Source organism: Pinus tabuliformis, chromosome 2_1 (assembly GCF_031772625.1).
Source record: "Pinus tabuliformis cultivar Carrire ecotype Pingquan chromosome 2_1, CPIR1, whole genome shotgun sequence".
Classification (NCBI taxonomy): domain Eukaryota; kingdom Viridiplantae; phylum Streptophyta; class Pinopsida; order Pinales; family Pinaceae; genus Pinus; species Pinus tabuliformis.
Window position 1 is genome coordinate 336,757,924 of NC_142299.1, and position 72,089 is coordinate 336,830,012.

Genomic DNA, 72,089 nt, shown 5'->3' on the forward strand with positions numbered 1-72,089 from the left:
AAGATCGTGAGAGCCGCTGTGCAACACGATTGGAGGAAAAACTGCATATGGAGAAGATGCTTATGTTGTTTGTCTTGGTACAGTGAGTTGTTGATCGGCTGCTCTTGTGAATCTGAGCACGAGGGCCGCTGTGACTGAGTGTTGAAGCGTCTTCAGTCACCTGTTTCGTTGACCTTGTGAGTGATCGTCTGTTATGTCGAGTCATCTGTTGTGGTTATCATCTTGTGTCTGAAGCAAAGATCGACATACAGTTGTATGTGTGAAGTAAGGATCATCACATGTGTGAAGCAAGGATTGATATGTGTCCTGTGAAGCAAATAATCAGCCTGTGTTGAAGCAGAGAGACCACTATGTAAGTTTGGTAGGGTGCAGTGCGTGTGGGAATCTGAAGTGTGTAAAAAAGAGGGTTGTGAGGCTGAAAGTAGAGAAATTCTATTGCGGTGTTGATGGTGTGTTGTGTGTGCCGCTTGTGAACCCCTGAAGTCAGGTTACAGATTGAAGAGAAGGAGTGCGTGTAAAGACCTGGAGTCTTGCTGCGGATTGCAGGATGCTAATATTGTCAAAATTGTTTAGTTCTATTCTTTGATGGGAGAATGAGAGAACATGCGGTAAGCCTGGAGCAGTCCAGCTTGGTGAACTCCTTTTGAAGAAATTGGAAGGGTTGCGGATCTCATTGTTGGAAGAAATTGATTTGCTGCATGTGGAATCACAGTGTATTTTGAAATCCTGCCTTGCATGTTGTATTATGCCTTCTTATATGTTGTTGGATGCCAATATTGTCAGAAGATAAGCATTGCGTGTGGTCCTTGGAGTGTTGTTGGTGTGGTCTATTGTGTGGACCTAGTTGGTGCTGACTGTGGAGTAAAAGCTTGTGGCTTGAGCGTGGCAGTTGAATTTTCTCAAATGGCAATTGTTGGAGAGGTAAATCCCCTCTACGGATAGAGGCGATCCCTACTAGCCCAGCAAGGGTCTAGCAACAATCAAACAATGCTGCTATGCATGTTCCTAATTACAATTAAACAAGAGGTAAAGAGCACCTACTTGGATTCCAGCGATGTTGTTTGACGAAGAGATGCCGCCTTCGCTCCTTCGCTTTGGCTGGTCACAATCCTCCGCGATCTCCGCGAATAGATACCTGCACACATGAAGAGGAAACAAACACAAGCGTGAAATCTAATGAAAGCAACCATACATCAGTCAGAAAAGATGTAATTCACATTTAACCATTGCATAGACAAATGAGAATGGAACAATAATAGCAGTCATCTATTATTAATCAAACAGAGAAGAGTACAACCAAATGTTCTGACGTCGGTAACCTTCTCAGGAGGGGCCAGTCAGCAAGCGCCTCAAGCATTCACCTTTGGAAATGATTCTCCCAAGACAAGAAACTCTCTCTCACACAAGCAACACAAGACAACCTTCCCTAAGCTATCAATCACTCCCACACTTAGCACACCAAATACCTATAGTAGTAGCAATCTGAGCACTATAAGCTCTACACAATCCAAGCTATTCCAAACCTAGCTGCTCATGGTAATGGTGGAAGTTTATATAGGAGAAGGAGCCTCCTAAAAGGGTGGAAGGATGAGCTTATCCTTGAGGGAAATGGTTACAAAGGGTCGAACAGACATGCCATAGAAGGGAGTCGATACTCACAAAGCCAACAACCAAACCTGGAGTTATCTGGAAGGCTGGCTGTTGGAACAAATTCGCCCAAACAGGATCAACGCGGATTATGAGGTAACTGACGCGCTGACGTCGCGCCTCAATAACTGGGAAAGTCATGTCAGCGCGACCCGATACAAAGGAGAGGTGCGCTAGCTCATAAAATGTGACCAGCGTGGAAAAGTGATGTGCTTCCACGCTGGCAGCGCACTGAATACACTACGAGCTGCCAGTCAGCGTGGATATTTTAGAAACAGACGCGCTGGTGAGGAAAACTTTGGAAAAGTGGGTTTTGGGCCAGTTCAGAAGGCATGAACTTGATTATTGTGAATTCTTGACACAGTAGGGTGACTGACAGGGAGACATTGACAAATTACTGTGTAACAGATGCCCCCTAAAGCATGAAGACCGAGGGAGTGGGAGGGGTGAAATGCTTTACGACACTCGCCGAACTGGAACACCACCAGGAAGGATCGAATATCTCTGATAATCAAGTACATGCAGTCTAGGCATGGGCGCAGCCATCCAAAAGACATGCGAAAAGGTCTGTGGAATGGACGTAGCCACCCAGCTAAAGAGACCAGAATAATGATAAGGTATGGTCGCAGCCATCCATGAAGACTCAGGTATGGGCGCAGCCATCCATCAATGAGTCATGTAATGATCATCCACAAAATCACAACCTGGCTCACAACAGACTAGAACCAGGGTCTTGCGCTCCATCCCAATCCGAACAAAGTACAAGTTCAAGCACGTGAATACATGAGTTGAAGTCGAACATGCATGAACATCGTCTGATTACCAGTCAATGATGAAAACTGTTAACAGACGCGAGAGGGGCCACCAATAATGGCAATGGTCCTCAAGGTACTATAGGTACAATCCACGGCATGCGAATCAATGAGCTGGCGTCGAACACCCGCGGAATCATTCGATCGGAGGCCAATGATGAAAACCTCGCGTCGAACACGAAGAAGCTGCCATTGAGGCATGCAGGCTCTAAGGCACCTGAAAGGGGTCTCTAAGTCACCGTCCTGGATAATGAGCTGAAGTCGACAGGAGGTAACCTTGATCGAAGGTGGGCCATAATGATTCCCACATCATCGACACGAGACAGAGGTAAAATGATTTGTGTGAGATAGCAGAGGAGGTTGTATTATTTCAGAGGTCAACTTCTCTTGAACATATCGGCGACACTATAGCGGATTTGGCAGTATTTTTCATCGAACGAGCAAAGGGTATGGTGACGATGGCAATGAGCAGATGAGAGGCCAAAATAGGATAACCCAAACCCACGGAGGCCAGTGAAAAAACAAGATGAGATGGGCCCACCCAGACACGAAGCAGAGGAGTGCCATGTTCAAGAGTGACATATTGCCGACACGACTATGATTACAGTTCCATTTTCCCCACCATTCCTGGCAGGTACCCCGGTTATTTTTGGATGACAAGCTTGACGGGGATAGCATATGCTTGAAGAGTGTCATTTCGACAATGCCCAATGTCATCAAGTGTTTAACGAGCCTGACAAAGGAAAAACTCGACGTCTTTTCTTGTTTAGGGAGTCTGAAAAGACAGCGGAAAAGGAGACTCCAGGGGGTTCCTTTTTCGTACAGTTGTGTCTCTCAAGCCCGAAAAAGTATAAAACAATACTCGAAAGAACCGCCCAACCGAAATGATCGAGAAGTACTTTTCGTAAATAGTGCCTTCGACCTAAAAAAGTAAAAAATCGGTTGGAAACACGTCGTTTTAGAGCCGATAACGAGTGCGAAACGACAAACACCTGGCAATCTTTTTAAGTTACACGGTCGGAAAAAGAGCTTAAAATGATCGCCTCTCGTTCCCTTTAACTTGCTGAAAGGAGGCTCGGCCATCTTTTCTTGTTTCGTGTCGAAAAAGAGCTCAAAGACGACATTGTTTGGGACCAAGTGATTTTAGGATCATTATGATTTTCACCGTTTCTGAGGACCTGCATAATAAAAATACCCGCATAAATCCGTTCGACATGTTAAAAACATATTGAAATACGTATAAGACATCGACAGAAGTGCTAAATCCATGGTAAACGTATGACCAAAAACCCATATGTAAAGATTATAGTTAATTAAGCCATTTTTACTATAAATAGAAAGGTAAATAGTCATTTTCACCATTGTTACCAAATTGAGCCTTTGAGAACGTTGTGAAGCTGTGAAGTTGACGGAGCCAATTCTTCCTCGTGCGGACACCATTCGGCGAACGGCTTGCTCCAGGTAGGTTCCTCTTGCCATGCGCCCTTTTTTGAGTCCTTTTGTAAGCATTTTGGCGGTGGGATTGGCCCAATTGGGCAATTTTTTGAGCCATCGGTGCGCTCTCGGTCAGCGCGGGTTTCCCGCTCGGGACCGCGCTGACCGATGAAAATTACACGTACCAGATTTCGGGTCAGCGCGGAAAACCCGTGTTCTTCCGCGCTGACCTGGAGAAAATACAAAGGGACCGCCATTGTCAGCGCGGCTGTTTTAAAAACAGCCGCGCTGGCGCAGTCAAATTTTAATTTTTATAATTTGAACGTGAAATTCTCATTAGCCAGCATTCTAATTGCTTTTAATGCTCATGCAGGATGCAATGGCCTTCCAGTGGCAAGAGAGGGCTCATGATGTTGAGGACATAGCCGCTTTTGCAAGAGCGGATTGCCGAGATGCCATGCGGGCGTGCGGATTCCTAAAATTCTTCCTGACTCCACGCTTGAGAGCTCATCATGACTTACTCGAGTTCCTGATCCGGTCATGGAACCCTATAGACGGCAAATTTACCATCCGCGGTAAAGACATTGAGTTTGACCACATGGACATATATTTCTTGACTGGATTGGCGCGCTGGGGTGCGAGACCCATTCTGGAGGGGCAGCGGCCCAGCGGCGAGACTCTCGACCAACTCATGGCTCGAGTATGTCCAGGGGCGGAGAAATCGCGGAGTGGGAAGGTGTCAATTCCCACGGTGAGAGATATAGTCCTTCGCACCATCCTTTTTATGGTGACCCAGGCAGCGGAATGTTTGGCCAACCACGAGGCCTCGAAGACCCACCTGCTACTAGCTCTTGATTGTCTACAGCCTACAGTGTTTGATTGGGCCACTGCGGTGACCAACAGCATGAAGAGGCAACTCAACAACTGTCGACGCGGAGAGTCGAAACAGTTTGGCTATGGGTCGCTCTTACTCCCACTCATTCTGGAGCGGGTGCCAGTCATGCGGCTGCAGACTATGGCCATGGATCCTCCTAGAAGTCCCCGGGAGACGAGGGCCACTCGATGGGCTCGCATTATGCCACGTGGGGGTGGCGGCCGGCCAGCTACTTGGGGAGTGATCTTTCGAGAGTGGTTGGAGTAGCAGATCGTTTTCGTTGAGGATTGGCCATACGCAGGTATGGATTTCTGCAACGATCCTGACATGCCACTGCCTGCGGGAGATCACTGGGATGATGGAGGTATGACACTTGATTTTTCTGAATTTTTTAATATTTTTTTATTTTAATGCATATGTCTTGATAAATGTCACTGTGTGCAGATGTGGGACATGTTAGACCCATCGGCTTAGCCCCAGAGTCACGGAGAGAGGGGCAAGGAGACGATGTCCTTGCCTTGGTCCCTCTAGGAGTTGATACTTCAGAGACCATAGCTCGCAACCTTGAGGGGTTGCTGGAGGGCGTGCCAGACTATCAGGGAGTCGAGGAGGTTCCCATAGAGCACCAGATCCATACAGTGGGGGTGGCACCCAGGTTGCATCGCTTGTTGAGGCGGGTGGCACGAGCGGCTGTGTGCTACAAAGAGCACAACCCAGCACAGTAGTCGCCTAGGTTTCTTTTTGATGTTTTGAGAGACATATGTCTCGAATGTATGGAGAACAGTGACTCTTTATTTTTGACACATACACTTATTTTTGAGCGCCTCAGTGCGCCACACGATATATATACATATGCATACCGATTTTTGGATGGATCTTGTTACATATGATGATGTTTTATATGCTATGCGACTGTTCGACACACATGTGATCTGATGTATCTACTTGCATAAAAAACGACCCATCATGAAATATGCACATATTTTATTTTTATGAAAGCTTGAAAACACACATGATAATCATGTATGCAAACTATGCTTTGAACAATGGATTTTATTTTTGATGCAAGCTTAAAGGCACGTATATACATGCAGACTATGCTTGATGGGAAAGGAACGGGCATGCCCCCAGCATCGTGTCTCAATCCGAGGTACATGCCCCCCAAGCTTCAAGCCATTGAAAATGGGTTGAAGGTTGAAAAAATGGTTATTGCGCTCGAATTGCACGAGCTTATGTTTCATTGTTTTAACGAGGTTGACACAGTAGCAAAACTATCCTCGGAACGCCGTGTTTCATTTTTTAGCGAGCTTGACACAAGACAAGGAGCTGTGCTCCATGTAGACTTCATCATAATGAACGGGAAGTGGAGACCTCTAAGAAAGTGGCTCCGGAGGGAAGGCCAACATCTCGGAAATCAGGACCTAATGCCCCCAGGACACTATGGACGATGGTGTTATCACTGGGTACAGGCACGGGGTGGGCGGCCACGTAGTTGATTTGCGGCGAGGCAGATGCAACTTGTGGATGAAAGCCAGGAGGGAAAGACGAATGTGCGGGAGGGGCTTGTGGACGAACGAACGATAATTGATCGAATGTCACGATTCTTCCATCGTGCGGAAAGCAGACCACACGGAAAAGTGAAGAAACAAGGGCTCCCATGGCATACACATAATCACGACCAAGGAGAAGACTGAAGTCTAAAGAACCTTGGGTAACTGAGATGTCTATATAGACAGTCTTGCCTCTCAAAGTAATAGGGAACTTCGGGAGGATCCCTAATGGCTGACTCGTTCCTCCGTCAAACGCGGTGAGATGCGGTGCGACAGGTACAAGCGATGGGGAACCCAAAGCTCACCAAGTAGTAACGAGCATGAGACTAACCGATGCTCCTTCATCTAACACAGTGCCAGGCAGCGCCTTATTGCAAGCATAGGCGGTGACCCAGAAAGGCACATGGGACGGAAGGGGAGGGGCAGTCAAACGACTCCAATCAAAGGAGATGACCGAACTACTTGGTGGGGGAACCATATGGTTGCCCCCCTGCTCGGAAAGAACCGAATCTAAATTCTCCGAAGAGGTTTCAGGAGAACCTTTATCAAGCTCAAGAGAATCTGAGGAGACGAGAAGAACATGAGAATTTTGCTCTTCCGAAACAGAGTGGTTGAGAGGAGGTGAACTCGAATCAACACCCTTTCTGACCAACGGCGGGGCTGGAACAGGCTGGGAACAACCAGGTTCGGGAAGAGGGGCCTGGACAAAAGGGGAATTTGAAGCGATCTCTTTGTGAATAGGGGCGCAATCTACAGCTGTAGAAAGACGTTGATAACCAGCGGGAAATGGATTCAGAGGAGGAGCAAGACTTTCCAACACAACAGAGGCTTTATCCATGAGTGGACAAAGGTGAAGGGGATGTTTGCCTGCACAAAGTCGACAGGGGATTCGAAGCTTCCCTTTCTCCTTACCATTCCCAACTGATGAGGTAGCATCGCCATGATCATCAGTGGATGGTGGAGGGCGGTCTGGATCGTGAGACCAAACTTCTAATACCCTGGGAATGCCAGGGCAATCCCGAAGGAGATGGTCCTCCTTGCATAATCGACAAGGAAACTTGACCTTCCGCGGAGGAGCAGAAGGTGACCCGACTTCAGGTATACTGGAGGGGATAGCTGGACTTGAGGGGGGGACTGTGTGCGTAGGCTCTCCCTTAGGGGACTTCTTCTTCTTGGTCTTCTTCTTCTTCTTCTTAGCCACCTGGTTATGCGAATCGAGACTTCCACCAGGCGAAGTATAAGAGGACGACGTAGAAGTAGGCGTCAAAGGGGAGAGATCCACCTTAGAATCAACATGACGTTTTTCAGGTGGAGGGACTGATGGACTAACAGCCGATACGTTAGGAACCAAAGAGGTTGAAAACAACCACACAGGCAACCCGACAGTTAACCCAGGTAGGGACAACGTCGCCATATACAGAGCACCAACATTCCCAAGAGGAGGGAATTGTCCTAGATTCCCATCAGAGGGGGAACCTGGGTTAGTGAATCCCGGAAAAGTTGCCATCGCGAACGAAAATGAAACCTACTCAAGCTAACGCACACAAAATCGAACCGGGTGATGTTACCGTGGCCGAATTAATTTTAAGACACAAGAACCAAACTTGACCTTTTCATGTTTCAAGAGTCGAGAAAAGGACAAAAAGATGACTCCAGTCTCCTTAGAATATTTAATGAGCACGAAGTGACAAGATGCTCACAGGCACCTTTTCATTTAGGGAGTCTGAAAAGGATCAAAAGTGACTGCTCTGGAGACTCTAGGTATAAGGTTTACCAAGCAACCCGTAAAACTGCTTATACACCTCAGCAATCGTATGAGAGCCAAGGACTTTCCGTACTACAGTCAATCTTCCCGAATGCTGTGTTCGGTGCGTTACGGTTCACAAGGCGGCAGACTCGACTTCCTATGGATAAAGGATAAAAGCCTAGCGAGGTCTCCCTATATACGCAACGGTACGTGGGAGCGCAGTCCGTGTTAGACCACTATCGAGTCACAGAAGGAGGAATCACCCAACCTAATGTGAAACAACAGTGACTATGTTTAAAGACGCTGGAACACGTCTCTAACCTAGACCTCTAGATGTTTGCGTTTAGTTCCAATGCATTTTTAGATTCATTCGGTTCATTTTATAGTTGATCTTGAAATTAAGTTTCGATTTCAGGTCCTATCGTATGATCTCTCACAATTACCTAGATGCAAACTACATGCCAAAGAATTTCATTTTGTTCGATGAATTCTAGCTATGAGAAGGTAGAGAGTTTTTGATCAAACAAAACGAATACAAGCAAACAAGTGACCTAATGCAGCTAAAAGCAAGAAAAGGAAACTTTTTCTTTTGAAAATGCAAATCAATGAAATGTTCTTTTCCTTTTCAAATCTCAAAAGCAAAGCTACTAGTTTGATTTTCTTTCAATGGCACAAAGCATCTAAATGAATTTGGAGGAACCGGAACACCAAGCAAATCACTTAATGAAAGCACACAAAGTTCCCAAAACATTCAACAAAGGCTTCCAAATCAAAAGGAAGAACTAAGTTCCGCATGAGCTATGTGATCTAAGCTCAGTAAGACAAGCAAGGATTCAAAAAAGGAGGAAGCGAAAACCACTTGGAAACACAACCAAAAACACTTCAACAATCACTGAACAAGTGCAACAACAAATCTGAAGTCGGCTGGTCAAGCAAGCAAACAAGATCCCTACGGAAGGCTTGACACACACACGGCCACTAGATGCCCTAGGGCTAGAGTGCGAAATCAATGGAGAAAAGCAAACACCCGGAGGGTAAAAGTCCCAACCAGTCAAATAGAGATTCAACACAATCCAGCAGCTGTAAAAGTGAAGGCGGAAATACAAACCAAGCAGCGAAAGCAAAAAGGAAGGTATTTGCAAAACCAAAAAAAAATGAGCAAAACGAAACCCTGTGGAACAAGACTTCGCAAGCAAACAGCTCAGAGTTCAGATAATGAAAAACAAGTCACAAACCAAGTGGAGAGAAGAGGGGAAAGCTAAAGCAATAGGTTCAGGAGGCTAATCTGGACAAAATCGAGCTTTACAGGATCAGCGCGGGTGTCCTTCAGCAACTCGGCGCTGACAGGAGGGGTCCCGTAGCAACTTTGCGACGTCAGCGCGGAAGAACACGGGAAAAGCACGCTGGCTCAAAAACGAGGTCAGCGCGGGTATTAGGTGTACAGGCGCGATGACAAGGAAAACAAAGAAGAAGGGGTGTGACGTCAGTGCGTCTGTTTTGAATTAAAGCGCGCTGAGGGTGAAAAGCAAGTAAAGCCAAAGCAAAAACTTCCCAAACCAAAGGTAAGAACCTTCTAACAATTAAGACACTTCCCAGATGCACCCAGAAAGTTTATAAGCAGAGAAGCAATCCCAGAATCTCGAAAAGAGAGAGCAATCAAATTCAAACACAAAAGTGGACTCAAGAGACAAAAAGGCTGATCCCCAGTGGAGTTGCCAAATTGTTGGAGAGGTAAATCCCCTCTACGGATAGAGGTGATCTCTACTAGCCCAGCAAGGGTCTAGCAACAATCAAACAATGCTGCTATGCATGTTCCTAATTACAATTAAACAAGAGGTAAAGAGCACCTACTTGGATTCCAGCGCTGTTGTTTGACGAAGAGATGCTGCCTTCGCTCCTTCGCTTTGGCTGGTCACAATCCTTCGCGATCTCCGCGAATAGATACCTACACACACGAAGAGGAAACAAACAAAAGCGTGAAATCTAATAAAAGCAACCATACATCAGTCAGAAAAGATGTAATTCACATTTAACCATTGCATAGACAAATGAGAATGGAACAATAATAGCAGTCATCTATTATTAATCAAACAGAGAAGAGTACAACCAAATGTTCTGACGTCGGTAACCTTCTCAGGAGGGGCCAGTCAGCAAGCGCCTCAAGCATTCACCTTTGGAAATGATTCTCCCAAGACAAGAAAATCTCTCTCACACAATCAACACAAGACAACCTTCCCTAAGCTATCAACCACTCCCACACTTAGCACACCAAATACCTATAGTAGCAGCAATCTGAGCACTATAAGCTCTACACAATCCAAGCTATTCCAAACCTAGCTGCTCATGGTAATGGTGGAATTTTATATAGGAGAAGGAGCCTCCTAAAAGGGTGGAAGGATGAGCTTATCCTTGAGGGAAATTGTTACAAAGGGTCGAACAGACATGCCATAGAAGGGAGTCGATAACTCACAAAGCCAACAACCAAACCTGGAGTTATCTGGAAGGTTGGTTGTTGGAATAAATTCGCCCAAATAGGATCAGCGCGAATTATGAGGTAACTGACGCGCTGACGTCGCGCCTCAATAACTAGGAAAGTCATGTCAGCGCGACCCGATACAAAGGAGAGGTGCGCTGGCTCATAAAATGCGACCAGCGCGGAAAAGTGATGTGCTTTCGCGCTGGCAACGCACTGAATACACTACGAGCCGCCAGTCAGCGCGGATATTTTAGAAACATACGCGCTGGTGAGGAAAACTTTGGAAAAGTGGGTTTTGGGCCAGTTCAGAAGGCATGAACTTGATTATTGTGAATTCTTGACACAGTAGGGTGACTCACAGGGAGACAGTGACAAATTACTGTGTAACAGCAATAGTTGCAGAATAATATGAAATGCTTCAACAAAAAGTAGATCTGAATCAGATAGAAGAATTTGAAGACACTGATGTAATACTAAAACGATTAATGCCAATTCTGCCAATTTTCTCAGGTAAAAATTTTAAGCTTTGGGAAATTAAAATGGAAGGATTGCTTGGTTCAATAGATTTATGGAAATTTGTCGAAGAAACTTCTATGAATTTGGATGATAAGTGTAGAAGTGCAATAGCATTACTTCTCATTATATCAGCTCTAGATGAAAACATTTTGTCTAGTATTTTACATGAATTTGGTGAAATGCATAATGAAAAAATATTTTGGAATGTTCTTGAAATGAAGTACAGTATGGAGGGTAGTGAGAAAGCTGAAGTTGATGAAGGAGTTGTTGCTAAAAGTGATTGTGTTGAAAGCATCATAGCTGGGATTAAGGTTGAAAGTATGTCTTTCGCTGACAATAGAGTAGTATGTGATATTAAGGAAACACCCTGTGATGCAGAGATTTATGAAGTCAAATTTGATGACAATTATGTATCCCATGAAGAGTGGTTCAATATGATGCATGAAGAGTATTTTATTGATGATTTTTAGTTTGGTGAGAAGAATTGCCTACCTCCATACACAAATCAAATGTAGGACAACATGTTTGCAGCAACAAAATTGACGAAAGAGGTTGAGGACATGAAACAACCAACTATGTCAGCAAAGAAAAATGAAGGAAGGAAAGTTCTTTCCAAAGAGCACGATGACAAAAATCAATATGGTTCTGTTTATGAATCTAACATTGTTTTTGAGTGTGTAGATATTGACAATCAGGAAGAAGCAATAAAACTTGAAGAAATTGCAAGAATTAAGGACAAGTATAAGTCCCAAGAACGTGAAGCAATGTTGAATACAAAGAATGTTAGCCTACAATCAAGAAAGGAGAAGCTCAATCACTATCTTATGACAAGAAAGGTGAAGCTGAAAATGCATCAACAAATAAACAAGCATGGGCCCTTTAGCAAGAAGGCAAAAATGAAATGTTTTGTTGTAAGCCTAGCTGAGACTTAGACCAGCAGGCAAGTTAAAGTTTAGGTCGTCGTAATTAAGGGGAGGTGTTAGAACATTAATCACGCCTGACCGTATGACAGCGATAGTCGGTGAGTCATCAATGTTAGTCGGTAGAAAATGTCGGTAGTCGGCCATTGTTGTTGAACCATAAATGTCAGTCGGCAGATTGCTGTAGAATTTACAGTTGTCTCTGTGTATAAATTTCTATGTTTTTTAATGCAATGATCAAGCTATTCCATGAGTCTTCAGTGTTTCTGATAGATGGCAAGTAATAAGAAGGGCGGGAGGAAGAATTGCGAGCAAGAAAAAACCAAAGCTGCAAATGTTCCCTCTTCCACGTGTGAATTAGATGATAAAGTATCAAAGCTTAACGATCTCAATCAAATCCTTATGAAAGAAATCATCGTCTTAAGAGAAGAAAAAATTGTTTTGTCCACAAATCTCATGGCAATGGGATTAGAAATTGAATCCACAAGGAAAATGACTGAAGACTAGAAGGAGGTTGAGAAAGAACTTGCAAAGAAAGACATTGAATGCCAAGCAGTGATTTCTCAGACATACAGGAAATTGCAGGAAGCCGAGGCACGATTGAATGAGGAAAGTTTTGCGAAGGAAGAGGAATATAGAACAATTAATCTTGATAAAAAGAATCTGTAGGCTTCTATTTTGCAATTGAAAGATAAAATTCAAGAGATATCCGTAGAATTAGAGGAAACCACTAAAGATGTGAAATGTGAAAAGGAAGTGCTTTTATCCCAAATTTTAGCAGCCAAAAAAGAGACTTCCCGAATCACTCGCAGTAGCCAAATAGCAAAGGATGCCTGGAATCCGGAGGAGAAATTTTTTAGCAGGTTTGCAGAGCTAGAAACTAACCTTGAGTTGGTGTCCAGCGAGAAAGTCAAAATGAGTGAGATAAATAGAGAGCTAAGGACTGAAGAGGAATATTTGAAGGCCCAATTGGTATTAGAAATTGAATCTGCAAGGAAGATGAATAAGAATTCAAGAAGGGTGAGAAAGAATTGAGATAACTTGGAAAGAAGGACGAAGATTATTGGGTTGCAATTTCTGAAGCATGCAAACAATTGCAGGATGCTAAGGAAAGATTGAATACCGAAATTTCTGCTAAAGAAGAGGAGTGCAGAGCAGTTAACCTTAATAAAACGAATCTGGAGGCTACTGTTTTGTAGTTGAAAAATCAAATTGAAGCTAGATCTTTAGAATTAGAGGCAACCAATAAAGGTTGGAAATTGGAAAAGGATGTGCTTTTATCACAAATCGAAGCAGCCAAAAATGAGACAACTGAGATCACTAGAATTAGCCAAATGGCACAAGAAACTTGGAATGAAGAAAAGGAGAAAATGAAAAACAGGGTTGTAGAGCTAGAGACGAACCTTTAGTTCATGGCTAACGAGAAAGGGTCACTGAGCGAGAAGGGAGCTGAGAAAGAATTGACCAAAGAAATTGTAAAGAAGCATGAGGAATACAAAGTTGTGATTTCTCGAGCAGTCAAAGAATTGTAGGACACTGAGGAAAGATTCAATGCCGGAACTTCTATGAAAGAAGACGAGTGTAGAAGACTTAACCTAGATAAGAAGAATCTGGAGGCAACACTTTTGAAGTTGAAAAATCAAAATTAGACTGTTACAGAAGACCAATGAAGATCGGAAATTGGAAACGGAAGTGTTTTTATCGCTAGAAGTTGCCAAGAAAGAGACTGCGAAGATCAACAGAAGTTACCAAATGGCACAAGAAGAGTGGAATGTTGAGAAGGAGATCCTGTTGAGTAGGCTTGCAGAGCTACAAGAAAAGCTTCAGTCTGTGGCTAGCGAGAAAGGGTCACTGAGCGAGCCAAATAAAGAGAAAGACGTGCAGTATTTGAAGGCCCAGTTGGTATCAGAAATTGAGTCTGCAAGGAAACTGATTGAAGAATAGAGGGACGCTGAGAAAAAATTTAGGAAAGAACTTGCAAAGAAGGATGAGGAATGCCAAGCTGTGATTTCTCAAAGCAGGCAAACAATGGCAGGAAGCTGAGGAAAGATTCAATACCGAAATTTCTGCGAAAGAAGAGGAGAGTCGAACACTTAATCTTGATAAGAAGAATCTGGAGGCAACTATTTTGAAGTTGAAAAATAAAATTCAAGTGATATCATCAGAATTAGAGACAACCATTGAAGATCAGAAATTGGAAAAGGAAGTGTTTTATTCACTGGAAGTTGCCAGAAAGGAAACTTCCAAGATCAGTATAAGTTACCAAATGGCACAGGAAGATTGGAATGCTGAGAAGGAGATATTGCTGAGCAGGCTTTCAGAGCTACAAACGAAGCTTCAGTTGGTGGCTAGCAGGGAATTTGAAGTGAAGGAAGAGAAACACTCTGAATTGTTCAGGGAAAACGAAGAAATGGCAAAGACAATTAACTCTTTGTGAGGAAAGATTAATTGCCTCATGATGTTAGACCATTAATCATAACGACCGTATGACAGGGATAGTCGGTGTAGTCATCAGAGTTAGTCGGCGTAGAGCAGTAAAAATTCAACAGAGGTTTTAATGCTGGTTCTAGAGATTATTGACAAAGGGGCTAGCTTCTCTAGAAAGCCACTGCCTGAATTGTTCTCCAGAAACTTCTCCAGCTTGTATATATACATGTATGATCAATGACTGAAAGTAAGTTGTGTTGTGAGTTGTTTGTATGTGTTTTCTGTTCTGTGTTTGCATCCCTGCTCTCCTTTTCATGGTATCAGAGCTGAGGGTGTGTGATATGGTATCGGAGTGCTTGAGGTGGCTGTGAGTGCTGCCAAGAAGTATTGCACAGCGGAAGCGTGGAGAGCAACTGTGAGTCTGGATTTTGGATATTGGCTGTATTGCCGTTTAGAGGTGTTTTTTGTCTCAGAATGGCCCAGGGAGGAGGCAGTGCGAGAGCAGTTAACAAGAATTTGTTGGCAAGGGTGTGAGCCATGAGCGAGGGCGACTAAGCCAAGTGCTTAGGAGTGTGTTGTTGTTTGAAGGGCTAGTGGTATTAGATGCGTGTGGCTCCTGCTGTGCATGAAAGTTGCTGCTGTGTGAAGACAATCGAGTTGACAGCTCGTTTGAGCCTTCATGTGGAGGAGGCGCAGATCACTGGTATGCCCGAGTCTGAAGCGTGGTAGCTCTGCCGTGCAACTTGGAAGGTGTGATCACATTGGGCATATGGCCTATGTTGTGAATTGTGCCTATTGTCGATTGAGCGCAGTGTAAAAGAGTTGTTGTTGAACAGTGGTGGATTGTGTGCCACCTGGAGTATTTTTTTTTAAAGTTGTTTGTTAGAGCATCATTGAAGCATCGTGTGGAGCTTGGAGGGCCGAGGAGAGCCGCTTACTGAAGGAGTTGGGGATTTCCCAGGAGGAGCTGCAAAGTGCTGGTAAAAGAGGGCGTTGTGCGTTGAACGCTTGAGAACCGCAGAAGTGCCACTGTTGTGAATCTTGGAGACCGTGTGAGAGGAAATTGTGATTCAGCAGTGTGTGGTTATGTCTCGTAATACAGGGATGTCTATCAAAAGTGCAAAGGTAGACTCTTGAAGTTGAAATCGTGTTTAAGATCCCCCTTTGCTGGTATGTTTATACAGTTGTTCGAATTTGCAGTGTTTTGAAATTTTCGCTAATATGGCAACAACATCTAAAACTTTAAATTGATATGTGGTTACTATATACATTGGTTAACCGATTATGATATAAAGGGATTGCATTGATGTTTGCACCAAGTGTTTGAGGCATTGATGTATATGTGTTAAGCACTGAAGCAAGTGAACATATTTTTTAACAATCCTTGAGCCTTGTTGAGAAAGGATTAATATGCAGGAAATATTCTTTCTATTACACAAGTTGTGGTGATCTTGATCCTTTAAGGTGAAGTCAGCAGCCTGAGTGAAATTGATTTATCTTTTCGTAAAAGTTTGTTCAGTAGAATTGCTACTTTTATGAGGATCTTCTTTGATATAAAGGTCATATTATGTATGCATTATGATTTTCGCTTTGATGTAATGAGCCTGGAAGTATAAGAATGGTCTCCTTGATGTTTGAATTTACTGCAAATTATTTTTGAATTTGACTCTATGATTAGAGTGATGGGTCAGCAAAAGAGACTCAAACAATCACGGAGAAAACTGAAATACTTGAAGAAAAAGAATGAAATGGCAGAAGTTGCAGAAGAATTAGAAATGTTTCCAGAATTTAAGCCTAATGAAGATCTGAATCGGATAGAAGAATTTGAAGATACTGATGCAATACTGAAACGATTAATGCCAGTTCTGCCAATTTTCTCAGGTAAAAATTTTAAGCTTTGGGCAATTAAAATGGAAGGATTGCTTGGTTCAGTAGATTTATGGAAATTTTTCCAAGAAACTTCTGTGAATTTGAATGATAAGCATAGAAATGCAGTTGTAGGAATTTACAGGGTAAGTTCCTCAGAAAGAACACCAAAAGGACACCGCTCACAACCAGATCTCAAATTAATACACCAGTATTTTTGACGTGGTTAAAACCCTCAAAGAGGGAAACAGTCCACGGCCTGCGCCAACGTGGCTACTACAGGCAATTTATTAATCAAAGAATGAAAATTTACATAAGCTTCTCTCATGCACGGATTACCCGAACAATGACCCTCCATGCGCTTTAAATAGAACTCATGGACCAATCGGGTGTCAAGCCACGGATCAAGTGTCGGTAATACCGAGGAGAGAGTGAACCGTCGGATCACTACATATCATGACCGTTGGATTGTAAGTTACAAAATGTACAACGGTAAAGAAACACACTTTACCTAACTCTATACCTAACTCTATACTAGACCAAGTTGAACTTAACTATTTCCTATGTGTCGGAATATCCTAACAGCAGTAGTATTGTTTCTCATCATATCAGCTTTAGATGAAAATATTTTTTCCAATATTTTGTATGAATTTGGTGAAATACGTGATGCAAAAATATTTTGGGATATTCTTGAAATGAAATACAGTATGGAAGGTAGTGAGAAAGCTGAAGTTGATGAAGGAGTTGTTGCTAAAGGTGATTGTGTTGAAAGCATCATAGCTGGGATTAAGGGTGAAAGTATGTCTTTAACTGATAATAGTGTAGTATGTGATATTAAGGAAACTCCCTGTGATGAAGTCAAATTTGATGACAATTATGTATCCCATGATGAGTGGTTAAACATGATGCATGAAAAGCATCTTATTGATGAGTTGTTGTTTGGTGAGAAGAATCAAATGCAGGACAACATGTTTGCAGCAACAGAATTAACGAAAGACGTTGAAGATATGAATCAACCAACTATGTCAGCAAAAAAAAATGAAGGAAGCAAAGCTCTTTCCAAAGAGCACGATGACAAAAATCAATATGGTTTTGTTTATGAATCTAACATTGTTTTTGAGTGTGAAGATATTGACAATCAAGAAGAAGCAACGAAACTTGAAGAAATTGCAAGCATTAAGGACAAGTATAAGTCCCAAGAATGTGAAGCAATGTTGAATACAGAGAATGTGACCCTGCAATCAAGAAAGGAGAAACTCAATCACTATCTTATGACAAGAAAGGTGAAAATGAAACGACACCAACAAAGGAAAAGGAACTAGCATGAACCCTTTAAGAAGAAGGCAAAAATGAAATGTTTTTTTTGTAACCCTCTCTGAAACTTAGACCAGCACGCAAGTTAAATTTTAGGTCGTCGTGATTAAGAGGAGGTGTTAGACCATTAATCATAACGACCGTATGACAGGGATAGTCGGTGTAGTCATCAGAGTTAGTCGACGTAGAGCAGTAAAAATTCAACAGAGGTTTTAATGCTGGTTCTAGAGATTATTGACAAAGGGGCTAGCTTCTCCAGAAAGCCACTGCCTGAATTGTTCTCCAGAAACTTCTCCAGCTTGTATATATACCTGTATGATCAATGAATGAAAGTAAGTTGTGTTGTGAGTTGTTTGTATGTGTTGTCTGTTCTGTGTTTGCGTCCCTACTCTCCTTGTCACATGAATGAGAAGAATTTGGATGCTCGAAATGTGAAAGAGGCAACCAAAAAAATTGAAAATTCAACGATAGTGGAGGAATGAACGAGCGCGTTTGTTGATATTTCAAACTGTATAGGTGTGCGGGAAAAGCCCCAAATGAGTGATGTGAATGAAAAGCCAAAAGCAAAGGACGTGAATGAAAAAAATGGTGTGTATGAAAATAGAAAGCCCAAGGGCAGTTATCAAACAAAAATGCCAAACAAGTGGGAGATGAAAACACCACACAGGTCGTAACGGAAGCGACAGTGAGAATCAAGATCTCACCAGAAAGATTGAATTTCTTTATTCATTTTTGCGGTTATATTCTTTTCAACTATGTAAGCTTTTAATTCTCAACATCTAAGCTCTCTCAAATTTAATGAAAAATGCAATTTAGTATATGAAATTAGACTTTAAGACAAAGAAGGTTTAAGACAAAGAAGGTATAATTTAGAATGTATGTTTTATGATTTAATTTTATAGTATATTTGCATTGCACAATTTCACAAAACTTAAGAATCAACCCAAATCTTTATTATCTTCTATTCACATTATAAGAATCCTTTTTCAAAATCTACCAACTAAATGCAAATTTATAAACATTGTTTCATATTTATGAAGTTATATGTAAAATATTTAAGCATCAAATTATGCATCATGAAAAATGTTACATGTTTTAAATAATTTTTATTGTTGATTAAACTCATAAACTATAACTTGAAACCTTACATCAAACAAAGAATTAAAGGTTAACTAGAACAACCAAGCAAAGGTTGATCCATGAGAACTTTGGTGGGTAATAATAAAATGTACCAAATAATTCCAAATTTACTTTCATTGCTTCATATTCATGAACTTAAATGTAAAACCTTTAAGCATCAAATCATGCATCATGCAAAATGTACCATGTTTTATAATGCAATTTTATAGTATGTTTGCCTTGAAAAACTTTGTATTAAAGTTAAGTATCAACCCACATCCATAGTAGCTCTTCTATACAAGATGATAATCTATTCATTAATGCAAAATGTATATCATATTTTATAATTCAATTTGAAGTTATGATTAAACATTTTAGACATATATACCATGATAAAATTCATGAATGCAAAATGTACCATGTTTTGGAATTTGCAATTTTACAATTCATTAAACAACTTGTCAAAACAACTTTGAAGAAAACCTAAGAATCATCTCCTAACATTATAAGAATTATCATACAAAATGTACCAATTAAATGCAAATTTACTTGCATTGCTTCATATTCATGAACTTAAATGTAAAACATTTAAACAACAAACTTAATGCATCATGCAAAATAAAGAGTTCTATCTAAAATGAATCAGACCATGCATCATGCATAATAAATAGTTCTATTTAAAATATGCTCAAAATTTATATCATTATAAAAGTAAATATAATAAAAAGTTGTCAAATAATTATCTTCTACTAACATTATAATAATAATCATCATGCAAAATGTACATAAAATCCAAAATTAGCATATATTAAAATTCAATTCATAATAAAGAGTTTTATTTAAAGTATGTCCAAAATTTATATCAAATGTTATATAAGTAAATCTAATAAAAGACTGTCAAATAAAAATTGCATCAAAGAGAATCTTACCGAAATATACAATCTATCAACATCCTCATTCTCTCATCAGTATCATGGGTGCCTTGCACAACATGTGTAATATGCATATATACATAAAATTGTGTACTTTAAAATTAAATTTTAATGTGTTAAAATTAAATGACAATTTAATCATCAAAACAAAATTATAAAAGGTTCCAAATTCCATGCAAAACCTCGTGGTGTCCCCCTATATTTTTCCCTCATGGATGCTCTGCACAATACATGTACATGTATATATTGATATTTTAAAATTGCACATGAAAATGCATAAACTCACAATATAAAAAATTTGTTACAACTGCTTCAAATTTTGTATATGATCCTATCCCCATAGCTGGCTCTATCACTAATGTCCCTAGAGAAGGGAAATTGTCTCCTCAAATTTAAAATTCAAAAATTTTAAAACTGTACGATAGAGATCTCATTTTTTAATGAAACTAGCTACAATTTATTAAAAAAACAAAAGTGAAATATTCAATACTTCTAACAAGCGAATGTTTGACACATCTCCAAACAGGGAGGAACAGAGTGGCACTGTGTTAAGAATGCCAAATGGAATCAAAATATGTTAACATTTAATTATATATGTAATTATTTCTTTTACAAATATGTCTTCACAATATCGATATAATAAAATTAAAATAATAGTATAAACATGAACTCTTAAAAAACACTAACATTTCTCAACATATCTTAATTGGAACCTGAACCCAGGATTGTCATATTATTTAAATTTTCATTCAACAAATAACTTAACTGCAAATGGTGAATATATGATACATTCATGTTAGATTATATCTAAAAAAAGCACAAAGTGTATGTGAATCAACATTAACACATACATTGCCAAGTCCCACTAGCACAACCAGTTGAGGGTGGGCTTCATTAGCAAGGGGACCTAAGATCAAAACCTCACAGAGGTTGTTGCGTCATGCTAGAGGGAGGAGACATGCTAAAATCCAGTTAGCTTAAGGCTAGTGTGGCCTAGGCCGAGTGCGATCACCGAGTGACTTTGATGACTCATATTCCCTTCGGTCGCAATTTCTCAACCCACAGGTCAATCCTGGAGGATCACAAACAACTTGACAAATAAAACAAACATTAACGCACACATTACATTACATTAAAATATCCATCCTAAACATTAAAACATACTGATCCCATGCCCTCTTCCTCATGACCAATTAGGTCTTTCCAACCATCTCGAAAACCATTTTCATATGCTTTAACCTCTTCAATATTCATATTATCTATCTCCTTATCTAATTTATATACAAATTTAGCATGTGCACCAGCTCATGCTCTTTGTCGATTTAGATTAACATCAATTCCAGTCAATGCAACATGTATGTTGTCTATAATGGTAGCAGGTGGTGGAGGACGAGCCAATTCAGCATCCCTTAATGCACCCTTACGTTCATATCTCCGACCTTTCCCACTACCATAAAATTTAGATGGAAGGCCAGCATAATTAGGTTTCATATCCAAAAAAATTCTTCATAAAATAATTTTGCAAAATAATGTGGAACCTTATCATTCCATGGAAACTTTTCATATGCTGCAAAGAACCTATCATACAAATGGTGGGCTATATTTGGGTGCTTGAAATATTTCACCTTGGGCATCTTCCTTTTCATCCCTTATTTGAAATTAAACATAGATTTTGCATGTGCTTTTGTAAACCTTCTAACTACTTCGGCCCATTTATCGGGACCCATCACTATTTCCTTTCTACACCTCAACATATCTATAAATAAATCAGTGGTTGGTCCAAGGTTCTTGTAAATATCAAGAAATGAACTTAGAGAGTGCACAACTATTTCTAAGCTTTGTCAACTCTCTGCAGGGAGCTCCAAAGTCACAAGATATTTCTCCAATTTTTAATAATGAGCTATGCTAATGTACATTGTTGGACATTTTTTTCCCAAGGAAGCTCATCAAGAATATCAGATGGATAGGTGGTAGTTGGCGTATGTTCTTCTTCTTGAATATTTACTTTGATCAAAATTTTCACCCCCTGATTCAATATTTAATTACATAAATTTAAAAACATGTGAATGTATTTATACACGTGTAAGATAGACATGTACACGTATATGTACATACAATTCATTTACATGTAAAAAAATTTTTTTTTACATTTTTTTATTATTATATAATTTACCAAATTGATGAGGATCATGATGATCCGATTGAGATTCATGACAACCTGGAGATGGTTGAGCACCATCACACCCAAGTACATGAGTTTATTGAGCTTGTTGACCACCGGGAGAATGTTGACCACCCTCACATGATGACATAGTGCGAGATGTTTAAAAAAAATAGAAATTATAATAAATTAGTTAAGTTAAATTGACAAAAATTTGTTTAATATATGTACATGTACATATGATTCTATCTATTTATCATTTAAGAAAATGCACATAAACATATATATACCATACCACAATGATGTGAATGATGGTCCTCCATTGATTGATCTGGTACTCTCTTTGACCTAGTGAGATATGTTGCTAAAAAAGATGGAACTTATTATAAATTAATAAAGCTAAATTGAAAAAAAATCAATTCAATATGTATGTACATATGATTCTACAAATATCATTTAAGAACACACACACACACACACACACACATATATATACCACCATCATGATGTAACAAAGGATGATCCTTCCCCGATTCATCTGATAATCTACTCGATCCATGATCAATCTCATCAGCATGCATAGAAATTCACCCTCTAGTTGATGCATGAGACTCAATTGATGCTATATCTCGTTTACACCTCAAAGAATCAAGTGGTAACTGCTCATGTGATGATCCAAACCCTCGATCCATATATATATATATATATATATATATATATATATGATCTTTAAAAAAACCCCAAGTTACCTCATGCATTTAAAATTTTTAAAATTGTTATTTAAAAACATCAAGAATTCAAAAAATTGATAAGACAAATAAATGTAACTATCCTAGGGTTTCTTCAAAAGTTTTGATGTAAATTATTTATTTCAAATATACTCAAGACTAAAAACACAAATTCTGAAGTGCACATTTTGATAATTAAATACATTTTTTTCTAAAACATGTCAAATTCACCAAGTTGTGCTTACATAGTGGGGACACACTTAGTATAGTATTGAAAGAAACACATGGTCATTAAAAACATACACATATCAAAGATATCTTACAATGTCCATCAATAAATTTGGATGGAGAGCTTCTTGACACCAATTCATCTTTTACACACAAATATTGAATTGGAATTACCTCATACAATAGATCACTAGTCATCCTATTAACATTTGCACAATGTCTTATGCTAAATAATTGAAATTTACTAGCAATACTTTTTGCTTCTCCATGCAGTTGTTTTAACTTCTCCTTTTTGACTTGGTACACACCTTTCATCTAGCTACATACAAATCCAGGATTGGTGACGACTACAATTCCATTGGACCCATACTCTTTAGTTGTTCCTAAGACTTCTATCAATGCAATATAATATGCTTCATTGTTTGTTGTCTTTCTAGGTACATTCTTTTTCATTTGGAAGACTTTGTTCATCGCAATATTGTATAGCACATAAGTAATCATGTCTTGTCCTAGATTGGGATAACAAGCAACTTCCTAATGTCCATTTTTAAAATATGTTTAATGGGTTTTTTGATCCCTGTAAAAAACAAATTCAATAAAATGAATAATATATTTCTTTTTTGCAAATGCCTTAGATTATGGGAGAATGATGAAAAATAGGTATATATTGCGATGGAATGATGGAATATTACAAGATCTATTGTGATGAATTGCCCGAGTATAATAATAATGGCAATTTACAAATCAATGCAACTAGGAAAACATCTTAACAAATGTTCTCATGTTGGAATGCACAAGAATAACATTCAAACACATGCTACACTACATTGATTTTTGATGATGAGAAAATATTTTTAATTATAAAAAATTAATGTGATTTTCAACCCAAGCTAGGGCCTCAAATCCTCTAATAGTTACTCCTGTGACTCTCCATACCCCTAAGACTAAAATAATTAATAGTACTTCCATGCCTAATGAGATTCCTTCACTATTCAATGAATATTTTACTTATGAGGAAAATACCAATCCTTGAAATTAGATATATATTGTCATGTTTATCAATTTTGGGCTATACTATACCGAAGGTTAACCTATGAATGGATATTTTCCATCATGTTATGTATGATTTTTTTGCATAAATTTCCACATTTAAAAAGTTTATGACCACATTCAAATCAATAAACAACTAATGTGTAAGGGCTTTCATCTTCTGTATAAGTCATTCAATGTCTTTCTATGAGGCAATAAGGGTTGATTTGTTATCATGCCACTAAGTACACTCAAATCCATAAATCCTATATTTATCCTCGATATTAAAAAATAAAAAATAAATAAATAAATAAAATTACAATTTTCATCTTCCATATAAGTCATTCAATGCTTTTCTATGAGGCAATAAGGGTTGATTCTTGATCATGCCACTATCTACACCAACATCCATAATTCTTATATTTATCTTCAATATTAAGATAAAAAGCCATTACAGCTTTGATATGCATAAGATCGTTGGCTTGGTTGCCCAAGACCATGGATTAGAACAACAACCAAGGTTTGTACATATTGGATGTTATTCATGGATAGGACAAGTGAATAAGGCAACCATGTGAATTGGAAAGTTATTATGGCTTGTCACTTAAATAAATATATTAAAATAGGGGAAAATAGGTGAATATATATAATATTAAATTGAATCAGATTGACAATAGAGTTGAAATCAATAAGAAACAAATCTTATGATTTATAATAATTTGTTTATGATGGCTTATCACTTAAATAAATATGGTAAAATAGGGGAAAATAGGTGAATATATATAATATTAAATTGAATCGGATTGACAATAGAGTTGAAAGCAATAAGAAACAAATCTTATGATTTATAATAATTTGGAGTAGCATGATGCAACCTACATATTGTTCTTCCACTTAAAGGCTCAAGATAAATCATGAGTTCTTCCACTCATATTAAATTTGATGCCAAGACTTTTTCACTAATTTAAATAAAAATATTTTTCTTAAAAGAATGTATTTATAATTTTAACATTGAAAGGAAAACTAATTGAGACTATTTTATAAATATAAAAAATCTAGAATATAAAATCTAATTCATTCTAGTTTGTAAAAGAAATTTTTAAAAATGGAAGCAACTTTACCAAATGAACTTTATAATTGAATTTTTCTTGATTTCTCTCGCTTAACATTTCTTGTTTCTTATGGAGTGTAATTCAAGTCTTATCTTATCATATGTTCATACATTAACTTGCTCATATGTCTGATACATATTTTTTTGGTTGTGTTGAAGCCCCGAAAATCGGGTCTACAACAATGGGGATACCCACCTGATCTGGACCTTGGTTAGTAGCTCCTTTTCCATTTGGTATAGTGGGTCCGACTGGGGATATGGGACCAATTTTCCAATTTATGCGTGTGTGTGTGTGTTGAGAATTGATATTTCCTTCCTAATAACTTCTAAGTAAAATGCTTTTATTCTAAATCTAATGCAATCGTATTCTAATGAATAGAAATATCTAATTCTAAAACTAACCTGGGATTTAATCTTTCAGTTATGCGATATAAAATAGTTTCAAATGGAAATTGGTAATAAAGATCATTCAACTACTATGAGAAAATAATTCAATAAAGATAAACCATTTCGTATAAAATGTTAGACGAAACAATTGTGGAAAACATATCGCATAATAGGTTACTCATATATTAAGCATAAATAAATAGTTATCATTGTACAGAAGTGCCAAATGATAACTCAAGCATTCAAGCATTCATATATAAATAATTGAACATGAATATCAGCTTAACACATAAGCAGAAATAGCTAAGAGATAACAGTACCATTTATAGCTAGTTCTACTCATGAGCTTTAGCAATAATGATTTATCTCTTCTTAATCCAACATCTACTAAGAGTACAAAAGTACAACATCAGTAGTAGATATTAAACATAGATATCAAGAAATATTGTTCCATTCATTCATCAAAACCTCCTTGGAGGGTGCAAAAGTGCATGTTTTGAGGACAAGTTTTTGACGAATTTCAGGACCCTTCTCTAAATGCATGGGAAGGGTTTAAATACTACTAGCTAAATCTAAAAATAATTTATTACAAAAATGTATGATGCAGTTTAAATTACCATCCTTATTTTAGGCAAAAATAAAGAAAAATTAAAACTAAAACTGAATCTAAAACTAAAACTGACAAATAACTATCTATGTATCTGTTCCTTGTAGTCGCAAGCATTCATCATTTGCTTGAGGAGAGTTGGTTGGCCGACCTCCGACTTTAGTTGTCCTGCCAAAATGGAATCGGAAAGTGCTAGCGCCATCTTCTCGGCGTAATTAATGATAAATTTGAGATTCATGCACTGGCTGTGTGGTTTTACCAAGTACGTCCAGTAAGAATCCCAATTCAACTTGGTTAACCCTTTGATGGACTCTGCTCTTTCTTGAGCCTTTTGTCTCCAGCTTGCCTGTAGATGTTGTACATTTGGTAAATATCCTGGAGTGGTCTTTGATATCAGATTTTCCCTATATAGATTTTCATTGATGCAGTCAATGAAGTTATTTGCTGCTATGGCTGCTTCTTCTACCGCTTATTCTTCTTTCCTAATCTATGCATCCCACTTGTTAAAGAGCATTTCTTTGTGGGTTTCATTGATTATGGGAGCGTCTACCTTTTTCCCTTCTTCTATTTCCTGCCAAGCAAAATATTCAAGAACTCTTTTATCAATTGAATCGTAATCATGTCGCAAGTCCATGACTTGATTAGTAATTTGGTCGCTTATTTCGCAATAAGAGCTCCACTGTGATATTCTTTGGCACAATGTTTCTTGCTACTGCAGGAGTTGATCATTTAAGGAAATGGATTCTGTGACGAATTCTATAAGCTTAGGATCATCCTTGTGCATCTCTTGCATAACCTGTAACTGTTTTTCTCTTCCGGCCAAACTGTTCTGGTATCCTAGCTACATTTGTTGAAAGTCCTGTTGTAAGCTTTCAAGCTGTTTCTGTGCTTCACTGTTGGCGCTAGCTTGTTGTAGCTGTTGCTGCATAACCTGTATTTGATCTTCTTTTTATTTCAGTAATTGTTGTACCTCAGATTCTTTATCAATGGTCGCAGAAGCATATGATCCTGCGATTTGAGATAATTTAGTGAGATTTTCAGTAGAACCAGTGGTGGGATCTTGCCAAAGGATGTCTAATTGGTATGCATCGTGAGAGAGCACGCTTTCCAATTTCCTCTTCTTTCTTTGTCTTCTCACCACCGCCTTATGCTGCGGACTATAAAATACATCAAGAGGAGGAATTTCGTCTATTTTGAGCATAATTTCAGAAGATGGGGTAATGGGAATATGTTCCATTTCTAGGACATAGATGATTGTCTCTGTGACTATATCATCCACTATCTGTACATTACTTTCAAGTGTCTTTGTGCTCTGTCCTTCAGTATTGATTAAGTCATTGAATGTCTCCCATTCTTGATCCAGCTCAATTCTGACTGGTGGTGGCTAGACAATGAGAGGGGGGAGATTTACCTGTGGAGAGGTCAAAATCTATTGTTCTGGGCACTCAATAGACTGGGTAGTATCTCTTACTGACCCTTCGCTTTTATTATGGTCACTTTCATACTTCTTGGAATGTTCTAACGTTTCTCTCCCAGACTTAGATTTAGACCTGTTTGTGCCTGAACTTTCATTGAGACTGAAACTGGGAGTTGGTTCCCTTACGGGTTCCAAGTGTAATTTATCCAAAGGGATATTAGCTAACCTCCTTTCTCTATACATTTTGAACTCTTGAAATTTTGCTAGAGGAAATCGCATTTGGGCCGAATGCAAAACTTCTTTAAGTGTACTTTTCTGTTCTTTGCTCCTGTAGTTTACAAATGAGGTAAGAGTAATGATAAGGAAAAAGGTGACGGGAAAGCTTTAAATGCCGAAAACATATAAAATATATCACCCTACGTGAAATGGCTCTTCGATCAGATCAAAACCATATTTCATTAATGATTACCAACTAACTTATTAATTAATATTAATGTGCATAACTGGGCATTGTTTTATGGAAAAACTTTTTCGAACGACGAGCCCTGAAGATCTGTGATGAGGTGACTTTGCGATTTGCTTCGCAATATCGCAGATCGCAATATCGCTAATCCGTTTCTTGTTGCAATCATCCATTCAATGTATTTTCTGCGAAATGCAATTTGTGAGATGCGCCATCACATATCGGTGGTTTGAGTCATTTTAGCTTAAGTGATATTCGAGGCATGCGATGCGATGAGTGTCTTTTAAATGCGTGATTTCGTATCGCGGTTTTGCAATCTTAAGATTCCGCTTGTATGAAGGAATCCATTACCTTTTTGCGATGTGACGCTCTTTATTGAAGGAGTGGTTCTATTTGCACTTTATCATAAAACTCAAGTGTTTTTTAGATTTTTCGGGTATTCTCCTAAGTTTATGATAGCAAGTTTTATTCAAAAAGGAAATACAAGCCCTAATTGATTTTAATTTTTTTTTTGAATAAGGGTCCCCACTTATTTAGTATTAGTGATAAAACTAAATAAGAAGGGAGGTTGTTGCTGGCCACAACAGGTTGTAAATACTAACAACTGTCATTATTTCTTGATTAGTTCGAGCACACTTTTTATAGAAATTGTGTTGCAATTGGAGATAGATCAGTTTTTCAAAACTGATTCGCTATTGTGTGAGTTATTTGTGTATTCAATGTAATGTCTAAGTACTACAGTCCATCCCTTTTCTTCGTAACCTTAATATATTTAGAGTTTTCAGTAGGGTTTTGTTTATCAATTTTTTATGGTTCTTGTTTATATATAATTATGTTTATGAAAACATTAATATATAAGCATTATATATATTAATATGAACATAATATATATTAATATGAACCGTTTCTCTACGGAATTAATATGAACAATTTCTGTTGCATTAATATGAACCTAATGAATATGTGAGCTTCAATATTGCAGATAGAGTGATACTGATGGGTTCGGGAGCGATGGTCGAGGAAGATGAAGGTTAGGGTTTGAAGAAAGAATTTTGCAGAGGACGAAAGGTTCAGGAAATCGTGACAGCGACAGATAGAAGAAGGTCCACGCATGCAGTAAGAGGGAAGAAAGCAGTTCGTTTGGCTGGGTAGGGAGCAAATAAAAGCCAGGAGAGCTGAAGGAAGCCATGGAAAGCCGGCAGGGGAGGGGAGAGATCCCCTCCTATAAAAATGTAACAGTAGGAGAAGCAAGCGGGAGCAGAACACAGGGCAACCCAAGAGAGAACAACAGAGAGGCTCTAGTAATGGGAAATCAATGGCAACTGAAAACAAGAGGAAGATGCTTACCAAGGGCACAGAAAAAACCAAGGTATGTAATACCCAATAACAAACTTGAGAAATATAACTGCTACATGAAATATCATGCTTTGATTTGCAAGTTTGTAGGGTTTTGGCCAACAGAAAAGGATTTATTTAAATGGATACAACAGAGATGGAGACCAAAAGGGCATATCGAGCTAAAACTAGGAGCTAAAGGGTTTTTTACAGTCATATTTACAAATCTGGAAGATAAAGACAGAGTTTTTGAAGAAGAACCCTACTTCATGAACAATGCAGGCTTGTTTATGAAATATTGGGAGGAAAGATACAACCCTGAAAATGAAAAAATGTTAGCAGCACCAATCTGGGTCAGATTATTTCGCCTACCAGTGGAATTTTGGGATCCCGAAATCATCGAAGGAATTGGTAACACAATTGGAGCCTTTGTGAAGGTAGGAGAATCCATGAAAAGAGGGAAATACACATCTTATGCAAGATTGTGCGTCTACATGAATATAGCTGAACCGCTGCCTGAGTAAATAGAACTAGAATATCATGATGAGATATGGCAACAACCGATAGACTATGAACACATACCTTTTATGTGCAGAAGATGCCATGAATATGGCCATCTATACAAGCAGTGCCCGATAAATAAGGAAGAGGAAATTATAAGACAACAAGAAGCAGAACAAAGGAAAGCAGGAAGAACAGAAGAAGAGGAAAAGGGTTTCCAGCAGCTAAACAGAAGAAAGAAATCTGGAAACGAAGGAATAAAAATACAAACGCAATCAAAACCAGTGGATATAGAGAGCCATAATAAATTCAAAATTCTACAGCAGGATAATGAAGAGAAAGAAGATAAAATAGTAGAGGAAGATGGGGCAGAGGACGAACCAATGGAAATAGTCAAAGAGGGGAAGAATAAAGACACAGTAAAAGTAGGAGAAACTGAAGAAGGAACAGGAGAAAGGGTGGAGATAATAATAGAACAAGTTCAAATGGAGACGGAAACACCAAAAGAAAATGAGGTAGAGGAGGAAAAAATCATGAGAAAACTGATACAGGAGTGCAAAAACCTAGACGAAAGATTTATACCAGAAGCTCAAAAGCAATTATACAAGGAGGCATTTCAAAGATATAAAGGAAAAAGAGGCAAATTTCTGGATAACCAAACAGGCATAGCAGGGGTTCAGGAAAATAATTCCATGGGAATGGACAATACTGGCAAAGGCAACAGAAAGAGAGGCAGAAAAACGATGAATGAAACCATCCAAACTATTGGAGAAATTCTGGTTAATTCAGGCAAAGTCATACCTCTGTCAGAGGTATTTCACCAACCCCCCAAAAAGTTTTAAATGATAGTTATAAGTTGGAACATTAGGGGACTCAACAGTAAGGGAAAGCAGCGATACCTAGAAGAGAGGTTAAAAAAAGACAAACCAGGGATTATAATAATCCAAGAGACAAAGATTAGTATGAAGCAAATGGAAGAAATAATCAAAAGTGGCAGACTACAATATGAGGTAATGGGACAAGACGCAAATGGATCAGCAGGAGGTTTAGTAATTTTGTGGAACCCAAACGAGATAGTCTTTGAAAACTGGATAAGTCTGCCCAGAGTTCTCACTGGTATAGGTAGGATTATAGGGACTAAGGAAAAAATCCTCATTTCAGGAGTCTATGGCCCTCATGTACCAGGAGAAAGAGAAAGGTTCCTCAGGAATGTGCAAGCAGCTAGAAGGATCAACCCGGAATTACCATGGATAGTAGGGGGGGATTTTAATATGATTAGAACTGTAGAGGAAAAAAAAGGAGGAATAAGGAGAGCAGATCAGAATATGGAGATATTTAATGAAATGATAACCGAACAGAGAATGGTAGATATACCAACCATTAATGGGGTATATACATGGAATAATAGAAGAGGGGGAAAGAACCAAATAGCCTCCAGATTAGATCGATTCCTATTATCAGAATCAATTATGAACAAAGATGTCTTTATAGAAGCAAAAATAATTCCTATGCTAGGATCAGATCATTGGTCGGTCAGATTGGAAATAGACATTAAAAAAAGTTCAGGCAGAAAACCTTTCAGATTTGAGGCCTTCTGGCTAAGAAATCCACTTTTTTTACAAAAAGCAGAGGAATGGTGGACTCAAAGCACAATACAAGGAAAAGGGAAGATGCATACATTTCAGTTAAAACTCAAGGAATTGAAAGGGAGGAAAAGAAATGGAATAAAGAAAAATTTGGGAACATAATGGAGGAGAAACAGAAATTAGAAAAAGATATGGAAGTATTACAGCAAAGAATAATTACTGAAGGAAGAACAGAGGAGAGCAGCGAAGACGAAGGGATCATAATAGCCAAAATGGAAGAGAGAAGGAAGCAGGAGGAGATCTTATGGAGACAAAAATCCAGAATTAAGTGGCTAAGGGAGGGAGAAAGAAACACAAAGTTCTTCCATCAAGCCATGATACAACACAGGCAGAGAAACAGGATACTATCTATCAGGAATGAAGGTGGAGAAAGGATTGTTGAGCAGGAAGGAATTGAAAAAGTCCTGGTAGATTATCATAAAAATATTTTGTCTGAACCACATACAGACCGGTCAAGAGCTATAGAAAACATATGCCAGGTAATCCCTAAAATAATAACATAGGAGCAAAATAAAGCTCTGATGAGAGCCGCTACCTTAGAAGAAGTAGAGGAAATTGTAATGAATATGAAGAAAGGTACAGCTCCGGGGCCTGATGGATACACGGTGGAGTTTTATCAAGCAGGATGGCACTTTTTGGGTAAAGAAATCCTGGAGCTTGTAGAAGAGTCCCGCATGAAACAAAAGGTATGGCCAGCTATAAACTCAACCTTCTTTACTATGATTCCTAAGAGTGCAAATTCAGAAGCTGCTCAGGGCTTTAGACCAATAGCACTATGTAATGTCATATATAAAATAATTGCAACCCTGATTGCCAAAAGACTAAAGCCCCTTCTGGTCAGCCTAATCTCCCCTGAGCAAACAGGCTTCGTAGAAGGTAGACAGATTCTTGATGGACAAGTTGTCTCGCAAGAAGTAATACACTCATTAAAAATGAAGAAACAGAAAGGAATGATGATTAAGCTCGATCTATCTAAGGCATATGATAGATTAAATTGGAACTATTTGAAAAAAGTCCTAGAGATTTTTGGTTTTAACAACAGATGGATAGAATGGGTGTATAATCTAATATCAACTCCAAATTTCTCGATACTGGTGAATGGGACTCCATCAAAAACTTTCAATGCGACTAGAGGAATCCGACAAGGGGATCCTTTATCCTCGTTTCTATTTATAATGGCAGCTGAGGGCCTGGGTAGATATTTTAAGAAGGAATTACAAGAAAATAAAATTAAGGGTCTAAGACTACGGGGGAACAATCTAACCATAACTCACCAGCAGTTTGTAGACGACATTATGCTATTTGGAGAGGCCTCACTTAAAGAGGTAAGAAATATGAAAAGAATCTTGGACTTTTTTGTGGAAGCATCAGGGATGGAAATCAACAAGGAGAAGTCGTGTACTTTCATCTTTAACACCATTGACTCAATCAAAGTTCACTTAACCAGGACTCTGGGATTCAGGCAGGGGGATCTCCCAACCAAATACTTGGGAAACCAGATAGACATAAATCCTAAGAGATTGGGCAATTGGCAAAAGGTTATAGAAAAACTCAGAAATAAAATGGCAAGCTGGTCATTCAGATCCTTAAACATTGCGAGAAGGATAGTCCTCCTGAAAGTTGTGCTTCAAGCTATACCTATTTACCCCTTATCAATAATGGCTGCTCCCCAAGGAGTATGTTCCAAAATCAGAGAAATCTACCAGAAATTCATCTGGGGAGGTCCAAATCAATAAAGGAAATGGGCTTTAGTATCTTGGAAAAAAATTTCGAGAAGAAAGGAGGAAGGTGTACTAGGATTGAGAGAATTATGGTGGAGATGGATGAGGGGAGGTAATGACCTGTGGAAAGAAATTTGGAGACAAAAGTACAACATGCCAAGAAAAACAAAGGAAATCCTTCGTGTGGAAGAAATCTAGAAAGGATCTGCAATCTGGGACTTAGCAAGCCAAAACAGGGACCTCATAAACAATAATGCCTTTTGGGAAATTCGAGGAGGAAGAGAAGCCAGATTTTGGGATGAGAAGTGGCAACAGCAAGACAAGTTGAGCAGCATACAACCCCTTCAGAGTTTACAACACAGAGCACTTAGGGATAACAGGAAGTACGTGAAAGACTTTTGGAAGGAAGAGGAAACAGATGGAATATGGCGCAAATGGAAAAAGCCAGAAGAATGGGATGTAGACATAGATCAAGAACAACAGCGAACTTACTTAAAGGAGGTGGAATCAAGAAAAATAAAAGTTAGAAATGGAAAAGATATTTTCAGATGGGGAAATTCAACAAAAGGAACTTTCACTGTTAAGGAGGCCTATTATCTGATGGGGCAACAGGAGAGAATAGAGGATAATTTGGAATGGAAGATCATTTGGGATAACAAATGGTGGCCAAAAATAACCCTCTTTGCATGGCTAGTGGCAAAAGAAAGAATCTTGACATGGGATAAAATTCAAAGGAGAGGAATCCTCGGGCCGTCAAGATGCAGCCTATGCCATTCAGAAGCGGAATCTCAGGAGCATATACTGAACGATTGTCTATATGCGAAGCACTTATGGATTGAGACAAGAAACCTGTATGGCAAATCTAAAAGAAATCCTAGGGACATAAGACAAACCATATTCCAATGGCATAAAGAAAATTTTCACTGTAAAGTAGTGGGGAGAGCATGGAGGCTGACGATAGGTTTTGTGATCTGGCTATTGTGGAAAGAAAGAAACCGTAGGATTTTCCGAGATAAGAACAAAAACCCTGATGTCATATGGAAAAGAGTCCTAAGCTCAGTAAGAGAAACGATCCTAGCCGAAGAATGGAATGAGGAGGAATGGAAGGAAGATCAGAATGAAGAACAAATCTTAGCAAAACTAAATCTGAAATATGAAATGGTGTATACCAGGAAAGTAAAGCGAATGAGCAAAATTGCTCAAAGTTCAGAGCAATTTAGATACCCTAGAGGGAAATTTGTAAAATTAAATTTTGACGGTGCCTCAAAAGGGAACCCAGGGAATGCAGGTTTTGGGGGGGTTTTTAGAGATAGCGAGAAAACTACCAGGTGGATCTTTGCAGAATGGGGAGGCGAGATGACAAATAACGAAGCGGAATTGTGGGCAGTACAGCAGGGCCTGAGAATTGCGGTAAGAAATAGCTATAGAAATCTGGAAATTGAAGGGGATTCTCATATAGTAATAGAAATGCTGAGAAAACTTAATAATGGGAAAAACTGGGAACAAATAGCTGCAAGTTGGAGAACGGCGGGGATAGTTCAAGAGCTGGCAGAGCTGTTGAAAAGGATTGACTATAAATTGTTAAGTCATGTTAGAAGAAAAGGAAATCAGGCGGCAGATTTTCTTGCCAATTGGGGAAGTAATAATCAGGAAAACTGGATCGATAATAAATGGCCATTGGTAATACACAACTCGAAGTGGGAGGAGCTGACAACAATTATTAATCATGACTATGTGGAATCTATACAACAATAACAAATCTTGCAGACCCCAGAGCGAAATGATGGAGAGACGAGGTAGGATAATAAATGTAAGTCAGGAGAGGCAAGGGAGCAGTACTGTGACCAGAAAGACTATAATGAATAAGGTACATATGAGCAGCAGAAATAATCAAACAGTACAACACTTTAAAAGCAAAATGGTGGTAAGGAGAGGAGGAAGAAACAGTCAGTCAGAACATAGAAACAAAATGATAGTTGGAAAGAGGTAGGTGAAGAGGTAGGCGACAAGCAAGACAACAGGTGGCAGAATCAATCAAGAATGACAGATAAGCGGAACGAGGAGAGGGAAATCATTAAAGAAAAGGAGAAAGGTGTGCAAGGACATAAGATCTCCGTTGTAGATGGGATCGAGAATAGAAAAAGACTGAGGACGGATAACGATAAGGACGAAGGCAAGCTCCAAGCTCAGGAAGACAGAATAACAAACAGAGAGAGTAAAAACAACATGGAGACCAGAAAAAGAGGGAGCCACAAGGAAGACGCGACGACCATGGAACGCAGAAACCGGGAGCGAAAAGGAAAAAGAGTGGCGAAAGAGGAATTAGAGGAAGTCTTTGTGATACAGGACGACTCTGAAGAGGAGCAGGGAATGCATGATTTGGACAGGGCAGCGGCGGACCAGTATTGGGAGAATGGAGGTAAGAGAAGAAAAAGCTAGAGGAGAATCAAGAGTGGGATGAAATCAAAAAGCATCAAGGCTACGGGCTAAAGAGAACCCGAGCCGAAGGCAGCATGTCAAGGCTAGAAAACAGAGGAGGGGTCGGACAGTATAGAAACAAAGGAGGTAGGGGAAGAGGTCGGGGACAGAGAGGAAGGGGCAGAGAAAGAGCAGGTAAACCTGATAAAAAGACAAGAAGAACCATAGACAATAAAGTGCAGAAAGCAGAAAGGGCCTACAGTACTAATACCAACCCAAAAATCAGAAGAATAATACAACATATGGAAGAGGAAGCCATCCAGGCGCAATCAGACTCTGAAATGGAGGACTGAGAGTTCCTTCTTCCTGACCCAGGTGATACTAGGGGTAGAATGACCCTATTCAAGCAATCGCTGCATATATATTGGGTAATGAAGAGGTTACTGGCGAAGGCTATGGAACAAGCAGCAACGGAAATGGTTGAGGTAGCGCAAGGGATGCCAAACCTAAGGAGTGAACTGAGGACTATTCAAATTACCTTGGAAATGCAGGACAAAAAATTAGTGGAAATCCAGAAGATGATAAAAGAAGGCCATTCGAACACCAGAAGTGGAGCGGAGTAGCAGGCAACAACAGCAGCCCCATAATGGAAGATATGTACCAATTTTTGATGGGCCTACAGAGTCCAATTAATTTCAAAAAACAATTTGTACTAGATAGGGAAAGACGATATATACAGGTATATAGTGATAGAAACTGTCATGACTGTGCAACCTACTTAGCATGGGTTAACAGAATATGGACATATTATTTTTGGTTAGCTGTAAAAAAATTAAGGTGGACAAAAACTCAGTTTCCCCATGGGGCGGGTTAAGGCCACCTTGACATTATGTTTCTTGCTTTTCAGTAATAGAAAAAAATGAGTACCTCTGCAGTTTACAAAAAAAAAATATGAACCTAATGAACAATTTTTAATAGTTTAGATTTTTCATAAACAAAAGGTTATATATATATATATATATATATATATATATATATATATATATATATATATATATATATATATATATATATATATATATATATATATATATATAGATATATATATAGATATATATTCATGAAAATATTGATATATAAGCATTATATATATTAATATGCATAGTTTCTGTTGCATTAATATGAACATTTTTTAACAGAAGATGACTATTTTTGAGAGAGAGTTATTTTGGCAATCATGATGGGTTGATTAGATGGGGAAAGAAGTCAAGATTCCTACATCCAGTTAACGTCGAACTCCTCGATGTCAAACTCCTCTAGCGTCGAGCTTCTCTAGCACCGAGCAGACTTGCAAAAACAAAAAAAATTAAACAAGTTGTAAAGAAAACTATACATCAATGTGACTTGCTAAACATCAACGTAACCTATAAAGCATCAACCTAGTAAACATCAACCTGACCTGAGTCATTCACAGTGTGCCGAACTCCTTGGCGTCGAACTCCTCCAGCACCGAGCAGGCCTACAAAGCCAGAAGAAAAAAATTAAATAAGTTGCAGTGAAAACCATGCATCAATGTGACCTGCTAGATATTAACATAACATGCAAAACATCAAGGCTGATCTATTCACATTGCGTCGAACTCCTCTAGTGTCGAGCACATACAATGGTCAGCACTGCGTAGAGAATGTTCAACAGAGAAAAACACAGCACTGCATAGACAATGTTAAAGCGAATAAAAACACAAGTTGCTTGATCCTACTCTTCCTTCTTTCCCCTTTACTTTCTTTCCTTCCTTGCTCCAAATCTAGAGTTCTCCAAGAAAACTCCAAGTGTCCAAGAGTGAGAGAGAGAGAGAGAGAATAATGAGAGAGTTCCAAAACTGAACTGACAAAAAGTTACCAACTGATCCTCAGAAGCCTTTTTATTAATGAGGCCTCTATTTTCTTCATTTTCCATGATTTTCCTTCATTTTCCTCCTCGCATGCACCCTCTGACATTTCACCTTACTTTTCTCCTGATTTCCTTTATTTTCATAAATAAATGTGCCAAAGCCTTTTCCTTTGCCTTTGATAATTTCCCTTAGCCATAAACACATCCAATGATGCCCGCTAGGATATATTTGCCCAACATTCAGCTTGGAATATGTGTCCCTTACCTATGGTCTTATTTTTTTCTTTATTAACTTTATTACATGGAATTTTCACGAGGGTTGTTACATTTAAAGGCAAAAACTCAATATTTGAAAATTCAAAATTCCCTCTTTTTGAAGCCGACATGAAGAACATGTATTAGATATATTTGGAGGGGCTAAAATATCAATTATGAAGACTGACCATAGCTACAAAAATTCAACAAGTTGCAATGGTACTAGTTGTTAAGGATACAATTTCAAGTGAGCTATAATTTTAACCTTAAAAAAAAATATATTGCTCTTTGTTGAACAAATTTTTGATTTAGATGTTGATTTTTAAGGTTTTCCTTAATAATAATATTGATTTTGAATGCCTTGATTGAAAAATGTTGTAATTTTAATTGTAACAAAGGGTGTTATTGGTGGTACCACTTTTTGATTTAGGGGTTTATTTCATTTTTTTGATGCAAAAACATAGGTTTTGAGGGCTAGCGTCCTAGTTTGAAGTCATAGTTCGAGTTAAGTTGGTAACATAGTGAGGGGATGTAATATCCAAGTTTTAATTCCCATAAATCACATTGTAATTATGACGATATGATTTAGGGTAGTGAAACGATATGACTTCAAACAAAAAGAATATACTAAATAAAGGCTATAGAGCCTAGAATTATAATTTATACACACATTGATTTAATGAAAATACATTGATGGTTATAATATAAGAGGGAGAATAATGTCTTAGCGATATGACCCCATAGGAGAGGGGGTCAAGCAAGGACTAAGGGAAAATTTCCACATGCAATCCTTCTTTAACTAATGAAATGAATGCATGTAAGAAGTTGGTGGGAAAAGACATACAACCATTTTATGGCAACATGGGCTATGTATAACTAAATATTGAGAAATGTGAGTGTAAGAGCATGAATGGAACAAAAGGAAATTTGAGTTGAAAAGAGTGAAATAATTTTTAGAGAGAAACTGTAGTGGAAAGATATATTATGGTGCTAAGAAAGAGCACTGACCATATTGGGTATGGAAAATAAATGGTAGATGTGTTAGTTTTTGTTGAAAATAGCAACAAGAATTGCTAAAAATAGCACTGCTATAAATAGTAGTTTGGGTACCAGTGCTAGATTAGGCAACACGGAATGAAAAATGGAAGTGCTAAAAATAGAAGTGTTATTTTTAGCAGCTCAGGATGGATTCCTATTTTAGTCAGTCCCTGGACTAAAAATAGGAAGTAAAATTCGAATTTTGTCTTAGCAGTTGTTTGAAAATAAATTAATAAATTCTGCATGAGTTAATTAGTTGTGAAAAATCAAACATGAAGTCTATGTGAGGACATGCAACAGTTTATCTATTAATTAAGGAATTTATCCATCAGTTAAAGAGATAAGGATGAGTTCTAATTTGAGTAGTAAGTAGATGGCTCAGTTAACTGAATCAAGTCTAATTATATTTGATTTAAATAGTTTGTTTAAATTAAGTTCAGTTAGTTAATGCATGCTAGCATATAACTGTTGTACTCCATATAACTGAAGATTCTCTCATGAATAACTCATGCATGTCAGTTCAGATAGAGACCTAGTTGAGATCAGAGAAGGGACAGTGTACTATCAGTTGGATGAATATTTTTCCTATAAAGGAAGCTCATCCATGATGCGGATTTATCTCCTTCAGGACTGCGTAGTTGGATCAGAGGTTAGTGAGTGTGTGGAGAGGCCAATTCACACAAGTTGCTGCACTGGGCCCCAATCAAAATTGCGCAAAGAAATAGGATGCTTGGAGGGCAGACCAGAGGTTAGATAGAGGCCTTTGATTGTCTATGAGTAGCAGAGGTATTGTAGAGAGAGCAAGATAGCTTTTGAGCTGATTTTTTTTGTAATACTGGCTATATTTCCACTTGTATGATAATACAAAGTTGGGGTTTTAGGCTGAGGCTTTCCCCAGGTAAATTCTTCTGTGTTATGTGTGGTTGATTCCTTCTCATTAATTATATGTGTTCTTATTGATGTTTCTCATGTTGGATTAAGCTTCCGCTAAATTTTTTATAGAAGTAGATCAAGTGTTTTGCTTTAGTACATTGCATTACCAGGTGATATACAGTGGGAATTTCTACATGGTAGCGGAGCACACATGATCAAGGAAGAACAATATACAAGAAGGGAGAAGTTGAAATTTGTGATTCCTGAATATAGAAATATAGTTCTTATCACATCTTTATTTCACCTATGGCGTTCAATAGTTTCAGACTCGAATATGCCCTTGATGACAGTTCGAATTATATAGCTTGGAAGGATCACATGGAAGCAATACTAGAGGATAACGGTCTAAAGGACTTCATTGATCAAGAATTCCCCAAGCGGATTGATGCTTCTGAATTGGCTGAATGGAAGAAATGTGTGGCTATAGCAAGGAGAATCCTTTTGGAGGGAGTTCGAGATCACATAGTCTCGAGTCTCCATGGGAAAAGGACACCATTTTCAATGTGGAAAACATTGAAAGATCTATATCAAAATAGCAGTGATCAGAGAAGCTGGCACTGAAAGACAAGCTTCGAAAGATCAAGTGTGAAAAGGGCAACACAATCTCTTCATATCTGAACAAGCTCACCACATGTAGGGATGAGCTTGGAAGTGTAGGAATCGTGACAGCTGATGACATGGTGAGTCTTGCACTCCTCGATCTTCCTAAGAGTTGGCATAGCTACCAGGACTCAGTTAATGGAAGAGAGAAACTGCCAAAATGGGAACGACTTTGGTCGGATTTGATGCAGGAGGAGATAAGAAGAAGCACCAGAGATGGTTCTTCATCCATGGAGGATGAAGAAAATTGTGCCTTAGCAAGTAAGGTGAAGAAGGGGAAGGAGAAGGTTTCTCTTTTCGAATCTAGTTCTTCCCATGGTGGGAAGAAGTTTGACAAATCGAAAGTGTGATGTTTTCGTTGTCATGAGGTGGGCCATTTTTCTACAAATTGTCCACAGAGGAAATCCAAGAAGGGATCCGGGGAAGGATCAGAAGGTGAGGCACTTGTTTCACAGTTTGAGTTGGATTTAACACTCTTCGCATGCATGGTTTCATCCATGGTGGGAAGTGGTTGGTTTCTTGACAATGGAGCTTCTTTCAACATGACCGGCGACAAGAGTTTTCTCAGTACTTTGGAGGAGAAAGATCTCCAGATACTCATAGTGATGGGTAATGATGAAAAGTATAGTGTCTCAGGTGTAGGCACGGTTATTTTTTAGAGGGAGCATGGAGCTCACCTTACCTTGACCGATGTCAAGTATGTACCAGGACTGAAGAGAAACTTGGTGTCGATCACGATGCTAGAAGATAGAGGCTATGATGTAGTCTTCAGTAAGGGAAAGATTTTCCTTAGACACATCATCATTAGACAAGTGAAGCAGATTGGTTCACAGGTCAGGAACCTGTATGCTCTTGGGGTTCAAGATGCATGTAAAGCCTTGAGGAGCAAGGAAATTGATGGAGACTTGGTGGTTGAGAGGGAGAGTAAATTACCTCTCAACATGCATTGCCAGACAAAGTCTGAGACAATTGTGGAGGAGCCACGATTGGTGAAGCAGCTTCAGGATTTTGCGGAGCAGCCACAATTGGTGAAGCCAAGAGGAGACAGAGTGGAGGCATCCACTCATGCAGAGACCTCCAAAAGGGGGAAATTTTGAGTTAAGTGGGTAGAGGGATCGTATACATCCATACCTCCAGGAAGGAGGTGGGGCAATGTTGAGTGATCGTCCCACGGAGGTTGATATGGGGGCAGGATCCTTGAAGTACCCAACCTCTTTGATTCGACTTTGTTATAGGAGCCCTGACGAAGAGTAGCAAGACTGGATGATTGGGTAGAGGCAAATGCGGATGGAGCAACAGAGAGAGCTATACTGCAGGAGTCCCCGGACTATGTAGAGCTAGTAGGTTGCAACAATGTGAGAGGCACAGGAGTGTTGCACTAGTGCAGGATGGCACAGAGAGGTGGGAAACGACGCAAGATGTATGGAGTGTTGTAGTAGCTCAGAGGCCAGAGAGGGAGCACTTGTCAGCAGCAGGTAGAGCTTCAACATAAGAGTATGTTTCTAGCCCAACAGAGAGGTCAGTTGGGGATTTTTTTTGTTTCTAGAGTTGCTGGAGCAACCACACTTGGTAGAAGTGTTGCATGTAGAACATTCTAGAGGTACAAGATCAGGTTCGAGTTGAATGTCTTTCTTGTTGAGAGGGAGTGTTGAAAATAGCAACAAGAAATGCTAAAAATAGAAGTTCTAAAAATAGCACTGCTATAAATAGCAGTTTGGTTACCAGTGCTGGATTGGGCAACAAGGAGTGAAAAATGGAAGTGCTAAAAATAGAATTGCTATATTTAGCAGTTCAAGATGGATTCCTATTTTAGTCAGTCCCTCGACTAAAAATAGGAAGTAAAATTCGAATTTGGTCTTAGCAGCTCTTTGAAAACAAATTAATTAATTCACCATGAGTTAATTAGTTGTGAAAAATCAAACATGAAGTCTATGTGAGGACATGCAACAGTTTATCTATTAATTGAGGAATTTATCCATCAGTTAAAGAGATAAGGATGAGTTCTAGTTTGAGTAGTAATTAGTTGGCTCAGTTAACTGAGTCAAGTCCAGTTATATTTGATTTAAACAGTTTGTTTAAATTAAGTAAGTTCAATTAGTTAATGCATGCTAGCATATAACTGTTGTACTTCAGATAACTGAAGATTCTCTCATGAATAACTCATGCATGTCAGTTCAGACAGAGACCTAGTTGAGATCAGAGAAGGGATAGTGTACTATCAGTTGGATGAATATTTTTCCTATAAAGGAAGCTCATCCATGATGAGGATTTATCTCCTTCAGGACTACGTAGTTGGATCAGAGGTTAGTGAGTGTCTAAAGAGGCCAATTCACACAAGTGGCTACATTGGACCCCAATCAAAATTGCACAAAGAAATAGGAGGCTTGGAGGGTAGACCAGAGGTTAGATAGATGCCTTTGTCTGTCTATGAGAAACATAGGTATTGTAGAGAGAGCAGGATAGCTTTTAAGTTGATTCTTTTTGTAATACTAGCTATATTTCCACTTGTATGATAATACAGAGTTGGGGTTTTAGGTTGAGGCTTTCCCCGGGTAAATTATTCTGTGTTATGTGTGATCGATTCCTTCTTATCAGTTATATCTGTTCTTATTGGTGTTGCTCATGATCGATTAAGCTTTCGCTAAATTGTTTGTAGAATTAGATCAAGTGTTTTGCTTTAGTACATTGCATTACTAGCTGATCTACAGTGGGAATTTCTACAGTTTTTGTCTTAAGAACTAGGCTAGCTGAGAGAGTGAGAGTAATATTTAGGCTAATAAATAGCACACGATATTGAGGGAAGGATATTGTGAGCACTCCAATAATTGCTCAGAAGTCTTGGAATCCCTAGCTAAGAGGTTCCTGGAAAACCTTTGTCGGAGACTTGGAGAGAAGTGGGATATGTTGATTAACTATTTTGTAAACAAGAATATATCATTCCTTGAGTTGTGTAGGGTAAGGGGAATGAAGATAGCAAATTGGAATTGCTATAGGAGTTAGTAATTTGGGTATTGGGTTGTTGAGTGGATAGTGGCTAGGAGTGAGAGCCAGACTTCCTTGTGGATTCATAACACTAGCTTTATTATGGACTACTATTGAGAGGAATTTAAAACTTGAGTCTATGTTTGGGAGGAACATCCCAGGTACAGAGCCAATGGTGAAATTTGTTTATGAAATATGTGCTCATATTCATTCTATTGAGTTTAATGCTAAATTTTTTCTTTTGTGGTTTTCCACAATGTGTTTTTTTAATAATATTCATTGGCATATTTCAATTTTATTTTTGATGCATGCTTATTTTCATCATGTTATATAGATTTATTTTTACGGATATCCGAGTATTTCATTTTTTCATGTTAATGTGAACTTTGCATAATGGTATAAATACTATATTTTTAGGATTATGTCTTAGAAAGGGAGTTGGGTATGTTATAGGCATAAGGTTGGTATTTTCATGCCATGATCATGGTTAAAACCCCAAGACCCATCAACAACGCACAAGGCATCTTGATGCTTATATCCAACTCATATGCAAAAGACCCCCTAGTGAGGGTCTATGTTGGGGTTTCTAATTTTTTCATGATGCTCAATATTGAGATGATTCAATTATGGTGTGCGGTCCTCATTTCAACCTTTGACCATGTCTAAAACTAAAATTATTTATATTGCAAAACAATTACTCATGGGGGATTTATCCCAACTAAAGGATTATAAATAAGCCTTAGAAATGAGTTGTGCGTTACATTATGGATTTGCTTTGGGTTCTTGATCCAAAGAAATATTTAATAATATCCTAAGGAAACTTACTCGTGGTTCCTATATTTTACTCAAAGTCTTACAATGGACTCATGTGTTGGTTTGAGGGCTTGTTCACGGTTCTTCTACTCGAGAAGATTCAATTATACCTCAAGGCATTAGTTTTCCTTCCTATAATATTGTTAAGACTTCATGGCCAATCCTTAGTGTCTAATAACTCTTAATGACATCCATATCAAACTCATATGCCAAAGATCTCCAAAGAGTGGTTGTGTTATGGGTTGTGAGTGTGATTTAATATGGAAATCAAGATCAATAAGATATGTTCAGGGGCTGTGGCCTATGTGTTCTCCTCCCTTTACCATGGAATATAAGCGAAGGAAGGTTTAATTATGGATGAAGCGTCTTTTTACCCCCTTAACCATGTTTAAGCCATGAGACCCATTTCCGCTATGCAAAACATATTCATGTCATTTTCATCCTACCCAAACGATAAATAACAACAATCATGGTCCTAAGAACCATTCTTAGTGTGGACCCAAGGGCTTATGTTTGGGCTTAATCATGGCACTCATATCCCTTTAGTAGGCTAGAGATACACTAGGGGGGTGCCATGTGGTTATTCAAGGATACATTCATGGAACTATAGCCTAATATGGTTCATGGGTTATAGATGTTTTTTATAATGCTTGAGAATGAGAAGCTTCACCAATAAAGAAAGGCCCTTATTATTCTCCCTTGAGATTGATTACACGTTGAGACCCATTCCTAGTTACAAATAATTTAGTTATGATGTCACATGGAGGTGAATGATATCGTATATAGGTCATATGTGGTGGTTCAAGATCCCTGATGGTGATGAATTTGTAATAGCATCCATATTGAATTCAAATTCCAAATAGTACCTACTAAGGGATTTTGTCATGGTTTCTAGATGTTGTTTATGGAATTTGAGATTAAGGATATTGATTTTAGGCTTAAAGCCCTTATTTCCCCTCTAGAACATGTTTAAATTGTGACATCAATTTCCAAGTCACAAAACCTACTCATGATGAATGTCTCCTAGTTGGAGATCTATAAGGAACCATTACAAAGAGATCATGTGTTTCTTTGAGGAATCATTTCTCTTTAGGATTGGTAGAATCAACGAAGTCCAAAGGCATTTGTTTTCATTCCTTAACCTTTCTTTGGGTTTCATGAGCCATCCTTCATGCACATAGCCTTCTAATGGTGTCCATATCAAATTATAATAAAAAAGATCCCTTAAAGTGTGCATTTACAGTTATGGTTTGCACATGTTGTTCATGATGTGATATTAATTGCAAAAACGATTCCTAAACACAGTTTAAAATATTTTTGGAATGCACCATAGGGACTTGCATTGTCCATCCATCAAGATTTGGGAAGAGTCAAAGCAATTTTGATAGGAACATAGCTTTTCCTAAAACATTTGCACATTCTTGAGATTTTCAACAAACATGCTTTTCATTTTCTGTAATTTCAAGAAGAAACCTCATATAACTACCATTAATTACTAAATGACCATGACCATATTTATAGTTTTACCTATTAATGGTTAAAATTGAAATCTAAAATAATATACATATTAATTTAATGGTATAAAAGCTATATTTTTGGTGTTATGGCTTACCAAGGGAGATGCGTATGTTATAGGCATAAGGTTAGTATTTTCATGCCATGGCTATGGTTAAAACCCCAAGACCCATCAATATTTCACAAAGCATCTTGATGTTGATATCCAACTCATATGCTAAAGACCCCTTAGCAAGGGCTCATGTTGGAGTTTCTAATTTTTTCATGATGCTTGATATTGGGATGGTTCAATTATGGTATGTGGTCCTCGTTTCACCATCTCGCCAAGCCTAAACCTTGAAAACCAATTATATTTCATAAAACTTACTCATGGGGCATGCATCCCAATTGAAGGATTACAAAAGAATCCTTATAAAAGAGTTGTGTGTTAGTTTAAGAACTTCTTAAAGCTTTTAAGCCCAAGAATATTCAATAATATCCTATGGAAACTTACTTGTGGTTCTTATATTCTACTTAAATGCTTACAAAGGACTCATATGTTGATTTGAGGCCTTGTTCATGGCTTTTCTACTAAAGAAGATTCAAGTAAATCTCAATGCACTAGTTGACCATAAAAATTGGAACAATATAGAGAAGATTAACATGACCCCTACTCAAGAATAATAAACACAAATCTAAAAATAATCCAAATTTTGAAAAATTGGTTATAAAAAAACAAATAATCCCATTCAAATATTATTAATTAATATAATATAATTATATTTTATGCTCAACCATAAAAATTAAGCTAAATATTATCAATAATTTCTTTCTACGCAATTTTCTTAACAATAGTGTCTAAAAAGTGAATGACCGGGTCTTCATCAATTAAAATTTTTAATTGAAAGGTTGAACCCCCCAAATCCGCCTTTTCTTGAATAACGTACTTGCATTGGATCGACACTTCCATACCCAGACAAAATTAATACATTTTCTAACTTTAAAACAATCAATCAAAATTTCGGGTTGACTATATATAGACAAGTGAAATGTCCGTGTGATGCATAAGATAGTGATTGTCTTCCATTAATGCAAAAGGTGATTTGGCAGCTGAGATTTGAATTCGCAAACGCTGAGGCTTGAAGAGCAGAAGCCACTCTTTTGAGTATATCATATGTATTTCTTAATTCTTCTATTCTTTGGAGGAAGAAATGTGAACTACGCGTGAATTAGATGATAAAGTATCGAAGCTGAATGACCTCAATCAAATCCTTATGAAAGAAATCACTGTCTTAAGAGAAGAAAAAACTATTTTGTCCACAAATCTCACAGCAATGGGATTAGAAATTGAATCCACAAGGAAAATGACTAAAGACGGGAAGGAGGTTGAAAAAGAACTTGCAAAGAAAGATGTTGAATGCCAAGAAGAAATTTCTCAGATATACAGGCAATTGTAGGGAGTTGAGGAAATATTGAATGAGGAAAGTTCCGTGAAAGAGGAGCGTGAAATAGTTGATTTTGATAGAAAGAATCTGGAGGAAACTATTTTGAAGTTGAAAGATAAAATTCAAGAGATATCCGCAGAATTAGAGGCAACCGCTAAAGATGCGAAATGTGAAAAGGAAGTGCTTTATCCCAAATTTTAGCAGCCAAAAAAGAGACTTCCTAGATCACTCGCAGTAGCCAAATAGCAGAGGATGCTTGGAATCTAAAGAAGGAGAAATCTTTTAGCATGTTTGCAAAGCGCTCAAGGCTGGCAAGGGCGATCAAGATGAAATATGGACAAGATATATTGTTGAAACAGGTCAGGCATGTACCAGAAATGCACATGCGTTTAATCTCTATGGGACGACTGGATGATGAAGGCTATTGGACAAGCTTTGGAAAAGGAGGCTGGAAAATTAGCAAAGGTGCATTGGTCGTTGCCAAAGGACCCAAGATAGGAACATTATACACATTGAGGACACTGATAGGAAAATCAGATTTGGCTGCTGTCACAAAAGAAGGAAATTTAGCAGATCTGTGTCATAAGCGTTTGGGTCACATGAGCGAGAAGGGCTTAAAAATCCTTGTTTGTAAAAATTTATTGCCAGGTTTTAAATCCTACAGTCTTGATCTTTGTGAGCATTGTATATATGGTAGACAAAGAAGGGTTTCATTCCTTAGAGGTGGCCATGACAAAAATAAAAATGTGTTAGAATTGGTACACTCGAATGTGTTTGTGCCTGTTAACATCAAATCATTAGGAGGAGCACAATATTTTGTCACATTTATAGATGATGCATCCAGGAAAGTTTGGGCATATCCTATGAAAAATAAAAGTGAAGTGTTTGGAATATTTCAAAAATTCCATGTTGTTGTTGAAAGAGAGACTAACAAATTGCTGAAGTGTTTAAGAACAGATAATGGTGGAGAATATTGCTCAAATGCATTTAAGGAATATTGTAACAGGTTTGGCATAAAGAATTAGAAGACTGTGCCTAGTACTCCTCAACAAAATGGTGTCGCAGAAAGGATGAATCGCACCATTATGGAAAAGGTGCGAAGTATGTTGTCCAATTCCTGTTTGGAGAAGAATATTTTGGCTGAAGCACTCAAGACCGCTTGCTACCTCATAAATAGATCTCCAACTACAGCCTTGGATTGCGGTATCCCTAAAGAAGTTTGGACTAGTAAGAATTTGAATTATTCGCACTTGAAAATCTTTGGATGTGAAGCATTCGTACATATTCCCAAAGAAAATAGAACTAAGCTAGATGATAAATCTATGAAATGCATTTTTTTTGGGATATGCGGATGAGGATCTTAGTTATCGTCTATGGGATCCAGTCAAACATAAAATTATTAGAAGCAGGGATGTTATATTTAATGAGTCATAAATCTTCAAGAGGACTATAGGTGAGTTGGAGGTCAATAATGTTATTGATAGGTTTGAAGAGTAGTAGGAAAACATACCACCAATAAAAGAAAATGAACAACAAATTCAGGAGCATGAAGAAAAACAAGTGGAAAATAATGAACAAGAAGAAGAAGGAATCTTGTAGGAACCTTTACAAGAGATTCAACCTGATAATGCACAACCACATTTGGTTCACAGATCTTCTAGGCCTCATAAGCCTTCACAAAGGTATCCTCCTTCAAACTATATTTTGTTGACTGATGAAGGTGAACCTAATTGTTTTCAAGAGCTTGTAAAGTCGAGCACGGTAAAGAATGGAAAAAGGCAATGGAAGAAGAAATTAACTCTTTGCAGGAAAATAAAACTTGGGAGTTGGTAAACCTCCCAAAAGGTAGAAAGGCTCTACAAAACAAATGGGTGTATAGGATTAAGCATGAAGGTGATGAAAAGAAGGAGAGGTATAAAGCAGGACTGGTGGTGAAAGGTTTTGCCCAAAAAGAAGGTATTGACTTCACTGAAATTTTCTCACCTGTTGTTAAAATGTCATCCATTAGAGTCATTCTTGGTCTAGTTGCTGCTTTAGACCTAGAATGTGAACAGTTAGATGTAAAAACTGCATTCCTTCGTGGTGAATTAGAGGAAGAAATTTATATGAAGAAACCAGAAGGCTTCATAGAAAAAGGCAAAGAAGGCCTTGTTTGTAGGTTGAAGAAGAGTCTCTATGGGTTGAAATAGGCACCTCGACAATTGTACAAGAAATTTGGTTCATTCATGTTGGAAAATGGTTTTTAGAGGTTGGAAGTTGACCATTGTGTCTATATCAAGAGGTATGATCAAGGAAAGTATATCATATTATTGTCATATGTGGATGACATGTTGATTGTTGGGCATGATAATAATAACATCAATAGGTTGAAGAAATATTTCGGTAGCAAATTTGCAATGAAGGATTTGGTACCAGCACAACAGATATTGGGCATGCGGATTATGCGTGACAAGAAAAACAAAAGGTTGTGTCTGTCCCAAGAAAAATATATCAAGAAGGTGCTTGACAGGTTTAATATGAAGGATGCCAAGCCAGTTGGTACACCCCTTGTAGCCCACTTCAAGCTAAGTACTTATGTCCTAGTAATGACAAAGAGAAAGAAGAGATGAGCAGAATTCCTTATGCTTTAGCAGTTGGCACCTTAATGTATGCCATGGTATGCACACGACCAGACATTGCATATTCAGTGGAAGTAATGAGCAGGTTCCTTACCAATCCAAGCAAACAACATTAGCAAGTAGTAAAATGGATTTTAAGGTATCTCAAGGGTACTAGTCATTATTCTTTATGTTTTGGTCATGATGAGACTGTGCTTGAAGGATTTACAGATTCAGATATGGCTGGAGATATGGATACCAAAAATTCCACTACAGGTTATTTGTATACATTTGCAGGTGCAGCAGTATCTTGGCTGTCAAGGCTACAAAGAATAGTAGCCCTCTCTACAACAGAAGCAGAGTACATAGCTGCAACAGAAACTTGTAAAGAGATGTTGTGGATGCAGCGATTCCTAGGAGAAATATGAATAAAGCAGGACAAGTATGTGCTATATTGTGATAGTCAGAGTGCCATTCACTTGGAAAAAAACCCAGTATTTCATTCAAAAACCAAGCACATTGACTTAAGGTACCATTGGATCTGGCATGTGTTGGAGGAAGAACAGTTATCCTTGGAAAAGATCCATACAAATAGGAACCCTCCTGATATGCTCACTAAGATTCTACTACGAAATAAACATGAGTTATGTAGAGGCATGGTAGGACTCGGTGTGACTTGATGACTCTTATTTGGCTTCAAGTGGGAGAATATTAAGTGTGAAGCCAAATTCACGCAGAATTCTAGATTCTTCTAGATTAGATTTTTCTAGATCTCCAGGATTCTAGATCCTCCTACACCGCTAGTGGTTTCTAGATCATTCCAGATCTCCATCTGAATCACAAACAAGATTCTAGATCCTTCTTTTGCCTCTATAAATTTGTAATTTCTCTGACCAAGGAAAGCAAGCCAAGGTCTAAGCCTGTTATGTAATGCAAAGTGATTTTTGTTCTCCAGTGATTGTTTTATCTATTTCGTTGTTTCTGACTAAGTAATCTTGTTGTTTTTCCATTTGTCTATCTCTGTGAATTATTCTCTGCTATTGTCGTCTATGTCTCTGAGTATAAATATGCTATGTGTTATGTATGCTCTGATCTAACATTCCGTACCCAGACAAAGTTAATACATTTTCTAACCTTAAAACAATTAATCAAAATTTTTGGTTGACTATATATAGACAAGCCAAATGTCCATGTGATACATAAGACAATGATTGTCTTCCATTAATACAAAAGGCGATTTGGAAGCTGAGAGTTGAATCCGCAAACACTGAGGCTTGAAGAGCAGAAGCCATTCTTTTGAGTATATCATACGTATTTCTTAATTCTGCTATTCTTTGAAGGAAGAAATGTGAACTACGCGTGAAATAGATGATAAAGTATCGAAGCTGAACAACCTCAATCAAATCCTTATGAAAGAAATCACTGCCTTAAGAGAAGAAAAAATTGTTTTGTCCACAAATCTCACGGCAATGGGATTAGAAATTGAATCCACAATGAAAATGGCTTAATACTGGAAGGAGGTTGAGAAAGAACTTCCAAAGAAAGATGTTGAATGCCAATATCAATGGAAGTTACCAAATGGCACAGGAAGAGTGGAACGATGAGAAGGAGATCCTGCTGAGCAGACTTGCAGAGCTACAAGAAAAGCTTCAGCCGGTGGCTAGCGAGAAAGGGTCACTGAGTGAGACAAATAGAGAGAAGGAAGTGGAGTCTTTCAAAATCAAAAAATCAACTGATATCAAAAATAAAAATCAACTGATATCATCAAAATTAGAGATAAATTGGAAAAGGAAGTGTTTTATTCACTGGAAGTTGCCAGAAAAGAAACTGCCGAGATCAGTACAAGTTACCAAATGGCACAGGAAGATTGGAATGCTGAGAAGGAGATACTGCTGAGCAGGATTTCAGAGCTACAAATGAAGCTTGACTTGGTGGCTAGCGAGAAAGGGTTATTGAGCGAGATGAACAAAGAGCTAAAGACTGAAGCCGAGTGTTTGAAGGCCCAGTTGGATGAGTATAATGATAAACTGGTTAGCATGGAAGATGAAAGGTAGGTGCTGAAATCTATGTCTGTAAGCAATGCAGAGAGGTTGGAGGCTTTAATTCAACAAAATCTAGTGATGGAAAAGGAAATTAGTAGCCTTCGTCAGCGGGGGAATGAAAACGTGAAACAACAGTCTAATCCAATTGAGGAGTACACGATGGAGGAGTTGAGAAAAAGAATTGTAGAGTTTCAGGAAACACATGTCAACACAATTCAAAAATTCAAAACAGTTCTTGTAGAGGCTTTTGGGGAATTTGAAGTGAAGGAAGAGAAACACTCTGAATTGTTTAGGGAAAATGAAGAAATGGCAAAGACAATTAACTCGTTGTGAGGAGATTAATTGCCTCATGAATGAGAAGAATTTGGTTGCTCGAAATCTTCCAGAGGCTATCAGAAACTTGAAGACTCATAGAATGAGCTTGATATTTCATTACTGAATATAATTATTTACAGATACATCTGAAGGACAATCAATAATGACCTTCGCTGATCTCCACCATCTTGAAATGATGTTCAACTGATTCTTGCACAGCCACATTAAATTTGCTGACATGTGAATAGTGGGCGGTGCCGTTTGCGCAGTTGTGATTAATGGTCTAACACCTCCCCTTAATCACAACGGCATAAACTTTAACTTTCATGTTGGTATAAGTCTCAACTAGGCTTACAAAAAAACACTTCATTTTTTCCTTCTTGCTAAAGGGTCCATGCTTGTTCCTTTTCCTTTGCTAGTGCAGTTTCATTTTCACCTTTCTTGTCATAAGATAGTGATTGAGCCTCTCCTTTCTTGATTATAGGTTAACATTATTTGTATTCAACATTGCTTCACATTCTTGAGACTTAGACTTGTCCTTAATGCTTGCAATTTCTTGAAGTTTTGTTGCTTCTTCCTAATTGTCAATATCTGCACACTCAAAAACAATGTTAGATTCATAAATAACCATATTGATTTTTGTCATCATGCTCTTTGAAAAGAGCTTGTCTTCCTTTATTTTCTTTGCTGACATAGTTGACTGATTCATGTTCTCAACTTCTTTCGTCAATTCTGTTGCTTCAAACATGTTGTCCTGCATTTGATTTGTGTATGGAGGTAGGCAAATCTTCTCACCAAACAACAACCCATCAATAAGATGCTCTTCATGCATCATATTGAATGACTCATCATGAGATACATAATTGTCATCAAATTTGACTTCATAAATCTCTGCATCAAAGAGAGTTTCCTTAATATCACATACTACTCTATTGTCATCTAAAGACATACTTTCAGCCTTAATCCCAACTATGATGCTTTCAACACAATCACCTTTAGCAACAACACCTTCATCAACTTCAGCTTTCTCACTACCCTCCATACTGTATTTCATTTCAAGAATATCCCAAAATATTTTTTCATCACATATTTCACCAAATTCATACAAAATATTAGACAAAATATTTTCATCTAAAGCTGATATGATGAGAAACAATGCTACTGCACCTTTACTTTTATCAATGGCATTTATGGAAATTCCTTGAACAAATTGCCATAAATTTACTGAACCAAGCAATCCCTCCATTTTTATTGCCCAAAGTTTAAAATTTTTACCTGAGAAAATTGGCAGAACTGGCATTAATCGTTTCAGTATTGCATCAGTGTCTTCAAATTCTTCTATCTGATTCAGATCTACTGTTGGTTGAAGCATTTCATATTCTTTTGCAACTATTGCCATTTCATTCTTTCTCTTCACCTATTTCAATTCTCTCCGAGACTGTCTCCTCTGTTGACCCATCACTCTACCATAGAGTCAAATTCAAAATAATTTGCAGCTGAGGCTTTGCTACAGGCTCCTTCACGCTCTAGCTTTATCACACTTCAAACATAAAGCCTCTTCTACTGCCTTACTCGGCTCTCCTTGGCCCTCCAAGCTCCTCCAATCAGACCACTGACCTTCTACTTGGCTCTCCACACAGGCTGGCTGTCACAAACAGTGCTCATTAACAACACTCTTTTGAACAAGACCCACTTGCACCATTCAACTTGGCAAATCAGTTCTACCCGCAACACTCTATTGCACATCTGGCTCTCCACATAGCGGCATGAATATGTGCAACCGTCAATCAAATGGACAACACTTGTTGCACGCGCCAGGTGATATCTCATAACATACCCAACGATTTTTGGAAAGGATCACCTCCACGTAGCACTCACGCTCTTTCAACATCAATGGCCTTTTTCCATTCTCTATGGGTCATGCAGCAACACCAAAAACAACACAATCACCACAAATCACTCAATTCGCTCAACGTTCAGCGACATCCACAACCCTTCAGCTTCACTGCCTTCAATCCACAACATGACTCTAGGTCTTCACAAGCACACCTGGTCTTCAATCTATAACATGACTTCAATCGACTCACATCTGCTTTAGGTTCACCACACTACACCACCACTTCAACGCGGAGATCTCTTCTTTATTATTCACATTCGAGTGCTCACCGATCAACGATTACTCTACACAACTTCACACAAGTTTCAGACTCGCGCATACTAGAAATCTGGGCCACGTCCACATCCGTGGCTCAAATGGGCTGGCAACTCAAAACACTCCTCATACAATGCCACAACCTCTACCAGGCACAATGCCACAATCTAGCACTAGCTTGGATTTATGGCTTCAGACTAATCCTTCACACACACAATGACACTTCAAACCACACTGGTTCCTCACACGATGGCACAGGAACAACAGCTCTTCAAGCCACGCTACCTCCTCACACAGTGGCAACAGCTCTCCGACCTACTATTCTCAGCAGTGCTCGTATCACACTACACTTTCCACCGCAGCAAACAACTCCAGTCATTGACTGCACACTACAGAGACCTCACAATGGCTTACCTGAGCTCTGATACCATATCAAAAACTTGAAGACTCATAGAATGAGCTTGATATTTCATTACTGAATATAATTATTTATAGATACATCTGAAGGACAATCAATAATGACCTCCACCGATCTCTGCCATCTTGAAATGATGTTCAACTGATTCTTGCACAATCACATTAAATTTGCTAACATGTGAATAGTGGGCGACGCCATTTGCACAGTTGTGATTAATGGTCTAACAGAAGCAACCAAAAAATTTGAAGATTCAACCATAGCAAAGGAAGGAAGGAGCACGTTCGTTGATATTGCAAAATGTATAGGTGTGCAGGAAAAGCCCCAATTGAGCGATGTGAATGAAAAGCCAAAAGCAAAGGATGTGAATGAAACAAATGTTGTGCATGAAAATAGAAATCCCAATGGTGGTTATTGTTATTACCCAGGTTGTTCCCTATGACTCCCAAGGGAATACGGCCGGGGTAACCACTAACCAATCTTTGGATTACAGTGCCTAGCCACACTGTAATCAGAGAGGGATCTCTCTTTATAATTTGTCTCTGTTCTGTGGAGATTTTAGGCTAGCTATGAAATGAGGGTGTTTTGTTTTATGTTTTGGTTGAGGGATATCTTTCTGTACTTGAAGTGTGCAATCTACAGATGAGTTTATTTCATTGGGCAATGGAGTCTGTGGCTATAAGTGTTTAGAAACCTTGAGGTGATTTACTGAAATTACAAGGCCAATTAAATATTTCATATAACAAAGTTAGATTATGATGGTGACATGTAAACAACCAGTGAAAATCATTTAAGAATTTTCCACTAAAGCTGGGGTGTGGGGAAGAGATAGATGCCTCAGGAGCAAACTTGAATTCCTGAAAATATTTATCACAGTGAGAGATATAGCTTGAAAGTGTAGCAATCAAGAATTACACCTTATTTACTCTATCTGGAAGAAAACATTTATAACGGCTTAGATTGAGTTCAGGGTAATCTGTGATTGAATCCTGGAACTATTCTTTTACTTTGCCATTAAGTGTAAAGACTCAGAAACATGAAAGAAAATGAAAGACTAGAGAACATATAACACAGAGGTTAAAAGAAGACTTATTGTGCTATGAAACATGCAGGAATCCTGTAACATTCAGCCAGCCACCACAGTGCATCAAGGAACACAGAGCTTTGGAAATTCCATCCACCTTTTGTATTATTTCTCTGAGAGTTGTACAGCAACAGAAGTATAGAAATGAAATCAACAACAACCCTTTTCAAACTCATGCGAAGGGGACTTTATAGAAATGTTTATACAAAATAACTCAGGCATTGAGTCATCTGAGAGAAAAATATCTTCATTACTTCGTACAGAAAAGTAGAAAAGAAGTTATTACAGCTTTGAATGCAACATAACTGCTCTTAGAGGATATTTTGACCTTTGGAGGTCACTGAGTCGGTTGGAATGCTTTGCTTTAATGCTAGAAAATGTGTCTTTACGTTTGTTGCGCTGTATCTTCTTGGCCCTGCCACCTGTGACTGTGCTTGCTGCTGTGGTGACCAAATAGCCCTGCTGAGTTGGCTCAGCCTTTCATCTTTCCTCTGTATGTTTATCTATCAAAATTTTCCCTGTGTATGATTACTTATAAATTCGAAAAAACATAACATTACAGGTTCTGGCTTGATAATATTAGATGTGTCAATCTATTCCAAACTTCCTATGTGGGCAATTGGTGCTTCACAATTGCCTCTATGGTTTCATCTGCTTCTGTATATTTGTAGAAATTTGGAGGCACATCGAACAGATGATTGATCTCGTTCATGATGAAAAACAGGTTTTCCACCTTATTATATAGAGTCTGCCCTGATGCTGGCCCTGATTCTGCTGAAGTGCTGGGCTGTCCTGCAATTTGACTTGCAGCAAAGGCATTGACCCTTTTAGCATAATTTTCATGGGTAAGCAGCCTTCCCACACTGCTTAGTATGCTGGGGAGGCCTCTGTTTTGTAATACCTGAAACCTGTCCATGAACCTGTTGATTTTGGTCTGCATATCTTGGGTTCTCCTTTCTAATGTTCCAACTAGGTTTCTTAATGTCATGACCCTTTTAACCATTGAGATTGTCTCAGTCCTGTGAGCAATTCCCATGGTGGTCAGTTGAGAGCTTGTCCTGTTATTCAATATGTTGATCATCCTATTGGCAGCATCAGGCATGTTGCCAAGGCTTGCTCTTGCTCTGTGTATCTCCCTATTTTCCTTTGTAATGAGTGCTGATTGTTCATCTATGGTCTCAATGAACTGCCACTGATCAGTAATGGACTGGCCAATATTGGCCCATAGGACTGTTTTAAGCTCTGCTGTCACCTTATCTAGTGTGAGCTCTTTCTCAAGCTCAGTTATTCTCTTTTTGAGAGCTTTTATATCTCTTTCCTTCTCAGCCACATTCTGTTTGCTCTTATCATATCTTTCATTTGCTTTAGCCAAAGATTCTTTGGCTTGATTAAGCTCTAACATTTGAGCTTCCATGACTTGAATTTCATTTTTAAGCTTCTGCATATCCAGACTATGAGTCTGCTCTATTGTTGGTGTAGCTGTCGATGTAGTTGGTGCTGTAGGTTCTGTTTGCTGAGGAGGAGGAGCAGTAGTTGGAGCAGCGTCCTCAAGGTTGATTATTTCAGGAGGAGGCTGGGAGGTTTGACCTTCTTCTCTTTGTTTCAAGGCTGCCTATAGTGCTGCTTTTGCAGCCTCCGATTCTCCCAGCTTTTCCTGAGTTTGGATTAGCTGCTTGTACAGAGATATCAACAAGGTTGTGGCCTCTTGATCATGTCTTTGCTGGGCAACATCATCTGTTTGAGGGTGAATTGAGGCTGGGAGTTTGATCTTTCTCCTCAAGGCTGCCATGTCTGCATCCCTCAATTTTAATATCTCTTGTATGCCCTTGATATCTTTGGGATCATGCCCAATCTCTATGATGATGTCCTCTAAGGACCTTATTCTATTTTCCTTTGCCTGGGATGATGCTCTCTCCAACTCTAGCTGAGAGGCTGTATTGTTAAGGCTATTTTGTAGCCTGTAGTTATCCAATGTTTGGTCTGTTAGGGAAGCATAGACCATCTCACCCGTTTGCTTATGCAGTTCTATCTTGTCCATTAGGTGGATATCCTTGGAAAGGACTTCCAAGTTAGTCCTCAAGTAGTCAGAGGCAGATTGGGGCTGCATTGCTGTTAGCATAAAATGACTCATGATCATTTTGCCTTCCTGCACATCATATGCAGACATGAGTCTTTGTTGATTGGTGGGAGTCATGTTTAACAGATGGTTATACAGCTGTATCTTGATGGGCTCATTTCTCCTCTTAATGTAGATGAACTGCTGTTTAATGCTGAGTCCACCTTCCCTTTGCTGATTTGAGGAACTCACTTCTCCCATTGCTCTATCCTGTTCCTGTTGAAAGGAACTTGCTGATGCTTCCCTGCTGGGTGGGACCATACCAAAAGACTGTCCTATTGGCATTTCTTCCTCTAAGAAGGGATTGATTCTCTGTCTTTTCTCCCCATGAGTTGCTGATGTTGTAAGGGGAGTCTCTCTGTCCCTTTTCCTGCTTGTAACCTCCTTTTGTGGAGTTTGGAGGATTGATGCCTCAGCTGAAGTTTCTTGCCTTGGAGGCACTGTTTGTTCAGTGGATTTAGGGGCTTCCACTGTTTGCTCTTGCTGGACAGGCTGTTCCTTCCTTTGTTCTTCCTGTTGTTGCTGTTCTTCTTGCTGCTGCACTTCTCCCTGCTGCTCCATCTCTTCTTGTTGTTGCACTAGTGTTTCCATTTGCTCTTCAGTCATAGGAGGTGGTTGTTCCACCTGCTTTTCTTTGCCTTTGTTGGATGTTTGTGGAGTATTCATGGCAGCTTGCTGATGTGTTGTTGAGGATGAGGCAACTGCTCCAAGTTGTCTTTTATATGAGAGGGGGACCTGTCCATAAGTTTCTAAGTCAGCTTCTTTTTGAATATTTCTAGCCTCTCTTTCTAGCAGCTCTTCACTAGTAATTTCCTCTTCTAGGGTACCCTTTTCCCAGCTCAATGCATTGGCATACTGCTCAATCTCAGGCAGCCTCATATGTGAATAGGTACCCAATTTGTATCTTATCCTCCTGAGGGAAACAAAAGGATTGGGGTCATAGGGTATCCACTCAAAACTAGCTTGCAGTTTGAGGGCCTCTAGGATACTATTTGCCTCTTTCCATCCCTCCTCTTTTTTGTTATATAGGAAAGGGCCCAGCTGGCTCCTTACCTTCAACTGCGCCTTCTTGTTCTTACTTTGGAAGTGGAGGTAGTCGGCATTCCCAAATTGCCTGAAATATTCTAGGGCAAAAAGTCTCATAGGGACATACCTTGGCAGCCTATAAGGCTTCAACTCACAGCCATATACTCTGATGACTGTGTGGTCTTGGTAAAAGTACCAATTACCAATGCTGTAGGTTTTGTTTAGATGTAGAATTCTCCTCATGTCATCAGTTAACCTTGGAGGAGAAACACCATACAATAATGTCATAGCTGGATGAATGAACAAGTCTATGAACTCACAGTATGTGTATGGTGATACAGAGGTACAATGAAAAACAGAGGTCCAAAACACAACTGACCTTGGATTCCCCTGGGCATTAACTTGCTTCAGGGGAATGAGGAAGCTGCCTGGTTGATAAAACAAGAATAGATGGTAAATGTACGAAGTGTATCTGAACAGTCTTTCCCTTTGCAGATTCATTAGCTGGTCATGGATCCTATCTGCAATATATGTGGCATAGTCATAATGTACAGCTGGAGGCTTTCCAGGAGAGAATATAGACAGCATTGCCATTATACTATCATCTGCATCCTCCACTCCCTTGAACCCTAGGACATAGCTGATCAAATCCACTAGCATTCTGCCCAATTCATTTAAGTATGCATACCCAAAAGGAGGAGTTCTGATGGCTTCAGAGCCTGGTTGTATAAACAGCTGGTTGATTTTGATGATCTGGTCATTTGAAAACTTAGTCCCCTTCTTTATCAAGTTCTTCATGTAGAGGGGGGTCAATGGTTTTGCAGTGTGGAAATGCAGCCTCTCATTTATGCTCTTTGGGGTGATATGAAACAGAATTGAGCCTGTGGGGCTGAGGACAGCTCTTTGGCATGGATCATAGCACTCCTGGCATATGTGGATCAATTCTAGCATAGGATTTACCTGGGGGAGGTTGTAGATGGGCAAGTTTGAGTCCCAAATCCCTAGGATATCAGCTCCACTAAGGTGCTGGGCTTTCAACTCATTTAGCAACTAAATATTATATTTAGAGCCTATTGGAAACCAATCTAACATCTGATAATCCATATCTCCCAGAGCTTTCCATTCTAACTCCCTATGAGGGGTATTGAGAGGCTTGATGTTCAGTGCAATTGGAGTTTCCATGGTCTATTAAGCTTCTGACTTGCAGGTGAACTGGTTGAAGTAAGCAGAACAACTCAGAGGTGATTCCTTGCAATGAAAGTGTGAATTTCAGGGACCAGAGGGTGAATTGAGCACACAGCAATTGAAATACTATTTAACAGATTGATAAAGACAAATAGCAGGGTTGACCAGAACTTTTCTATGGTGAATTTAGCCAGCAGAGGTTTCTAGCTCACGGTTGCGTGAGCTACCTGTGAATTCAAGTTGTTTCAGTCAAATGCAGGTTTTGTAAACTGTTCGTTGTCTTGCCAGAGGGAAATAGGTGCAGGTTACTGGATACTAGACGGTAAATTCAGTGTTTCAACACTCCCTTAACAGTTTGTTCGAAGAAATTTGGATAAAAACCAGGTGCAGAGAATAATTTCGAGAAATACCTTGCGGATTGTCACTGATAGTTGCAAATGCAGGTACGGCGGAGGCGCCCGTGGTTTCAGAGTTGAACGGTGTAGGTTGGCGCTGGTATGGTCGTCAAATTCATGCAGGAATAACAGTCTCTTGCGGCAAAAGTAGAAAAAACACGAAATTTTGGCTTAAAATAGATTTTTGGAAATATTGGCGCATTTTTGGGATGACGTAAGCATGACGTCATCAGGTGGGGTCGGAGTCGGATGACGTCAGCATGATGTCACCGGGTGATGTGGCAGGTCCTGGTTGGTCCATGGATATGCTGAAGTGGCAGACATGTCAGTGAAGGGACAGACGAATGAGGTGATGCGACGGCGGGGTGGCGGCGACGTGGCTCTGACGTGGGCATGACATGGGACCAATAAACCGGGCGGTAAGTGCAATAGTGGTTACGGTTTTCTCGGATCGCTTACGATACGGCCCTGGTTTTGTCAGAGGCCGCTCCGAGAGACTTGAGAAGGTGACGCGTGGCCGAGGACTGACGTAACCCTTCGTCATTTTCTCGGGCGCTAACTGTCGGGCGTGGGGGCCGCTCCGATATCAACGAGGGCCGTCGGATCACATGGGTCCGATCTGACGGTTGACGGAAGGGTGATGTGATCGAACAATACGGAGGGGGGGCGTGTTTAATTTATTATTTGTTTTGAAATTTGCGCCCAGCGGAAAACTTTAGGATATGGGTTTTTGTAAAGTATCTCAATGTATTTTGGAAAATCAACCATATGCGCCGAAACTTTGGATAAGCGGCAAAAGGTGGGTTTTTGGGTTTTTTCACAATTTCAAAGGGGTTTATGGGTAGGATGGAGTGTTTATAAGGTTTTTTTCTTTACAAACAAAGGCTTAATGGGTGGAATGACTTCAAAAAAGGGAGAGGGGTGAGGTTTAGGTTCATCAAAGTGACTAGATGCCAATTTGATCCCTGACAGAGGATTTATTGGCTATAATGCCAAGGGGAGGGATATTTATACAACATTTGGGAATTATACACCATGGTGTTAATAATACTAGGGGAAGGGTAACATAGGGGGGTGAGGTTTAGGTTCATCAAAGTGACTAGATGCCAATTTGATCCCTGACAGAGGATTTATTGGCTATAATGCCAAGGGGAGGGATATTTATACAACATTTGGGAATTATACACCATGGTGTTAATAATACTAGGGGAAGGGTAACATAGGGGAATTACATAATAAAGTTAGAGTTAATATGGGGGAATATGTGAATGGAGGGGAAAAATCACTAAGTTTACTTGAAACTTACTTAGTTCAGGGAGTAGATCAAAATGAAAAGATTTTTAGACAAGAAATGTGGCTTTTCAATGAATAAAACCATCATCAAACCATAAGTTTTCTAAGCAATTCAATTGGTGAGGGGATGTTAGCAATGAGTGTGAAAGGGATAATTGGGAAGTTAGACATGCTTCTTTGTTTTTCTTTTCTCATCTTGACCATCAAGGTCAAATCTGAAATGAATACCACTTCTGCAACCCCATCTACTTACCCAGCTACTTTGCCTAGCATTTTTTGTTCCTTCTTGGAGGGTGCACTTAGTCTTGCAGACCCTTACTTGCCTTTTCTTTTCTTTGGCTTTTTCTTTTTGTTTTTCTATCTGCTTCTACCCTTATTTCTTCCAAGGTCCCAGATTAAGCTGTCGGGAGCCTTTTTTCTCTACCTAAACTACTTGTCTGCCAAGGTTAAACAGTTTGGACAGACTCCTTTCTCTATTCTACAACTGAAAATTTAAAACATGACATGATCCAGATTAGACTGTTGGACCATCCACCAAAATTTGAGTCCATACCAAGCTATAAGCACAGATTGTATTCTTATGGAAATATGTGATCTTTGCATCATCAAAGCAGAGCATATTTGGACCTTTTCAGTGCCAATCATGAAATATGAAACCTATTGGTATAGGTAGCTAACAGTTATCAAATGAAAACGCCAAACAAGTCACAACGGAAGTGAAAGTGAGAATCAAGATTTCACCAGAAATATTGAATTTCTTTATGCATTTTTACGGTTATATTCTTTTCAACGATGTAAATAGTTTTGTGGTGACTCTATAAAGTGTTAGTTTCTTTCCATGAATTAATTATCTAGATTTGCCCAAAATGAATGTCACTGTTATATTGAAGTGTGTTATGTAATTGTTTTTGGTGTAATTTCAATAATTATGATGGGTGTTGTTAAAGTGTGTTATGTAAATGTTTTTGGTGTAATTTCAATAATTATGATGGGTGTTGTTAAAGTGCGTTATGTAATTGTTTTTGGTGAAATTTTAATCTAGATTTGTACTTTAGGAATATGATTTTCTATTTAAATGATTTCAATAATTGTGGGAATCAAAATAGAAAGCCAAACAGGTCACAAACCAAAATGCCAAACAAGTCACAACGGAAGTGAAAGTGAGAATCAAGATTTCACCAGAAAGATTGAATTTCTTTATGCATTTTTCCGGTTATATTCTTTTCAACTATGTAAATACATAGTTTTTGCGGTGATTTTGTAAAGTGTTAGTGAGATATTTTGTCTGGTCTCTAGAGTTTTGGTGTTTGGAATGAATTTGTAGCATTCTCACTGGTGTTCTACACTGGTTTTAAAATTTAGAACTTTCTCAGCATTAATTATCTAGATTTTCCCTAAATGAATATGGTTGTTATATTAAACTGTCTTATGTAATTGTTTTTGGTATTCAATAATTATGATTGGTGTTGTTGTTGAAATGCCTTACGTAATTATTTTTAGTGAAATTTTAATCTAGATTTGTACTTTAGGAATCTGATTTTCTATTTAAATGATTTATTGGTGTGATTGAAGTGTGTTATGTAATTGTTTTTTGTTGAAATTTCAATCTAGATTTGTATTCTAGGAATCTGATTTTTTATTTAAATGCTTTCAATAATTATGATTGGTGTTGTTGAATAAAGTTGTTATTATATGGTTATGAATGTTATTGAAGTATGCTATATATATTTTTTGAAATTTCAATCAAAATTTGTATTCTAGAAAATCAGGGTGGTTGAATAAAGTTGTTATATATATGTGTGTGTGTGTGTGAATGTTATTGAGGTATGTTATGTATTTTTTTTATTGGATAAAATTTCAATTTAGATTTATTTTGTAAGTGATTTTCTATTTAAATGATTTCCATAATTATAATTATGGTTGGAGTTGTTGAGTAAAATTGTGTTTTATTACAAATATTTTTAGAGTTTTTTTTTTTCTTTTTCTTCTCACTTTCATTAACAATGATTCAAATGTTTATGTGTCAATTTCATGAAACCACTTTATTATCCATAATAAACAACAATTATAACATTGTCTTAATATCTTTGGGTTCTACTTTATCCTTTTAAAGCAATAGGTATTATGTGTGGCAATCCTTGACAAGTAGGATTAGCCTTCTCATGTGTTTCTTGATTTTCTTCATCATTTTCCCCTTCTTTAATTAAGAAATTTTCCATGAAGAATGAGCTCATGCATGAGGATACATATCTTCTAAATTCTATGGATATTGGGATACATTGCACTCAGTTGTTCATTAAAGGCTTATAAGGACCCTCTTCCATGCATTATTAGGTGCACATATGACCACTTTTCATTCAATACTAGACATTCACTATTATTTGACACATTTTCTATTTTTAGTATTTTCTATTTTTAGCATGCATATTTTGAGTAGTGGTACCACATAAGATGATATGTGGCATTGAATGGAGAGTTATTGGAGGATAAGATGACTAATTCCACTATTATTTCAAATTATACCATGCATATCACTCTCTAGAGGGACTATGCAATCACTCCCTACTTTGTAGTTAGACACCATTTTTCTCTTTCTTGCCCTTGTAGTTCACATTTAGCCTTATTTTGGAGTTTAATTGGTTAGTATTTTGCATGTGAGAATTGTAAATCAATTCTAGCATGCATGTGAGAATTATAAATCAATTCTAACATATTTCTAACTTTTACTCACATGGAATATAGAGTTTACATTACTTTTTTGTTGACAATGTTAAAGCATTTTCCAAGTTTTGACCACCATTTCCACCTTTATTCTCTGTGTCTTCACCTAATTGTTGGTTAATTCTCACTTGCGAATCAGTAAAATAGGAAGACCTAAATTTCATCACTCTCTCATTTGAAAATATATTTGTTGAGGGGTTGAATAATCTATGTTTTTGTCTTGGATTATTGAAAACTCTAGGGTGCAAATTACACACACAAAGTGGTACGAAAATTCTCTTTGCCAAACAAATATGTGAAAACAATAAAAAAGACTCATGTATTTTCTATTATGACATGATTGAATGAAAATGTTTTCTTCTTTCCAATAAATAAAATTGAGTGAAAGGGAATTTGACATTATGGTTATCTTGCTATAACTCACATGGAATATAGTATTATGTGCAAATTGGTGTTATGGATAAGCCTCATCCTCTTTTTTTGCAAGAACTGCTTAGTTCCATATACAGCCGATTAGTGGAGAAAAAAGAGTGAGCGAATAAAACTATTGATTTGTAATAAGTGTTATTGTAACAAAAAACAAGTAAATTCCACTTGTAATTTTCAATGGTTCTATGCTTCTAACCCTTTTAAACTAAAGTTATTTAGTCAACTTAACTATGGATCATCATTCAACTAATAAGCATGAAGAGATATTTTCTCTTTCTTGGAAAATAAACATTACGATAACTTTATTACAAATGCACAACTCCTGTGAGTGCAACAATCAAACGACATAGCCATCTTGCATGCTCTACTCTCACTTTAGGATATAAGGGAAAAGCAAAGTTTGCTACAACATAATTTGGAGAATTATTTGGATTGTATGTAAAAAAACCGATCAATGAAACGATTCTTTACAACATAACCAATGATATCATCATTAAAAAGAAACTCCACCAATCTGTTGGGTTGTGCTATATTCTTTCCACGTAGTTAACAGGGGGTTTGAGGGGTACCCGTAACCCAACTTTATGGGGTCTGGGGCAATTCCATAGAAAATTTTGGTTTTGGACCCTATGTTAGGTTGGGCGGACCCACCTGTGGTTTTGTGCATGATTTTCGCACATGTTTTTTGGACGTGATGGTTTTCGGTCTATGGTATTGGACGTGATGGTTTTAGGTCCATGGTATTGGATGCTTCGGCATGTATAAATATGTATTGTAACATTGATAGGAACATAATGAAAAATCAAGTTGGTAGTCCCAGTTTTGGGATCCAAGGGAAAATCTCTGTGTATATGTGTTTCAAATGTGTTATGCTCTCACATTGTTTATTTTCTATGTTTTAAAATTTGTATGTAGGTAATTTCTGTACAGGGTTAAAGCCTACACAATCGTTCAACACATTCAAATTTTTGAGAACTCATTGTTGAGAGCAAGTTAAGTCTTAGTCAACTTAAATTAACTATCCTGCAAGATTGTTAATTGTTCATTCTATATATATATATATATATATATATATATATATATATATATAGATATTGTACCACTTTAGTATCTCTTGTTGGCCTTCCGAATTAGAGAAGAATGGTATTTTCTCATCTACATCATCTCTATTAATCATGATTATCTTTGTAGGCAAGACATGTAGTAGTCAATAAATTTTAGGCTTTCAATAAAGTTTAGGACTCCTTTGTTTTTTCATCAAAATTACCCATGTTTTTATTAGGAAATTTACAAAGAAATTACTTCTTTCTTTACACAGAAATGTGTTATGAATGTAGGCCACAATATTTGCTTCTCTTTAGAAAGTATTGATATAGTATTTTTACTTGTGGTACATTCACCTTTCTATCTCCATAATTATCCTATTCCTCCTCTTCATGCTTTCATTTTGTTATTGAGTGAAACGAGTGGTATATTTCTTATTTGCAACATGTGGTGCAATTGCTAGTGATAACAATCGATAACTTAAGATTATGGATGGCATCCATTGAGTGGTAAAGGTATTTTCTTCATGGCATTTCCTTCGCAACATGTGGTGCAATTGCCAGTGATAATCATGTAAGATCCATGGATAACTCAAGATTATGGATGACATCTATTGGGTTGTAAAGGTGTAAAGGCATCAACAATAATGATATTGTTTGGTAGTGAGTGGTTTGACCTTAAAAATAGAAATTTAGTGAAGAGGAATTGTAATCATTGAAGATGGATTTGTATAATTTTAGTTTATTTATTTTGTTTTTATGATAATGGTATATTTATAATTCTATTCAATGAAACCATTTTTTACAACATAACCACCAATGAAATCATTGTTAACAACAAACTCCACCAATCATAAAACACATTTACTTTTTTGAAATCTCATTGTTGAAAGCAAGTTAAATCTTAGTGAACTTAAATTAATTGTACCAGGACATTGTTAACTGTTCATTATATATTAAAACTCATGCATATTTGTTTTATTTGTTTGACAACTTTTGAGAGTTATTTCACCAAGGGTTCACGTTATATGTTATTGAATTAAATAAGAATTAGAATAAACCTATTCTAAGTATAAGATTAAACTCCATGCATTTTCAAAATAGTACCAAAAATTGATACGGTGGGTCAAAAGAACCTCTCCTCATATCACCCACCCACTTTCTTGATGGGCACAACCTAGCGTGCAGGGATTCTATTTCAAATCAAGATTGTATGGTGAAAACAACATAGCATAACTTAATGTGCATACGCTGGTAAGTCAACAACATGGTGGTTGCAACCAAGCTCCAACCAATGTCTCTTCTAGTTAACCAATGGGGTAGTACTTATTTTCTTCTCCTTCATCCGGCTTCATTTTGCAATATTCATATCCCCACACACAAAGATTGAAATGATTTATGTCAACCACTGGGAATAACCTTCTGGTATAACATTTTCCAATTCGTCAACCTTTTAGGAGTTGGATCCTTTGTTGGCCCAAGACTTCTAGGCTCACAAGGTGTTGAGCAAGCGTAAAGCAACATGCTCGTAAGTAATGCGTGCCATATATTTGTATTATGTCTTAGAATTGAGAATAGCAATTTGAGTGGAAGAAAGAAAATAGTTTATAGTTGCAATGTTTATTAAGGGGGCTAAGGAAGGTATACATTAAGATTGGCTTCCGATTCGACGAGCATTATCCCACCCATCCATCAATTCATATCCCTCTACGAATCCCAAGGCACCATTGGCAAGCCTCGAGCACACCATACTTGGCCCACAAATACAACCACAACATATATTCCAACAATCAAAACTATGCTGATCTAGGTAGCGAGGAAGAGACGTTGTTGGATCCCTATAATACTAGTGATTACCCCATTACTATTGTAGTTATACCCCTTATTTATATTGTTGTGCCCCTATTACCCCCATATTTTTATTTTTGTGCCCCATAGAATCCCTCTATTGTTATTTTTGTGGCTTTATATTATTATTGTTAGGTCGGCTGGATTATATTGTGACTCCTTAGACTCCTATATATAGAAAGGAGGTTTTGTCATTTGAATCATCCAATAATTGTTCATTTATGTAATGTAAAGGAGGTTTCCCCCTCAAAGAGGCTGAATTCTAAGGCGTTGATCTATCTTTTCCATCTTTTCTTGAGTTGGTTTCATAACATTTGGTATCAGAGCTTTGGATTCTAGGGTTTCGCTGCTCCAAACAGGTCATCGTGGAATTTTCACTATAACGTTTTTTCTGTGACGTTTCAGAAGTCACAAAAAAAAACCCATTTGGGTCCGAATTTCAGAGCTTTTCGTACGCTATTTGCGGAGATATGATCTGAGGAAGTTGGTCTTTTTGCAGACTCCTGAATTACATTCAAAACAGGTGACCTGGGGAAAATCGTCATAAAGTTATCTCTGGGTATCAGATTGAAATTTCGTAAGAAGGTACAGAAAGAGGACGGATTGTAGTTTCTTGTATATCGTTTTTAGAACCAGAGATCGAAAATTGTACACGTGGCATCAAGTCATCTTGGGATATTGTGCATAGCTCTTTCTTGGAGAATCCAATTTGGATCAGACTGGTGGCATTGGAAAGAGGACACAGAGAGCTACTACAGGTCACAAATTTCGAACTAGATGATTGTAAAGTACAGAGATACATCAGAGGCAATATCGAGCTCCTACAAAGTGAAAAAAGGTGTGTAGATTTTTTTAAATTTTTGCTTAAGCTTGGTTTGAAAATTTATTTTGAAGGAATTCAAAGGGCATAGTAGAGCATTATTATTAGTAACTGATGCCCCGAGGAAAGAAAATGCAAACACCTAGTAAGGAACCTGAAAGCTCTAGCATGACTCATGAAGAAGAGGAAGAAATGCTACATGATATATCAAAATTACAAGAACAAGTGCAACAAATGTCACGCTCACAAAAGTTAACAGAAGCTAAGATAAATGGCGTGGAAGCTAAGATGAATGGCATGGAAGCTAAGATGGATAATTTGAAGATAGATTTGAACACAAATTTGAAGACAGGCATGGCAGATTTGAAGACAGATTTGACAAATTTTCTACAAGAAATACTTACTAATGGTGAAAAGGTAGTAAAGGAAACTCATGATGAGAACAAAAGAAATGTTAATCATGATTCCATAGACGCTAATGTTGGATCGAAGAATCACCATATTCCAAAAATCGATATGAGGAAGTTTGATGGCAAGGATCCCGCCACATGGATATTACAGATGGAGCAATTCTTCGATCTCAATAATGTGCAAAACGCACAAAAGGTACGTATGGAAACTGTACCAAATCATTTTGTATGGTATCAATGGCTTTGTTCTCGTAAACAATTTATCACTTGGGCAATTTTTACGGAAGAATTGATAGCACATTATGAGGATACAAAAAGCAACACTTTTTTTAGCCAATTGATAAGTCTCAAACAAAAGGGTTCAATAATGGAGCACATTGAGGAGTTCCAAAAATTGAACATAAGGGTAAAAGATATTCCAGAGGAGCATAGGATTGATGTGTTCATAGGGTCTTTAAAGGATAATATCCAACATGATGTTCGCCTTTGGGAACCTGATTCATTAGAGAAGGCATTCAGGTTAGCAAGAAAAATGGAAAGCAAAATTATGGCAACTAGGAAGCATACCACTCACAACTATAAAGACGGAAGTGTTGTTGCCCCTAGTCTTCCACAACCTACAAGGTTGACACCACAACAATTGAAAGAAAAAAGAGCAAAAGGGCTTTGTTACAGTTGTGATAGCAAATACACAAAAGGTCATAAGTGTGCTGAGAAGAAATTATTCTACATAGATTGTGAAGAGGAAGAAGAAAAGGAGCAAGAAAGGTCAAAAGAAGAGGATATACTCCAGGAACAAAGCCTAGATGAAGAACAAATAAATCCGACCATATCTTGTAATGCATTGGCGGGAATTACCACTCCTCAAACCATCAAGATAGAAGGACAAATCAAGAAGAAAAAGGTAATAGTGTTGATTGATTCAGGAAGCACCCACAATTTTATTCATTGTAGGGTAGCAAAAGAATTGAATTGCTTCCTATATCCAGCACCAGAGTGTCAAGTGATGATTGCAAATGGAGGAACAATAAATTGCTCTGGAAAGTGCCATAATATCAAGCTATCCATGGGAGAATATGTATTGACTAGCCCAATGCTTTCCATTCCAATGGGAGGTGCTGATGTTGTACTAGGAGTCCAATGGCTACAATCCTTGGGTACAATAGCTTTTAATTTTCATCAAATTTTCTATGGAAGGAAAGGAAGTTGAATTAAGGGGTATTGCAGGGAAACCAGGAAAGATAATCAGCTCTAATGGCATGACAAAGCTTCTAAAAAAGGAGCAAAGAGGTGTAATTGCACAATTATGTTCGCTAGATGTTTCCACATTGGAATCATCTATTTCTCCAGATCTCCAAAAAGTCCTGGACAATCATTCCAAGGTATTTGAGACTCCCAAAGGTCTCCCACCTATGCGTGATCATGATCATGCTATTCATCTGATTCCAGGAAGTGTTCCTCCAAACATCAGGCCGTACAGATATCCCTATGTCCAAAAAAGTGAAATTGAACGTATGGTTGCAGAAATGCTAGAGGCTGGTATAATTCAACCAAGTCAAAGTTCTTTCTCAGCTCCAGTAGTATTGGTGCACAAGAAGGATGGATCATGGCGCATGTGTCCGGATTATAGGGAGCTCAACAAGCTCACTATTAAAGATAAGTTCCCCATTCCTGTCATTGATGAATTACTGGATGAATTGCATGGATCAATTTACTTCACCAAGTTGGATCTTCGTTCGGGATATCATCAAATCAGAATGAAGATTGAAGACATTCCGAAAATGGCATTTAGAACTCATGAGGGTCATTATGAATTTTTGGTCATGCCTTTTGGCCTTACCAATGCACCTTCAACATTTCAAGGTTTGATGAATTCAATTTTCAAACCATTCCTTAGAAAATTTGTGTTAGTATTTTTTGATGATATACTAATCTACAGCAAGTCTTGGAAGGATCATGTTGAACATGTTGACAAGGTGCTACAACTATTGGAGGAGAAACAATTATATGCAAAAAGATCCAAATGTTTCTTTGGAGTCCAGGAGGTGGAATATTTGGGTCATATTGTATCTCATGAAGGAGTTAAGGTAGACCCTAGCAAAATTAAAGCCATTAAGGAATGGAAAATCCCCACATCCATAAAGCATCTGCGAGGATTTCTTGGGTTGACAGGGTATTATCGCAAGTTTGTTAAGAATTATGGGAGAATAGCAGCACCTCTAACAACATTATTGAAGAAAGATTCATTTTCATGGACTCTGGAAGCAACAAAGGCCTTTGAACATCTTAAAGAGGCAATGTGCCAAGCACCGGTCTTAGCTACACCGGACTTCACAAAAACCTTTATTGTGGAATGTGATGCTTCAGGAAATGGAATTGGTGCTGTTCTAATGCAAGATGAAAGACCCATTGCTTTTGAAAGTCGTCCAATCAAGGGAAAGTTTTAAGCAAAGCTATTTATGAGAAGGAAATGTTGGCAATACTCCATGCACTTAAGAAATGGCGACCCTACCTAATGGGAAGACACTTCAAGGTAAAAACGGATCATGATAGCCTTAAATACTTTTTAGAACAAAGATTATCCTCTGAAGAGCAACAAAAGTGGGTCACAAAGATGTTGGGTTATGACTTTGAAATCATCTACAAAAAAGGGAAGCAAAATGTGGTGGCAGATGCACTCTCAAGAAAGGATGAGGATGTGGAAGCATTGTTGTGTGCCATTTCTATTATCCAACCAGATTGGATAAACGAAGCAAGGGAGGAATGGAAGAATGACGAAGAAGTGTGGGCACTTATTCGAAAGCTACAACAAGATTCCAGTACTTCTGATACATTTAGCTGGAAAAATGATTCGTTATGGTACAAAGATCGCTTATACCTCTGTAAGAATTCCCAGCTAAAACAAAAGATTCTTATGGAATTGCACACTTCTCCCTTAGGAGGGCACTCAGGATTTTTAAAAACTTACCACAGGGTTAAGAAGGAATTTTTTTGGGATGGCCTTAAATCAGATATTCAAAATTTTGTGGCGGAATGTTTGGTTTGCCAACAAAATAAAGTTGAAACAATTAAGACACCAGGTCTATTACAACCTTTATCCATTCCAAGCCAACGTTGGGAGGAGGTTTCAATGGATTTTATCACAGGTTTACCCAAGTCTGAGGGAAAGAGTGTCATCATGGTGGTAGTTGACAGACTTACCAAGTATGCACACTTTTGTGCATTATCACATCCATTTAAAGCCAGTACAGTTTCTACTGCATTTATGGAAACAGTTCAAAAGCTACATGGAAACCCAAAGATTATTGTAAGTGACAGAGATCCCATTTTCACTGGAAATTTTTGGACAAATTATTTTCTTG

General features: G+C 38.2%; 1 non-coding gene across 1 annotated transcript; it reads left to right on the forward strand.

Moving 5' to 3' along the window:
• Positions 1-46,001: 46,001 nt before the first annotated feature.
• Positions 46,002-46,107, forward strand: LOC149200207 (U6 spliceosomal RNA). The gene has a single exon (XR_016254087.1). It is a non-coding gene; the product is annotated as a U6 spliceosomal RNA (small nuclear RNA).
• Positions 46,108-72,089: the final 25,982 nt, after the last annotated feature.